This window comes from Micrasema longulum, unplaced genomic scaffold (genome assembly GCF_059751315.1).
Source record: "Micrasema longulum isolate JH-2025_06_02 unplaced genomic scaffold, ASM5975131v1 h1tg000715l, whole genome shotgun sequence".
Taxonomy (NCBI): domain Eukaryota; kingdom Metazoa; phylum Arthropoda; class Insecta; order Trichoptera; family Brachycentridae; genus Micrasema; species Micrasema longulum.
Window position 1 is genome coordinate 290439 of NW_028277911.1, and position 72089 is coordinate 362527.

The following is a 72089-nucleotide window of genomic DNA, read 5'->3' on the forward strand; positions in this document are numbered from 1 at the left end:
CCAAGCTTCAAGTACCAGAGAAATTCAGTCTCCAAGAGAACAAGAGAGAAAAAAATTGTAAATATTATTTTACACAATTTTGGAAATTGTAATGAATCATATTTTATTTAAAAGGAAAAAAGCAATTACTAAGTTGATGAGTTGTTTTTTGTATTAATGTCCTAAACAAATGATTGATTGAATGTATTTAAATATGTGTCCGAAATTTCTACGTCTTGAACTAGATTGTTCATACTCCAATAATCGATTCCCTTCACTGAGTGTTACCAAATCAAACAAGCTTTCGGTTAATTTACTCCCCCATTTGTTTTGATTTGTTACAGTTCACCCCTATATCACCCCCATATAAATTTATAATCAGGAAACAATAAAGCATGGAGACCACGAAGAAAAACAGACTTTTTCGTGATCAAAGTACATTCAACTTTTATTTATCGGTACTATAAATCAGTAAAACTATTTTATTTAAAACATTTAAGTTTGTTAGTGAAAATTCTTGATGGAAGTTCATTGTAATTTATTATATAAATAAAACACGAGTGATACTTTAATCCACAAATTTGGAATATCCAGTGACCGGTTTCATTGCTTCATTAGTTAACCCAAAGAAAATTTGTTAATAATGATCCTTAAGATAAAAATAACTTTATTTAATTTACTTACATATAACTTTGAATTATCTATTCTTACCTCTGTTCTGTATAAAAACATTGAACTTTTTAATAAAGATACCAGTCTCGAAGATGTCGCGAAAGCGATGAAACCGGTCACTGGATATTCCAAATTTGTGGATTAAAGTATCACTCGTATTTTATTTATATAATAAACTACTTTATTATTTCATTTTGTTTTAAAACAATGACGTACACAACTACAATATTATATTCCGCGTAAAAAAAACAGTGAGTAAATAAATATTTTTATAGTCAAGCACCAATGAGGTCCCGAATTCGCGACTGGTTGTTTAACTAAAGCTGGCGCGTTCGCAAAACTCACACAAACGCATTTAAAATCTACAGGTTGTTAATTTAAAAAAATGATATGTAAAATTTAAACCAAATTTGCCATCTTTATTGTTTATCAATAAGTGTGTATACATATTATCTTCAATATAATTTGTACTGTGTATTTTAATAACAATGTAATAACTTTTATTATAATGAACACAAAATATCAAATAAAAGACATGCTTGTTTAAAAAGTAATAAATATAAGACATTTTCTTAAATGATTGTTTTTTTCGCTCTAATCCAAAAGAAATTTTTAGAAACATTTAATTTATTTTTTTTTAAAGATTTTTTAAATCAATAAATTGTTCATTAAAAATGTTTTTGTAAAAGTTTTGCAAAAGCGCCAGCACTAGATAATCGACCCATACATGATTTGATTCATGAAAATATACATTAATAAACCATTGTTTTTAATCCATAGCCTTATACATAGACATGAAATACATAATATTATATTTTTACTTTTAAGAATCGAAGCAAAATTCAGACGAACGCAAAAGCATCCGGTGTGTATTTTATTACCATATCATTAGCAACTAACAAAGCAATACTTATCTATGTCACGATCATAAGCGCGTCTGAGTGCGAGAGAGACAGAGATTATTTTCATAATGCGTATGCCGTGCGATGTCATACCATGAGCTTATTCACAGATACTACACAATGCGTTTGTGTGAGTATTGCGAACGCGCCGGCTTATAAAAATCCACCAGTACCTGACATATTTTTCATATTTCTTAATTCCTGTCCGCTCTCTAATTAGAGCAAATGGTGTCCGCAAGGAGCCTTCAGGCATCTTCGTCAGCTGCCAACTCCGTTAATCCTCCTAAGTCAGGTTCACGTTCCGTAGTTTTGACATGAACTGTCGACGAACAGTCAGCAGCGGACATTCGAGACCTGGGCTGCGATTACAAACGCTATCGTCATCGGTAAATATCGAAACGGTAAAAAACTAAACCAATATAGATGTATGAAAATGATGTATCTTCGTTGGTAACCTGTAATTAAACATGCTTAGAAAAAAAATGTATTTTTTATACAAAAAACTAAATTTTACTTTGAAGATAAAATTAAGGTAAATTTAAACTTTAAATTTTAATACAAACCCCGTACCGCGATTATGAACGCTGTCTTTACCTGTACATATCAAGACGGTACATTTAACTTCCGCATTCTCGGTATGCTTAAGAATCATCGGTATTTATCTCCCGATTGATTACAAAGCCGGCCACTTTAACGACTTGATACGTACACTGATAAAAATATTAAAACAGATAAAAAAAAAAAAAAAAAGATTTATTTTTATAGTGGCAACATGTTACGCCCTGATTCTCATATATGTTAATAGGGCAGAGTCTAGCCACATTATCCACATTATTATGTTTGTTTTCAAAACTGGCAGTTCTGTCAAAATTGAATTCTACATTAGAGTTTACTTATTTCTCTTTCATATTTTTAATAGGCTTTTAAGAAAAAAAGGGCCAACCTCATGACGATTAAAAATTTAAATCAATCGTAATTAAAGGAAAAATTGCTACGTGGATTTTTTTAGTCACTTTTAATGAGTAGATATGCGTATCGAGGGGTACTAGACCGATGTAATTGCATCAAAACTTTATGGTGGGGGGATCGGAATAATTTATCTTCAACTATGTCGTCATAATGAAGCTATGTCTCGCTAGTGCATTGATATGTGAACCATGACGTACGCTTCTTCTCGTTACATATAGAACTTGAAGGTGGGGGGGTCGGTAGTGTATCTTCGTAATCGTTCGAGATAATTTATTGTTAATTATACCGTCAAGGTGAAAATGTAATGACGTCTTTAGCTTCCCATCATAATTGCGGCCCTAGTCCCTTGTAAGGTAGGCAAGCGTGGTTATAAAATTCAGCTTGTCTACGTACATTTTTTTTGACATACTCGAAACTACTAAATAGATAATACACTCTAAACAATGTAGATTCAAACGTTTTTTGATAATTATTATAAAAAAGAAAAAAAAAAATATTTTGATCAACGAACGCTGTGCCTAAGTACACATCTTTAAGACTAGTAAATTGTTTACAAGTTTTTCAATTTTTATACTGTTTTTTACAATGTTTTTGGGAAATAAGAAGCTCAAGGCCCGTATCACAGTGGAAAGTCAACATTTATCTTCAATTTTGTCTATAAAATATAATTAAGTTTTCTGTATGATAAATAGAAAATGTGTGCATACGTTTTTTTGATGAAAATGTTCAATAAGGAAATATCACATACCATGAATACTGATAAAAACATGTGAAATGGATTTTTGAACAATCTTTGTGTTTTAAAAATCAACAAAGATATTGGAGAGAAATGTTTTCAAACTTCTTCAAAAATATGTGCGCGACATGTTTGACCGCCAATTGTGACGCCAAGGGTCGTGACGATGTTCTATTTAAATTAAAACGGTCACAAACAAAGTTTTAAATTAAACTGAATCGTGATTTATTCGGGTTGTTGCAAATGCAATGTACTGCTTTCGTGGAAATTTTAAATTACAAATTTTTATGCCACTAATAAGTACGCAAAAAAATTTTTTTTTTTACTCTACATTATTTCATAGACTCTAATTAATTTAAAATTGTTTTAAAAAAGTCATATCTCGCTGTTTAGATTACCAATGAAAACACTTCAAAATTTCATACCAATATAGTATAGTATATACTCGTACGCATTTTTGTACATAAATATCGATTTCATTTCATACGAAAAATGAAGATGGCCTTTGTAATCGCGACCCAGGAAAGTATAGTATTTTATTTAGGGAGAGACAACATTATACATCAAAACAATGTATATTTTTGCAAAATTATGAGGAATTAAATTTACAAGAAATTGGAAATATTTTTCTTTTTTTACCCAATACATGGTAAAAATTAGAGCAATTAATTGTATGGCGAAGAATTTCGAAAACGTACCGAAAAATTCATAAAAAATATTTTAATAAAAACGAACGAATTAAATAAAACACAAGTTTTTTCGAATCAGAATCATAAAGTTTTTGTGATAGATTTCCGGTTTCGGGGTAGCCAACTTACTAATTAACAAAACTCACTGACCAGAACCTGTGACGTCACTGGCGGAGTAATTTCAAATTGAAAATATAGCGCTTGAAACACGATATATAAATATATATCTCTCTTATTTTTTTGCCTTAGTTTGATTGTCTATTACCAAAAAAACCTCAGAACTTTCTTCTTGTAATGATATTTATGTTGTTGGTTCCAAAATACAATACATATAAATGAATTTTATCTCCAAAAAAACATTTAAAAAATCGATTATTTAGTAAATGAATTATTTAATTTATATTTCAACAGAGATGAAGAATATTTTATGAAAGGAAATATGGAAGTCTACTGAATTATTTCACCAACAACGACAACGCCTGTATTTGAAAAAATCAAGTATTTTCAGGCGTTACTTTGTATATAGGAAAGATAATTCAGTCAGAATCTCACCCGTATCAACAAATGTAAGTCGTCTTAGGTTTTGCTCATACGAAAAAGCAGTATTTTTGTGTCAATAAACAAGTAAAAAAATTTCAATTTTCATATTCAAATACCGCGATTTTAATTGAATTTAACTTTCATCGGCCATTCACTGAGAGTTTGGCGAAATACATGGAAGGCCTTTGTCATATATTGTCATTTTTCCTCAAAGCCATATTGCAAACACTAATAGTCTCAAAAATTGTGTTAAGTTGTATCACAATAGCAAATGTTCATTATTGTAATTATATAATTTTAATAACATCAGATTGGATTATTATTATCACGACTTAAAAATTTCTTAACTCCGAAGTCCTTAATACTTTTTATATATATTTATTTATTTTACTGAAACAAACAGTCAACAATAATTTAATAACATAACAAAAATACGGTTTAAAGACAGACCAGCAAAGTTTCTAAATAAAAATTATACATATTAAATTGTGGTAAAACAAAAGGGTGTGTTTGTGTGTATTTTGGGGGGGGGAAATGTTCAGGTGTATGTGAGCATGAGCATCATTAAATAGCAAGTGGGAGCGTATCGCAGCCAGAATAAATCAATCTTTATTTATTTTTTAATAAATTAAAGGGCATGTTAAATAAATATATAGATGAAAAAAAGCATTATAGTTTGAGCAAGTAACCGTAAAGTAAAGTGAAATATAAGTCACCAAATGCTTAATAGAAATTAGTATGGAAATAAAACTTAGTTACTAGTGCTTCACAATTTTTATTCTTTTACAAGAATACTACTACAGTTTCACTCCTGCCATCGACGGGTGATATAAAACTAATCTAGTAAATACAGAATATTGTTCACTGTGTCATGATAGAATATATCCAAAAAACAAACAAATTAATCAGTAACATCTAAAGCAGGATGTTATTACACTTTTCTAAGATATATGGATAGTTATCTAATGTACAGATATGAAAACATGATCAATGAGGGAAAGAATGTTAAGCGGAATTTAGTTTTTAAAAATTAGCACATAAATGAATGTTACAATAATTAACCTAAGATTCGGTATGTGAAAAGACATCCACTTGCCTAAGAGGGTGTTAATAGACGCGGGTCTGTATCTACGGAGGTGGCAAGTGGAGTGAGGGAGATCTAGTATCACACTGCAAAGGAAACATAGTCAATAAAGGTGAGTCACGAAGTGAATGCCAATTCAATTAATCATATGATATATCCTACAACCACGCATGTAGCCCTGCTTATTTAAAAGTTATTAACTACTTTTATTTAATGTTGTTACAGCAAAAGAATTGTTAAATAAACATAAAAAAAATTAAGGAATATAAATGTTTAAACATAGACAAAATGGTCAATATCACACAGTGTAAAAAAAGGCCTCTTAAACCAGCCAAACACAGGTTTAAACCCCTGTAAATGCTTTAACTTATATTTTCCTTCTATATTTTTTTCTTCATCTATGTTGTTATATATTAATGTTAATAACACTCCAGAGCAGTGGTCGGTAAACTCATTAGTCAAAATAAACAAAAATTAGCAGTTAAATAATTAAGATTTGCTCTGAGAGCCAAATTCCTTTTTTTTTACTGTGTCTTCTGATCACAACGTTTCTTAATAATAAAATACGTGCATAAGCAGCAAAAAATATGCGTATTCGCTGTCAATTTCAACTAGAAATTCTTAAAATTGGCGATGGTAAAAAGCTTTACCTTAAATTGTAATGATAATATTGATCATGAAAAAATTTCTTTGGGAAATGTCTTGTCGAATGATGCAATGGTATAGAAGTATTAAGTGATTAATTTTTGACTTCAAAATATTGAAACAAAAAAACATTTTGCCCCATCTGCATCATTGAAACAATTTTATTGAATTTAATATGGGTTTTTCATGCATTTAATGACAGAATTTGCAATATTCTTGCCACGTGTTGGAACTTTCAGTGGCAATATCCTCAAAGTTCTTCTTCAGAACCGGTAGACGAAAAAAATCGAATGACAATGAAACGTGCGCTGTGTGAGCCACGGTCAAGTGATTAAAGAGCCGCAGTTTGCCGACCTCTGCCCTGGGGGGTCGAATCTCGTTCCTGTTTATAAAAAAATGAAAGACTAAAAATATTGTATTTAAGTTAATTTTGTTGACAATGTTTACCTCCCCTGACATGGGTGCATATGTACCTACCACTAATAGCCCCCCTCTGCTGGTACTGAAACGTCACTAGTTCAGTCTACCTTCACCACTCTTCTCTGTTGCATGTCACAGACTAACTATCGACCCGTCACTGCTCGCTACAATAACTGCACCCGCCAATAGAGTCGCGTCTTAGCGCAACAGTTTTAATTACGAATTTTGGCGGGATCGCTCGAACGCGCGAACTCTTATTTTGATTAGTAAGCCACGTGACGCGGGTGTAATTAATTAAACCAATCAAATTAATGTTTTAACCGCCTGGATCTGTTAGCGACTTGTTAAAAAAGTAAGTTAATTAATCAAATTAATTCTGTGTGTTATATGAATATCTATTGAATTAATGCTATTTTTTGTTTATTTTTAACTTTAACAAACTAGACATTGTCAGCGGGAATTCAAAATGCTGTTGGGACAAAGTGTAAATTAAATCGGGTAATGGTTCTGTGGCTAGTGGTACAGATTTACAGATCACATATCCGAGGTTCGAACCCTACTCTATCCCAACTTGATTTCCATTTTTTATTAGTGAGCTATTTACAACTCAATGAAAATATCCCCAAAATTAAAATAATCGCGTAAATTATAAGAGAACATTTTTTTGTTTAACTCTTCGAGGAACCGATTTTTTTAAATTTTGTTTTCTTTATTTATTTATACGCCCTATGGGCTTTTTCATTTATTAGCTATACATTCAAGTGCAGCAGTGTAACATAAGTATATAAATTAAGTTAAAAGTAAAAACAACATAAGAAAAACTGAAAAAAACAATAATGGATCTTACTTTTTTCATTTGTTCCATCGGAGAGGGAAAACATTTTTGACCATGGAATATGGAAGTCTAAGCACTTACGGGGCTTATGACCTGTTATTGACTGCTTTAAGTGGCACATATGATTAAGATAAGCTACATTTGGTATACTAATTCAATAACCTATGCAGGTATGGAGTATATAACGATTTGCAGACTTTAGTGTGAATCTTTGATCTGGACTCCCGAAGGATTGAAGTACTATGTTAGGCTGGAGGTGGTTGAGAAGAAACTTTTGAGGTATTTTTACTCAAGAGAGTGCGGATACTATCCATGGTTGTACCCGTTGGACTTCATACTGGGAATGCTTGGCTACAATAGTTTGGAGGAAAGAAGAAATGCATACTTGCTAATGTATTTTTTCAGATTAGTCCGTAGTATTACGATCAACATATGTAGGTGTAATGAAAGTATTTTTTTAATGTTTCTAATGACTACCTGAGACAAAGGCAGCTTAAGCTGTTTTCTCTTCCTGCTTGCAGAACTAGCCGGCCGATGGTAATGTCAGTAGGAAGAGCAATGTCTTTACTCAACCGTATCTCTTCGGATATCGTCATCTTTCATATTAGTGAAAAAAAGTTCAGAAAGGATAGCATCCTTTTTCTTTGATTGCTAAGTATTTTGATTTCACCATCTTTATATATTTAAATTTGAATATAATTTGTTTCGTGTTATGTATGTCTTGAAACAGTTTTGTAATGTATATAAACGTATAAAATAATGAAATTAAAAATGAAAATTAAAAAAAAAAAATATACGGAAGTGAAGAACCGCTTAGAGAAGGAAGTAAAGGCGTTTACTGGAAACGTGTATTTTCATACATAAGCAGCACGGCAAACACCTTTAAATTATTTAAAAACAAAATAAACGTTAATTTAAGAAAATCCTCTCCTGAACACCTTAGATATGTGTACCGTTGGGGTACGAGTTCTTTCCATAGCTATCGATGTACTTACCGCAAAACGCAAAGATACAGGGTCGATAGTGTATCTTTAAAACCGCTTGGAAGAAATATATCTTCACCTATACCGTCATAGTGAAGGTGGCGTTTATGGCCTTGATTTCAGTGGAAAGTTAACTTTTATTGTCTAAAAAGTAAAATCGTTTTTTTCAGTACGAAAATGTGGATGTTTGAATGAAGATTATATTTATGTTTGTTGGTTACTTATAATAAGACATGTTTTGGAAAAAAAAACCGTACAAATATACACATTTTCAAACAGAAAATTCTATGTTATTTTTAGGCAAATTAAGATAATTCTGTTAACTTCCTGTTGTTATCGCGTCAATGGAAACTATTTTTCGCAGGAGGCAAAATCAGCTATTCACAATGAAGTCGCAATGACAACCCTAGATTATGGAAGCGAAGTATGCAATTGAAAAAACAAGGATAAAAACAGTAGAAATGCTGTCGTAATGTGATCTCTTGGGCGAATGTGTTGTAAAACTATGTTCAATATATACAAAAATGTCGAGATCCGTATTTATATAAGACTAAAATAAGTATTATCGACATAATATTTCAATTGTTCCTTTATTCTTCTTCTTTTCTTCCCATTCCCTCTTCACTCTTTATAGTATGGTGTTAATTTTTATTTATATATTATTTTTATTTTTGTTTTTATTTTTTTATAAAACTGTAAGATTCAATATGTCCATGTATTTATAATTTTCTCAAACTGAACGATTTGGGTAGGTAGGAAGAAATTGCCTTAAGGCAATATGCCCGCCCTCATATGTATATTTATATTCTATATGTATATAAAGTGTCAAACAAATAAAATAAATAATCAAGAAAAGAGTTCTGCGTAGGTTTGGAGAATTACTTCAAATGGACAGCGGAAGAACGGCTTAAAAGATTCACGATGCGAACGTTGACCCATGCAAAAATTATGAAATACTTAAAAAGACATGACATGGCAAAATCCAAAAAATACTCGAAGGTGGACATGTCAAAAGTAATGATAAAATGAATAAATATATTAGAAACAAGGTCTGAATGCAAAGACAGAGCGATATGGGGTTCTATCTTCTCTGCCTGACCCTACGAACTTCGAATTGTAATCGCCCAATGTCGTATGGACACGTGTAATGACACGCGAAACAATTCATTTAGCTAACATCCCCATGAAAAATATTATTGAAGTTCTATCTACCAAAATTGTAGCACATACATCGAACGTAACACAAAGCTGACATTAATTAAAGTTTTCAATCACATTTAGTTGCGCAATGAAAACGAAACGAGAGCGTAATACACAAACGTACAAGGAATTAAGTCACGCGACCTATATAATATACTGAAAGGGCTCCCATAGGACACCCCTCTTACTGACGAATATAGACTTAATAATGTTCATTAATTTAATTGAGTGTGAGTATTTTAATTATTAATTCGCATAGCTAATCACCTTTCCTCCATAAATATATTTATCATAAAAGTCTCACAAAATAAATCGGACACCGGCATCTTTAAAACCCAACCAGGCCACGATACGATGAAGAATTATTCTTCTTCTTCCTTTTCCACATCCGATTTTATTTGAAGCATGTGGACATCACCAGATACTTCCAGGAGACCATATTGCCAGCCAGCTCTTACAACTCCACCAACGTTAACCTTTAAAATGCTGTGTGAAAAAAATCCCTCAAGTCTATGTGTACCTAAGATAACTCAAGGTTAAGAAACGATATCCTGAAAACCACTGTCTCGTTTCATCTTATGAAAATCGTATGTGTTTCATTCTTAGTTATCTAATTAGATTACATCTCTTTCTCCTAAATGAATGTTTTGTATTTTAACCAATTACAACAGGGATGGAGAATACCTTAATGAAGGGAATATGGAAGTCTAGGCATTAACGGGGCTTATGACCTGTCATTGGCTGGTTTAAGTGGCCATTTCAACAGATGAAATAATTGAAGGAATATAGATGTTTAAATATGGGCAGAATGGTGAATGTTACACAGTGTGTAAAGTGGCCACTTAAACAAACCAATGATAGTTCATAAGCCCTGTAAAGGCCATGACTTCCATATTCCCTAATTTAAGGTATTCTTCATCCCTGTTGTAATTTGTTAACATTAACTTTGAGGTCAAACATTTTAACTAATGACAGTAAATATTAGTAAATAACCACTTACCCACTTTTTTAGTAGACCGGTTTCAAGACGTACCTGTTTCTTCGTCAGGACACTCCCTACACCAACATGCAAATACTTAAATACACCTCTACCATCACCGTAGTATATAATATATAGTATTTCTAAAAATACCGTTTTATTTTCGCAATGTGTTCCGTTCCAGATAACCGAAAAAGATACCATAGTTTTGAACACAAATACAGTCAAACTCTAATTATCTAGATAAATGAGTGCCAGGCGTTATCTGGATATGTGGAAATTCAGATAGTTGGATTAACCACTAAATAAGGGCAATGTTTTGAAAAAAAATGCAAAATTAAGTCGAAGTTCTCTTTTTGATTGCTTTTGAAATAATACAGCGAATTGGAATCACATTTTAAAATTAATTGAACGTATCGAGCAAAGTTAATTGCTTTGAGGAATAAACTTTTTTATTCGTTATTATAACATTTACTTTTTTTCCCGATAAGTATTCAAATATTTGAAATCCGAATGACTGAAGTTCAGAAAAACGGAGTTATAATTTTCACATTTTTTTGTATGGAAAATTAATTTTTACTTTATGGGGAATTAAACAAAACTTTGTTAACTTTATATTTAAATCAGGACCCAGGACATATTTTATTATAAATAAGGCATTATATACGATTTTCGAGAAGAAAATAGACCAATATTATGGGAAAAATTCAAATTGTCTAATTACAGGTAATACTAAAATAATATTTTATATTTGAAAAATACTGTGGACCGTTCGAGAATGAACGTAAACTTTGTACCTCAAAATGGTTTTATTTTGTATTTAAATTAATTAAAAGTGCTAGAATTTACATATTCGTTATATTATTTTGAAATATGGAAATAAAAATAATAACGGCATAACACGTTTTTACGTTTTTTAACGACAATATTTTTCCCCGTTATTCCATTGGTCGAATGTTAAATTTTTTTAATGAATAAAGGTATTTTCCGAGCAATTACGAACGAAAAATAACAAATAATTTTCCTTTGTTCGCTATGGAATTCGGTCGTTTTTATTTAGGTCTTTATAAATATTTAATTTAGTCGTACTCCATTTTCCAGGTTCATTTTCATAATAAATTATTTTAGCTACTTAACCTGTCAACGAATTTCTACCTTTATGGTTTAACATGTCGGTAGATAAGATCGTACGTGGCTTTTGTTAATCTGTGAATAAAATCTAGATACATGAGCAAAAAATACATACATTTGTAACCGAAAATATGTTAAATTAAGGAATTTCATATATTAGGGTAATATATTTTTTTAATAATTTCACATTAATAAGGGTCTATGAAATACTGTCGAACAAAAAAAAATGTATAGTAATAATTATACTTATAATAATAAGAATTAAAAATATTTGTTAATTTAAAATGTTAAGTTCCCTCAAAAATGGTTCATTGCATTGGCCATAGAACATCCTTACGAATCTTTATATCACAATGAGGAACTTCAGCCCTACGAGAAATTGGATACAATAAATGTTTTTTTGCGCGCGGTAAAAAGCGGAGCATTAAATTTTTTAAAGTTTCCTGAAAATGTGGGAAAAAAATAATAAAAACGAACTACTTTGAAGGACGTCCACTGGTTCATATGAATCAACCTATGATACGAGAGTTATGGAAGACTTCCGGTTTGCTTACCGTGGGTAGACCAATGGGAAAAATTGATCGAGATTAACCGGAAAAGAACCTCTGAGTCACACGCTGAGTTATTTCAAAAATACAAAACTTTAAAAAATCGTAGCGCTTATAAAATGATTTATATATATTTTTTTTAAATGATGGATTAGTTTTAGAACTTCCTTTATAGTCAAAGCCAAACATGTCGCGTATTTGTAGACACTTCTTTTACCGATTTTCTTTTTAAAATTATGTTTAAAAACATTTCTCCTTGATTTTGAAAATACAATTAATTTTTCAAATTATATTTCATATTTTTATCGGTTTTCGTAGTATGTGATATTCCCCAATTCAAAGCAATTTTATAAAATGCCGGATTGGTCTAGGAAGTATACTTTTACGTACTATTTGTAAAAAAAAATTAAAATGTGTAATTATTTGAAGGAAATATATAATGAAATCAAGAAACTGAAACTGAAAACTGAAATCCGTTTTTTATTAAAAATATTCTGAATTTATCAATTCTTTTGTAGATAAGAACTGGATTCAACGCCCTTAGTAGTTTTTATTATTAATATATTTTATTTTTATTTATTTTATCAATTTTTCCCCCTCATAAGACTTTTACATCCCTTGAAGTTATAAAAAACGTGATTAAATAAACAACATAAATTTTTTTAAAACAATTTAATGAAATAAAAGATTGAACAGTGTTTTGAAAATAAAAATTGAGCGGGAATTTTGCGTACACATTATAAAACGAAAAAATACTGACTTAAATTGATGCAAAGTCATAAGAACAATAGGCATCTTCCCCCCTCGGCAACAACATACATATGGACCATCTTCCAGGAATTTAGAAAACAGCCCGTGTTTGCCACATGTGTGACTGTGACTACCCGAAATCTACCAAAGCTACCCTTTGGATAATTTTATCTGTTTTCTTATCTATACTGTTTAAACCCTGCTTTATCTGTTCAGTTTTTTTATAAATTACTTTTAAACATGAACACTTTACTAATTTATTACTTTGCTTATTATCAATGATTATTTATGTAAATTTATTGATAATTTTAAGTTGCTAGAATTTCACTCGTCTATGCACTTTGTAGCTGCAAGATGTGCTGGGATATTTATTTATTGTACAGCGCCCTTAAGGTAATTTTCACTAAAATGGTTCTTTATAAATTATCCAAATATATATGTATATATATAGAAGTAAAGTTGGTATAAAAAAAGATGAGTATTTAAACAACACAAATTTCAAAAAATACAATACAAAGAAATGAATGATAAATGATAAATGATGTGTTTAGAAGTATGGTTGGTGAATAAAAAAAAAGGTGTAAAAGAGGGATATAACAACAGAGATAAAAAGCATTTTGCATGAAAAAAAAATTTTCATTTATTATTCATCCAGCTGGTTCAAGAAGTATAAAAATTAAAATATATTTTCAGGCGTTGCATAGTATGTTGGTGAAATAATCCAGTCGGAATCTCACCCACATCAATGAAGGTTTCAGCTTTGTAACTTCACAAAGATTAACAGCCTGCCCACCACATACCGCACACCGCATCTGAGGACATAAGTCTCCTTGGCGGTGCCCACATACACGGAAAATTTGCTCGTTGTCAAACGAGAAAAGCTGCCCGAAGGAGCTCTCTGAAATCTGGTAGCCTTAGCATCTTTGTGCTGAAAGAAAGTAATCCAGAAGTACATAATATGTTCTTCATTGGATTGAGAAGAGAGGGAAGTGGATTTTTCACTGGGACTGGGATTAAATTGATTGGACATGATCAATTCGCCGAAATGATCACAAAGATTAACAAATGGTACAATTAAAGAGATATGTATTTTCAAACACAGTCAGAATCGTGAATATAACATAGTGTATAAAGTGGCCACTCAAACCAGCCAACGACAGATCATAAGCCTTTTAAATGCCTAGACTTCCATATTCTCTTAAATGTAGAATATTTTCTCTGTCTACAAATATTTAGTTAAACTCAAAATATTGTTGTTTGTATAATAAATAAATATCGTCTGTCGTAATACATCCTGTATGACTAGATATTCAAATCCGAGAACAAGTAAAATACCTTGAACGCGTCAAACAGCCATTTTCAATACCCATATCGCGCCATCTCCATACAAGAGAACCCTTTCAGACCCCAGACGGTGCGGGTAGGGAGTAGGGGGTAGAGTAGACGGTCTCGAGAGGGTTAACTCGATATTGAGAAAGACGTCTGGTTCAACTCACTCGTGGTCTGATGGGCCCGCACACTACACTCTTCTATTCTAAATTCAAATTGATATCGTGGAACTGTCAAAGTATTCAGACAAAAAATGATAAACAAGAAAAAGTATCAGAGTTTGACGTTTTATATTTAGGCGTTGCGCTGCGCAGTGCTGAAAAATGTTTCATGTCAATGTTTTAAATAAAAAACATGACATATTCTTCTAGATTAAAATCGACTCTTATGGTGTATAGAGCACTGTGAAATAATAATATTAACGATATTACCAAAATTACGATAAAGAGATTACTTTTTATTATTTTTTTACAAAATACATTATAATATGGTTGAATTAAAAATGTACTTACTGGGAAAACCCGTACCGAGGAATAGTGTTGACAAGTTTTAATTAGTTGGATTTTTCTTTTTTGGAAATTATTTTAAATATATATATGTTTATATAAACACTGTGTTAATTTTTTTTTTCAAATATCCTTAACTATAACAGTGTAAGTCACTCAAGTCTCAAAGCACAAGAGTAAAGTCTCTTTTTAGAAAAATTACTATTTTAACATTTACCAGACGTATAAAAGTAGATTTGGGTAGCATAAAAAAAACATGTATTATTTCTAAATTATTATGTGATTTAAAAAAATTTAAAAAATTCAAGCGTAATTTTGTGAAAATAATTCATTTTAAAAATTTGAAAGTAGACACAATCCTCAATGTCTCAGACTAGCCTTCTATTCCTTCCGCAAACCCTTATAACTCATCTACCCATTCGCATCCCTAGTTTGCGTCCGAAGCGTTTCGCTTCGTAGTTCAAACACATTTTTCACATCAACTATTTTTTTTTTAAAGAAAATAATTCTATATTCTAAAAAAAAACGTTTACCTGATGTTTCGCGGTATGGTCTTGAAAAACGTAAAAAATGTATATATTGTGTAATTTAGCCATTTTCAGTTTGAGTCACATCATTGTTTTTGTGATTTTATTTATATCATTTAAGTGTCAATTATATCTTTGTGTTAATTTAATTTAATTAAATTATCACTTTTTAATTTTAAATGAAAACGTACCACCTAGTTTTTAAAATTAAGAAGCCCGCTTGGGCGTTAAAAATGAACAAATAAATTGATAAACGAAGAAATATTCATATTTCGACAGAAGAATATAACAACTACTGATTTTAATTTAAATATATTTGTACAAATCCATGTTCCATGATTAATTATATTTCCGTATATCAATATATTTTTATTTGAAGATTGTTTTTGAACATTTTAATATGTACCGAATATTTCTGTCAGACTATTAAAGAAGTTAGTAAAAACATTGGCCAAATGGCTGCAATTTAATTGCTTTTCGGACTCCTGTGCTTCTAGCTGTAGTTTTGGCATTGATTTTTGCAATCTTTGTTGTTTTTACATTTTATTTACCGGTGTCTATTTAATTTTTTATAAAGTTTGGATGTAATAAAATTATGGTGTCTTTCCAAAATGTTCTTTTGTCTTTTGATAGAATTATCGTTTTTTGTAAAAAAAATTCAAGTAGCGATGTGAATATAAAAACAATTAAATCTACTCAAACACTTTAAATATCATGAATATGTATTTATTTATTCTTTTTCATTATTTATTTATTTATTTTATTAGGTAAACAAACAGTATGTACACATATATTGCCAATTTCTTTGTATATTAGTGTAAGAAACTCATGCACACACCAACAAAATTGTTTACACTTAATACAATGATTTAAATTATGTTCAATATAATAAATTTAAAAGAAACGAAATTAAAAAATATGTATTTAATAATAATAATAAAATTAAATGTCTGCTTCTCTCAAAATTTCATTTTTTTTTTTACCTAAATTTAAATACATTGTCACAAAAAATATTAGCCTCTGTAAATATATTGTTATATTGGTCGCATATTCTAGGTATTGTAGATGGTTTAAAATAGTTTGTTGACGCGTTTTCAGTGTAAAACAGAAGATTTTGTCTTGTTGTTCTAGATGGCACACGGAATGGAAGTCTTTCAAGTAGGTTTGGAGAATCAATTTTATTATTTATTAATTTGAATAAAAATAACTGGTCCAACATTATCCTTCGATTTTTAAGAGAGTTTATTCCATGGTACTGCATACTTTCAGCATGGTTAGAAAAGTTCATGTTTAACCGGTAATCGACCTGCTTAAAGAATTTTTGTTGGACCCTTTCTAGTCTATTAATACTTACATTATAGTAAGGTGACCAAATAGGAGTACAGTATTCTAGCTGGGGACGAACAAATGTTTTGTAGAGTTTTTCATATGTCTCTGCATGTTTAAAAGGTTTTGATTCTCGCATAATAAGTCCGACCATTTTAAATGTTTTTTTTGGGACTGATTCAATATGAATATTAAACATTAGTTTCGTATCAATAATAACACCTAAGTCGCGAATTCGACTATCAGTTATAGAGATCGGGGTATTATTAAAAGAGTAAGGAAAGCTGATTGTCGTTTGTTTGCGCGAAATACAAAATGAATGACATTTACTAATATTTAATTCCAGTAAATTTTGATTACAATACTGAAAAAGTCTGTCGATATCTTTTTGCATTTTTGCACAGTCGGTGTGAGATTTAACGCAGGTGTAAATTTTCATGTCATCAGTAAAGGATATGAATTAACAATATTTAAAGCATTTGTTTATGTCATAAGTATATGCATTAAATAGTAGAGGGCCTAAGTGAGAACCCTTATAAACATTATAAACATTTATTAATAATAAAAATAATGTTTCCTCACTGGGGACACGTGTGCCGAGGACACATAATACTTAACTTTTTTAAATATTTTTACTCGTGAGAATATATAAAGAAAGATACAAGTATATTAAATAACTACATGGATTATTGAAATCTAGTAAGTTCAATTGGGGGTAGAATCTGAAATATTTTACCGTGTCACTTCTTCGTTTCGGGAGTCCGTTCGTATCGTATGTAGCGGAAATGAGAGCGAATTACGATTTTTATTGCGTTAGAGTGTTATGGATACATGAGATACAAACGAACTTCAGAAACAATGGAGTGAAACTATAAGGACTCAGAGAATAAAATAAAATGTGAAGAATTTATATATATTATATATCATTTATATTAATGACGATATTGTTATTTTAATGATGACTTATTCTATATTTAAATGGCAATGACCCTTATTACACGGAGTCTTAATGACTGTTTCGCGCTGGAGTTACAGACTTTGTTTAGGAGGCGACGCCCATTGACACTAACCAGGCAGATCAGAATAGGTCAAACACAGTGACGCGCGGTCTACACTTAGCCACTTCAAAGTACAGCGACAATGTACACCTATTTTATATTCCACTGTTTAGCATCTATACGGCATTGTAGATTAAAGTTAACGCTCCATGGAGTTTATCAAATCCACTAGAATCCAATCGCTTCCACAATTTATAAAACATTCATTACGTTGCGAACTTAAGTATTTGTTTTTAATTTTGTGTATTTATTTTGTTTAGTTATAAATTTATTGCAAAAAAATAATATACATACCTAATAACAGGGAATCTTTATAAAACCAATTAATGTAAAATGAAAACGGAGTGTTCTCTGTTTATGATGGTCTCCATCTAACATGGCACAGCCTGTTCTAAGATGGAGATTTTCTATCTTTAGAGCATAAGTAGTCCGATACTAGTAAAACAATAACATAAAAAAGAAAAACTAAAACTACTTAATTATAAATGCCTAGCTAATCAAATGTAAGAAATGTAAAATCGTTATTATACAAATATATATGTGCCAAGAATACATGTTACTTAAACATTAATAATATAGTATAAAATATATAATAAAACAAATATAAAGCAATGAAATACATTAAAATATAAATAATATGTGTACCAATTATATAAAGTACTTTGTTTTTTTATTTACATATTTATTTTTTTAAATCTCTCACTACACTTTTTATATGTGCAGATATTTTCATTTTAAAATTTGTTTTACATTTTGAGTCTTTTATATTAGGCAATAAATCATTAAATATTTTTGGAGCAATTACCTTGTATTGCTATTTACCAACGGCGGTTGATACAAATGGGACAATACAGTTAATTTGTGTTGCTGAACGAGTGTTTATATTTTGTTGGGTTCTTTCGAATAATGTATCATACATTTATTTATTTAACTTTAAATATAATATTTATTTGTTTTACGTAGGTAGCCTTTGCTTGTGTGCCTGTATTTCGTGTAAAGCTATTTTATATGCACTTTTCTTCAAATGTTAGTAAATAATTGTATTTAAATACTTACAGACATTTCTATATATACTGGGTTCAAGAAATACCAACCTCTTTTTCGGGCCACTAAAATCACTAACATGCGAAACTGATTTATATGCACGTTCACCTTAGTAATTGCACTAAAATATAAAAACAGCCTGTTGAAAGGACCTTTGTTCTTTGCCTTTGCTTTATTTGTATATAATGTTCTGGTATGTTCCTCTCTGTCTACTTCTACAGAGAAACTGCGCGAAGGTTAGTTTTTTACTTGTTTGTAAAACTCCAATTTTACATGAATTTTCTAGCGAGCCGAGACAAGTTCACAGGCGTTGAATGATCTTGTGTCACCAAAAGCTGTCTTAGCATTTTATTATTTTTTGTTTAAATAAAAATAAAACTTTAATTGTTGTAAAATAATGAAAGAGAATACATAACTGAAAAATTTGCTTTATTTTTTATGTGCGTTTTGTTGTCTTTATTTGGAAAAAAATGGACACAACTTATGTTGACACAAACAAAATGGTCAATAATTCATTCTCCTACATTATTTTACAGCAAATTAGTAAAAAATTGATATCGTAAACTTCAACTGAACGCAAACAGAAAGAGTAGTCGAAAATCCTCACTTTTGTCTGCTTAGCATTTCATTTTTAAGGCTTATTATAAAATAAAATAATAAATATAACGTAAAATCAAATACAATACCTTGTTGAACAGAAATTTTCCTTTCGAATGACGAATACCATTATTTTTACTTTTGGTATTCATTTTTAAACTTGGATAAAATCGAAAAAAATATTATACCTTATAATGTATTTTTATTATATGGAAAAAACATTTACACATTGTCACGTGACGCCACTGCACAAGTTATTGTTCATTTTTCCAACTGTATTTAATGAGTAGCATCTACCTAGAGCCGTAAAGGCCCGGTCTCTGTGTCTGTCGCAATTATGACAGACAAGTGAAGAAGATGTCACTACTCCTACACTCACACTCTCAGTCGTCAGAAGTCAGTACCCGGGACCCGGCACCAGCACTCAATCTTAGGGCAGTGAGGTGCACGAGTGATTCTGCACGTTGCAATTAGAGCTGCACCGAAACCAGTGGTCGAGTAACATTGGCTTAAACATTCAAGTTAGTAAAAAATGTTGTTAGTAGTTCATTGTTTAACAATTATCAAAAATTTTTAAAGTCAAAATATATATAACACTCTATTCAGAATAAAAGATAATATTTTTTTTCTTTTTTTTTTAAAGGTTTGATAATGGAAGCAAAAATGGGTGTATCGGGAGGCCGATTTACAGTATATAAAAATCACATTTAATTTATCTGTTTTCACCGGGAATCGAACCAGAAACTTTTCGCGCGTTATTGTATTATCGATCACACCACGGAGGTCGCACGGATGGATTGTTTCGAGACTGATACCTAAAGCGTAAGACAGATCATCTTGACTTCCATTTATCAAAAATGATCTTGATACGCTGCGTTCAAAGTACCAATGCAGTACCCAATGAACGTAAAAACCCGTAGCACTTTTAAAAGGATATTCAGAATTAAAAAAATTTCAATTACTTCAATTTACTTTGGAATTTTTTATAGTGACTGAATTTGTATAAATTGTTTTTTTATAATAAAGATGCCCGCCTAAAATGCCACAAAAAAGATTATATCTCTAACTGATTATTTAGAATTTGTGTTTACGATAGCTATTTTCACGCCACAGTTAAAATCCACCCGGCCCGATAAAATATCATACAGTGGATTGACTTTCATCGTAATCAATTTTTGGAATTATTTAATTTATTCTTTGACAGGTAAACGCACGAACCAGGATACCACAAGACCGACTAATTTCCACTCGATTTTCCTTAACCTCCACGACTAAAAATAAAGAAATGAAAAAATAAAACCTTAGTATTCAGTATCCACCCCCCCTTATTTTACCCAGCAGGGATTGGAACAATACACACGAAACGAGCCTATCACGCGTCTTTTACTTTTCAAATCCAAAAACAACATTTTCAAGTTTGTGGTCATTCAAAATAATTTTGGAACGTGATGAAAAGATTGAAAGGAGTTCATGCAGAAAATTTAGAGAACAACAGTTACGGTTATTGAAGTAACAAAATTACCTATTTTTTCAAATTGAAAAAAAAAAATTCCTTAACACCCGGGAGCCACAAAAAAAGCTTAACATAGAGAATGCTTTTTTATAGAATTTATTTTTTGTTAGGGTTTTTACAGAAACATTTTACAAAAAATACAATAGGTTGTTTGGTTTACTAAGTTCCTCTGTTTTTACATTTTAATGGAAAAAAACAACCTTATTTCAACGCTGAAATTACGACTCGTCTCACGTGGATGAATACACGTCAACTAAATTAAAACTCGTTCATACATGCATTGAGAGTCGAAATAATTATTAATTGCCTGGGCCCCGATTATGAAGGGAAGATAAGACGTCACACCTTTACTATGACGGCATAGTGGAAGATAAATTCTCGCGAGCAATTACGGAGATACACTACCGACCCCCCTCCTCCCCCCATCAAGTTTTATTTTTGAGGTTCGCACTTTTTTCTTAAAAGCCTATTAAAAATATGAGAGAGAAATAAGTAAATTTTGAAGTTGAATTAAATTCTGACAAAACGGTCAATTTGGAAAACGAACGCCTAGATGCAAAAAATAATGTGGTTAGATTCTGCCAAATTAACATATAAGAGTATCTAGGTTTAAAAAGTGTTGCCACTATAAAAAAATACTTAGTTTTTATTTGTTCGTATCGAGACGTTAAAGGAGCTGGCTTTGTAATCAATCGGTTGATAAGTACAGACGATCGTAAAGCGTACCGTCTTAGGAATCGTCAAAAGTCATCTACTAACGTCTCTAAAATCATGTTCAAGTGGGCATTTGGCTTGAATTAGAATTTACTGGAGTTTATAATCGCATTAAAGTACGCACTGGTTATCTCAGAGGCCTATTTAAAGTGGAAAGAGAACTATTTTAAAATTTAATTAAGAAAAGAACGCGGACTAAATTTTTGGGGTAATCCATTGATTGGATTTGATCATATGATGTCAAGATGACAAGAAGTTAAAACATACTGAGGTAGATACACATAGTACAGAAGTTAAGTGTACCGTCTCGTTATGTACATATGAAGATAGAGTTCATAATCGAGGTCCTGATTATTGTCACAATACAATAGGATAGAATGCCAATCCTATATTGAGTTCCATATCGTCGAGTTTCAAGCACAAGTTGGTAATTACATTTAAAGTCAAAAGCTCATTCTAAATCAACAATGCAAATAAAACTGCATGTTAAACAATGTATTATTTTGTCTATTTATAAAATATTTTGATTTACTTTTTAAACAAAAAAAAAATTATGCTATTTATGACGATAACTCATTTTTCAAAAAATTGTAGTTACCAATTTATGCTAGAAACCCGAAGATTTGGAACGCTTGTCATGAATGGGTGAAGGCATATACAAAAAATATTATACTAGAATTTTAAATTATCTTACTCGACGTTATAACTTATTTAATATTCGAATTCTGTTTCAACTCTTATCTAGGCAATACGATTTTTTTTTGTTAAAAAGGCTTCAGAATACCAGAATAAAGACACACTTTCTGTTTTAATTCAAATTCATCATGAATTTTGATAATGAATTAAGAATAAAAAATATGATGAAGAAGTTTTAACTGATTGCTGTTTTACTGGGGTTTTAGTTCATGATAAAAAAATTATATCATATTACGTATTTTATAGAATACATTGCCGAAAAAAGGGTTAAAATTATTAACATTTGTTTTTAATAGAAATACAAAATTAAAACAGATATTTTTGTATTCTGTAGGGTTAAAAAAAGAATTAACCCTACAATGCCCAATATAGACGATTAGCTACATACCGATAATCTGTGTGTAAAGGTGATTTCAAAAATGTTCATCACTCAGCAAATAGTTTATTATTTATTTATTAAATCCAACATAAAATACACGTACATAATTTAATTTCATTTCATTTATTTATTCAGATATTTAGAACATTACAGGAAAAAGACCCAATTCATTCTAAATACAATAATAGATCACAAATTACAGTAGATAGTTATGTTATTAAAATAATATAACAAATTGTAAAAAGAAAAATTAAAAGTTAGAAAGTAATAATGTTTGAGTATGTCCAAATGCTTGCAGACTGGCTGGATTTCCTCCCTAGAGAGTTGTTCATATTTAAGTTTATTTCAACAGAGAGGGAAAACATTTTTGAGAAGGGGAATATAGAAGTCTAGACGTTTACATGGCTTATGACCTGTCATTGGCTGGTTTAAGGGGCCACTTTACACACTGTGTAACATTCACCATTCTGCCCATGTTTAAACATCCACATTTCCTAAACGTGATAAAGGTTTCAGCTCTTTTACTTTACAGAAGTCAACAGACGGAAGAGTTGAGGAGGAGGAAGTCTAGGCACAGTGTGTAAAGCGGCCACTTAAACCAGCCAATGACAGGTCATAAGCATTGTTAATGTCTAGACTTCCATATTCCCTTTCTCAAAAATGTTTTCCTCTCTGTTGAAATAAACCTTAATACAAATACATAGTTTACAAAAAAAATGTTTATCCAATAGGTACATTCAAAATAATTTATTTTATTTATGGATATAGCCACTCCACTGGCCCACAGACACGTTCCGGGGTGTCAGTGTATTATTTATTTTGTACATAATTATACAAACTTTCACATCAATTGTTGTGTAAAAATTCAAATGAAATATAAAAAAAGATTTTAAAACATACCTACATCAATAAAACGAGAAAGGACTTTATAGAAACTAAAATTATATTCTGATATATCAAACATATTTTATTGTATACATACTAGTTACTTTAATCTATTTTTAAAAATCACCACCAGGGTAAAAATTTTCGACCAAATTTGGAGCGAAAAGTCTGTTGCACATATTCTGGCAAAAGTGTTATTTAGCGAAAGATGAAAAAAAAAAAAGAAAGGTAATCGGCCAGGAATAGTATCGATAAATGCTGTTATTTACTTAACATTAACATTTAAATGCCCAAAATAGCATATTGTCCACATAAACAAAATCATGCCATACTTTTTAGAAGGCAACCCTTACATGCGCTGATAAGGTTATGAAAATGTTTGATGCCATGGCAGAAATAGTTAAAAAAAGAGGGAAGAGAGGATGAAGGGAGGGGCGTAAGTTTAATAGGTAAAGGGTGACTATTATAATAGAACATCGTTTAATGGGCTATATTGAAAGGTTCTTTAATGATTGATCAAAGAAAAATTACTTTTCAAAGCCTTCCTAATGTGAAATATTTTATATTTTTGTGCAACAACTATAGTGAAGGTGTAATGTGGGTTTTGCATGTTGGTTCAATTGGTGTCCTAATGAAGAGACGGATAAGTCTCAAAGCCGGTAGACAAAAAAGTCGATAAGTGGTTATGTACAAATATTTAATAACATTAAATAAAATGTTATACCACAAAGTTAATGCTTTAATATAAATAATAATATCAAAAAAATAATGTTTTTCTTCAACAAGTTTTGCCCCTAATTTTAAACTTTAGTTTGTAGTTTGTCGTTCAGTAACGATCCAAACTTACGCCACACCATTCAAGTTAGAAGTCATTCAAGATAAAACAATTGTACAATTTCTCAATTCAATTACTTGAAAGTTTTCCTTGTTCAATGAAACTGAAGTTTAAATGATTCTTCGACGTTTGAAATTATTTATGCTTGGAATGTTCTTCATGAAAAAATAATTACCCATAAGATTTCTTCTAATAGTCATTTTTAATATTTATATATTTAGTGACAAAGTACAATTACAAATTTTATTTTGTAGTGAACGATTATATAAACTTTATTTCATTTAAATTATTTATTGACAATTCTTGAAGGAATTCCATTGTAATGATGTAATAACTTAGATTTCAAAGATTATAAGTCAAAGATTATATAAACGTTAATAAACTATTTTTTTCAAATTTAATCTTTGCGGTTTAAAATTGTTATCTAAATATTTTTTATTCACGACTTAAAAATACATGTGATTTTTATATCATTCATAAAATATGCAATACATAAACAAAATATTATACTCCCAGGAGTTTTTATTTAAAAATAAACTCGTTTGGGACGGAACATTTAAAGAAAACATTTTTGTGACAATACATAATTTCAGTTAATAGCCTAGTATGGTTGTACTGTATTCCTCACTAGAAAATCCTGTTAATAAAATCACTCTTGATTTCCATGTAAATTCGATTCATTAAACAAAAAAAAAAACTACAAAATAATGCCTAGTAGGAGAAAACCCGTATTAAGGCAGAAATTATGATTAAATGTTTTCTTACGCGCGGAGTATTAAATTGTACGACGAGGTTTCTTAAATATTCAAAAAATTTAAAAACATGATTTTAATAAAAACGAAACTTTCTTCCGAATTCTTCCGAGTTCTTCCGAACCAACAAATGTAATGAATTTCTGGTTTTCGGAAAGTTAATGAACCAATCAACAGAATTCACTAAAGAAAACTTGTGACGTCACGCGCGGAGTAATTTGAAATTTTTCAAAATCATAACGATGATTCCAATGTTTTGGCTTCGTTTGAAACTCTATAAACAAATAAAAAATATATTGTATGTACATTTTCTTGGTTTATTTTTCTTGTCTAAGAAATATAGCATTGTGAAAGAGGTAATTTACAGTTTTACCCGCTAAGTTATTATTAAATCAATTAATCAAACATATTTATATAATCTTAATTATTAATTGCTTATTAGTATAAGTCAAGCTACAGCATTGTAAGAAACCAATCTCCCAGCTTTATTCAACTGGTTTCCTGTTTTATCGACTAAATTCAACTATGGAGTTTCGAAAAAAATCCGCTAGATGGGAGTAAATCGGAAAACGAACACGAAAACTTATAAGTAGGGTAGTTTGTTTCAGCATTTACTTTGTGGAAAAGTATTTAAAATAACACACTTTGTAATTTTTTACAACACACGAATTTAATATAATACCACTACTAGTTTCAAGTATTCTAAATAACCCAAGAGTTTATTATTAAACCTGACAATTGGTAATTCAGAATACCTGAAATTAGTTGTGTTATTACACTTAACTCGTTTGTGGTCAAAAATAACAAAGTGTTTTATTTCAAATAAATAACGGATATTATCATAGTGTTGAGAAACTATTTGTTAACTACAAGGCTATTATAAATATTTATGTCAAATATGTATGGCAATTGTTAACATTGTCAAAGTACCTTATAAATGTTAACATCCTTCAAATCGTTTGAATAAAAATACATTCCTATAGTTTAGTTATTATTTTGAAACATAAATTAATTTATTTGCACCTATTTTTCTAAAAGTATTCAATGGTTAATTATGATACAATTATAATGAATAAGTTTTTTTCTGAACATGTTTTCCATTTACACCGATATTTATTTCTTTAAATTTTTACCCAATTATTTTAAACGAAAGAGCTTTTTTGTCAACAATCCCATAGTTTTTCTTTAAAATAATGTAATCATTTATTAACTTATATATATTTGTTTGGGAACTTGCACATTTTTTTTAAATGTGAGTGCGTATTACGCCTTAAATAAAAAATGTGTCTTGTAACCTTTGAAATATTTTTTAATATCAAAAACATTTTTCACACTGTGGATTTTAATCAAAAAACGGGCATAGAAATTTAACATATGTTAATATTATTTAAAAAAAGTGTACTTAATTTAGGCAGACTTAATAGATTAAAAATAAGTTAAGCCAAAAATTTCCTTTTAAAAATAGTCAATTAAATATAACTTCGAGTCCTCTTATTCCCGTTATTGTTCTTGTTTTTCTTTTTTTCTCTCGTCCTTTCATTTTCGATATGCTTATCTATGGTTTTTTTTTCAATATAAATATTAACGTAGTTAGTATATGTCCTGGTGATGACGTAGTAACTTCGAAAGCGGTCGAGGAACAACTTAAAATTTAAATAGATTGTACAATATTATATTTATGTTTGAAGGACTAACTTTGCAGTTATTCATTTTATAATATTAATAAAAACACGCCGATATTGATAATTTATATTTCTAAAATTGCTTGCAGGAGACCTCTGTGCACAACGGGAGTTTAAACTGTGCAACTCTTAATCTATAAGTATCAAAACACATTCATTTATGATGTGAATGGATTTGAATGATTTCTTTGACTTAATTTAAATTTGGGAAAATTAAACGCTTTATTTTTATATACATAATAATGATTGAAGGTACAAATTTTCTCATGTTTTCAATTAAAAAGTATATTAAATTGCGTGATTTTCATCATTTGATTACAGCCATTAACATGTAAATCTAAGGCATATTTTCTAACTTTGGTTTTGAGAAGTAATTAAAACTTATTTTACACGTCTCTGAGAGTTTGCTTGCTCATAGAAAACCATTACAGAAAGGGTAGAATTATTTATGCAAAAATATGTTTACGTCCAATACTGTTGAGGCAAGTCATGCGAAATACATTTCTATAAAGTTGTTTGGTTATTTGTTAGAAAACTTGTGTACAATGCGAACTAATAGTATATATAACTAAGTCTAGTATAACCAGAAGCTAGTTACCGACCCTTGTCAGAATGCTGCCGTTATATAAAAAACTACGGTATCTACAAAAAAAACAGTTACATATTTTTGACATCGTTAGATTCAGTGAAAAAAATTCCATCATTTGTAAAAGAAAAGGGTTACCCGTTTTAAATATTTAGGATGCTAGTTAAATGATGAGTGGAATCCAGGTTCTAAAATAAAGACCAGAATTTGAATTGCGAGATCAACCTTCTTGAAAATGCAGAAACTCCTATGCAACCAAGATTTGAGACTAAGCATAAGATGGAGAGCAATAAAAGCTTATATATTTTCAGTGTTGCTGTATGGAGTGGAGGGTTGGACTTTTAAAGTTTCAACGATGAACAAAATTTAGGCCTTTGAACTTTGGAAGTTCAGAAGAATACTTCGAATCTCATGGACTGATCGTGTCTTCAATTAAGCGGTTTTAAGCATTATAAACAAAGAGAGGGAGCTACTGACCACTGTCAAAAAAAGAAAAGCACCACACTTTGGTCACATATTTCGCAATGAGAAGTATGCGCTTCTTCAACTTATTAAATAAAAAGGGCAGGCGGGGTATGGGACGGAAAAGAGCATCATGGCTCAGAAATCTTAGACAATGGTTCGGTATGCTGGATGCAGCAGCGCTGATCAAACTGGCCCATGATCGTGATGAATTCAGAGAGATGGCCGCCAACCCCTGTTAGGAACAGCAAAAGAAGAAGAGAAGTAAAAGAAAAAATACAGTATCTACAAATTCAAAATTTATTGTGGTGGTTCGAACCCTACTCTACCCCAACTAAATTCCCATTTTACTCATAGTGAGTTGTGTACAACTCGTTGAAAATGACTTTCAAGATCAAATAATATTATGAAAAAAAAAAAAAATGTTTTACTACCCATACTATTTCAAACAATTAGCAATAGTCCACAAAATGAAATCATTTCGAGTCGCAAATCACTCATTAAATATTCGGATGAGTTGCAAAATCGATCGTTTAATAAAATTACCAAGGATGAATTGATTTTATTGTATTTCTAATTTTGATGCTAATAAGTATCAAACGCACTAATCAGTGCACCATTTGGTCGAATAATCTCCATTCGATTTTTTTTAACAAAATTTCAATCTGAATAACCACTAAATACGTTATCAAAAATAAGGCGATTTAAAACGATTCACCTTAGTTTTACAATACTCACATTGATAACAATAACTGGGCCGTAGAGTTACAAAAAAAAGTTTTTTTTCTCGGAAATAAAATTATATCAGGAGCAGGTTTTGTTACTCTATGACTGAAATACCCGTTATTTTATCGATTGAGCTTTTCTATCTTATTTTGCTATGTCATTCGCACTCTTTTTCAGAGCTCTCTTCCTGGTTTTCAGAAATGTATTTAAAAAAAATATTAGGAATAGATTGGACTTTTGTCTGTCATCTATCTCCATGTGAGAGACGACTTGGTTTTACAAATTCGCGATTGACGGTTGATGCTATTTTATTTGCCAACAATCCAAGTGACGTTTGTAGTAGGAAATACGCTTACGGTATCTTTCTAGACATCTCTGTGTCCCTAAACAAATAGGAAGTAAAAATTTATCTTCAATTTAATCTACAAAGTCAAATTAATTACAGATAACCGACAAAGATGCTTTGAATTTTCATTTAAAAATTCACATTTTTAGACATAAATATCGATGTTAGTTATACCATTTTGACATGTACCAAAGAAGATTAACGCATTTGATTCAATAATTCACCCTGGCGCATTTGATAACGCATGGTGGCCTATGTTATTGCTAAAATTAAGCTAGGGGTTGCCCGAGAGAGTTGTTTGGGATTATTTCTTGTTATTTATCAAAGATAATTATCTCCGTGGTTTACTCGAGAGTCACTGAAACATGATACATCTTTCAGATTCATAAGCTGAATAAAACGATAACTGCGACACGGTACAAATTTTTAGTACATAAAATTACACAAATACACACATATTACACCAACCCTCCACCCTCTCTACCCTTTAGAGAGTTTTCCGAATCACACTGCTGATGTAGAATTTTCAGGAAGTGCTATCTGAATATTCTCGCGAGGGTAAAGAGTGGTTATTTTTTTGATTTTTATTTTTTGCATCAGAATACACTTTGCTTCATATATAGTCACACTGATAATTAAACATCAAATCACGAAAAACATGCAGTTTTATAATTCAATATTTTACATTTCTACATAGTAAAGAAGTTTAAAAAACGGAAAAAAACTAATACGGTTTAGTCAAATAAACCTTATTGTGAAATAATATTCTAAATCAAATTGATCATATTTGGTTTCATGTATTCATTTGGTTGGCCTGTGGTGTAGTGGTCAGCGCATAAGCTTACCATGCAAGAGGTCAACTCCTGACTTGACATGAAATATTTATTTTTAAAAAAAGTGTTTTTACACTAGGATATTTCATAGTCCCTGGACTGGTACCTGAAGCGTAAGACCAATCATCTTACCTTCACGTAACAAAAAAATGACCAAAATTAGCTGCGATTGGTGTACAAATGCAGTGCCCTATGCACCATTAGGTGTGGAAAGGGAATGATGATGATGATGATGATTCATATTTATTTGACGTTTATCATTAGTGTGGCCATTTATGAAGCAAAGTGTTGTGGCATGCCAAAAATAAAAATCTTAAAGTAATTTTTTCTCCACCCCTGAGAGAAGATTCAAAAGAATACCCCTGGCGTTAAACACCACGAACCCTAATGCAATATGTCTCCAAGGGGTGACGTACTTGCAATATGATTTTTACAATATTTTGCATTAAAATGTAATAGAAATCTTTATCTTTTTCAACCTAAAGTTTAATGTTACTTTATTTATAACATAATTAAATTATTATTGAAATTAAACTATTTAAATTACAATAGATTTCATTATACCATAACTGCTCGTAAAGTTATTTTATTTTACTGATATTTTTTTAATATGAATCGGGTTGTGGTCTTGTGGCTAGTGTCTCGGACTCACGGACCAATGGTCCGTGGTTCGAATCCCACTCTACTCCAACTTTATTTCCATTTTCTGATAGTGAGTTATTTACAACTCATTGAAAATGGCCCCAAAAATTAAATATTTGGGTTAATCATAAGAACGCAAATATTTATTAGTAAAAAAAAATATATCGGTAAAAAGAGCCGACGATACACAACACAAATACTCAAAAAATCTCAATATACCTGAAATTAATATTTATTTACGTTTCTACCATTATCAAAGAATTTAGTTTGAAGATGCGGCTTTTCTCCTTGTGACGAAATAAGTTCTCGTACTTGTAAACTTAGTTCTGAAACTTGAAGAGACTTGTAAATGACAGGAATTTCGAACGTACCCAGCCATCTGTCTTTCAAACGGCACTGTACTTATTAGGAACTCAATTTAGAACATTACATAATTAAATTGCTTACACAAGACAGACACAGTCATAACCTTACTCCTAACTTTTCACCTTCTGAACGTCACAAAATCATGAATCGAATTGTATATAGATTGAGTTTTTCTACTAATATTTCTTGGTGGAACTGCATTTCGATTGAAATATAGTTTATAATGCTAACCAGTAACCGGGCTTAGTCGTGGTTTCAGACTGGTGAGTGACTCAAAAAATTTCTATGTTTAATACAAGTGCAAGCCTAACTAACTAACTAACTAACTAACCATCACGCCATTTCCCCGGAGGGGTAGGCAGAGAGGATAGAACGCCACACCACTCTGTCCTGGCACACTTCCTTTGCTTCCTTCACATTCATACATCTTCTCATGCACGCACGTCGATTATTCCGACTTTTCACATGACCACTTTCAAGAATTTGTTGTACTTGATCATGCCATGTCTTTCTCGGCCTTCCTCGACTTCTACAACCAGACACATTCGCATCATAAATCTTTTTAGCCGTTCTTTCATCATTCATTCGCTCCACATGACCGAACCATCGCAAAAGACCTTTCTTAATTTTGTCGATAATGCTTAACTCAGCCTTGCATTCTGCTCTAATTTCGACATTAGGGCACCTATCATACATTGTTTTTCCGCACATTCGCCTGAGGGATCGCATTTCAACAGCATTCAGTCTACTTTCGTCCCTTTTTTTCCAACTCCATGCTTCGCTTCCATACATTAGGGTTGGTACCAGAACTCCATTATGAACTGCTAATTTAGCCTCTTGCGATAGACACTTATTTGCTACGACAGACTTTAAGGCACCATTAACTCTGTTACCGGCACTAACCCTTCTTTCAATATCCTTGTCCATATTTCCATCTCTAGTAAACATACTACCCAGATATACAAATTCTTCGACCTGTTTCAAACTATCTCCATTTACTACAATCTTACATTCAGTCATAGTTACATTTCTTTCAAAGACCATGACGTTCGACTTTTGCACATTCATTAGCAAATCACTCTCCTTGCACACTTCGTAAACCTTTGTAACCAAGGATTGCAGTTCCTCTTCGCTGTCAGCTAGGAGGACTGCGTCATCGGCGTACAGAAGGCAACTGACAGTTAGATTACTCATTTTCGCTCCCACATCCATACTTTTCAATTCTTTCATACATTTATCCATGTATATGTTGAATAACCACGGTGACATTACACATCCCTGTTTGACTCCTTTAGGGATGTCAAACCAGGAAGTTAATGACCCATTTACCCTTACACACGCTATACTATCTTTGTACAAAGAAGCAATAGCGCGGACAAGGTTGTCACTCACTCCATACTCCGATAGAACCATCCATAATTTTTTCCTATCAACTCGATCAAATGCTTTTTGCAAATCAACAAAAGCGCAAAAAAGCTTCTGGTTTTTCGCCAAAAACTTTTCTGTCATATTGCGTAATGCAAATATTTGATCCATACATCCTCTACCATTCATAAATCCACTCTGTACATCCCATACTTTCTCTTTGGTCACGTTTCTTACTCTTTCTATCAGTATTCTTCCATACATTTTGCCGACAGCGCTCAGAAGACTGATAGCTCTGTAATTCCCACACTCCACCTTAGAACCCTTTCCCTTGTATAACGGCATAACAACTGCCCTCCTCCAATCAGGTGGAGTCCTTTCCTCCTTGAGACACAAGTTAAAAAGTTTATGTAGCCATGTGAGAATTAATTTGCCACCCGACTTAATAAACTCTGCTGCAATACAGTCATACCCTTGCGCTTTACCATTCCGCATACATTTGACAACACTGATAATTTCTTTCATACTAATCTGACTTACCTCATCATTTGCGTTCAAACACACCTCGGATAATGTCGATACATCGGCACCGCCCGAGTTACCAGTGTGCGATTCATAAACTTCCTCAAAGTATTCCTTCCATCTCTCTTTTATTCCACTCTCACTAGTCACCATTTTTCCATCCTTATCTTTAACAACTGTCATGCCTCCGCTTTCACTGCTACTCCTGGAGTTTTTCACAGCTTTCCAGAAAACTTTAATGTTTTCATGGAAATTGTGTGTCATTTTCATTCCTTCTTCATCCTTCAATTTTTTCTTCCGTTCACATACACCCTGCTTAACCTTTTTCTTACTTTCACCATACACGCGTTTAGCCGATTCATATTCAATTGTATTCTTTTTTACAGCAAGCAAATTTATCCACGCATCCTTCTTTTCTTTAACGAGTTTTTTGACTTCGTCGTCCCACCACGCATCACCATTCTTTCTCCCTAGCGTTGTCACACCGCACACTTCTTTCGCCGCCTCGCACATACTTATTTTCAAACACTCCCACATATCATTTATACCCATACATTCTACATCTTTTTCGTTCAGTCTGTGACTCACAGATCTTTCAAAATTATCTTTTATGTCAGCATTTTGCAGTTTTTCAACTTTGACTCTAGAAGGAGCCTGCACTTTGTTTGTTTGGGACCGCCATCCCTTAAACAGAATCACCCTTGAGACCAGTGCAAGCCGGGTTAGTATATCATGATTTTATATAATTACTAGCGGACTCGACCGACGTTGTCCTGCCGACCGTTGGCTTACCTGTTATTAGCTTGGAAAAATACTTTTCATTTATAAGTAAGTACCTAAGTACTTGGTTGTGATTAAATTCCAAAACTCAAAATCGTCATTATTCAAATATTCAATTTAAGTAGGTACCTAGGTACTTGTTTATGGTCGAATTCCAAAACATAATATAAATATTGTTTTAATATGGCATTATTTTTGCAACAGAGGGGTGTACTTATGTAGGAAAACGATTTATAATTATTATTTTAGTGTAATCAAAAATCCAGTAAAAATAAATAAATGGGTAGAAATGATAAAAAAATTAAGGAAAGGATCTGATTAAGATCCACAAAAAACAAATGCTGTTTGTAAACATTCAAAATCAATTTTTTTTAATACGCAAAAAAAACAACATCTGTCAATTTTTTTGTAAATGCATTCTCCTCGAATGCAATCCTGGTAGATCGATGAACAAAACATTTATGCTCCTTACTTATTTTTTTACATATTCGATTAAGGATTTTAATATCTACGAACACGCACAGCGCAAATATCTATATTTCTTTAAAAACCACACGTAAATCGGTTAAGCTCGGAAATGTGTTTAAATGCGCCAACATTTATTTCCTAAAAAAAATTAATACATCTTTTAAAGATTAAATAGTTAACATGAAATATCTTATTGTAATTAAAATACTCGCGCAAAGATATTCGTATTTTATAGCTCCAAAATTGTTCAATGCATTTCATAAGGCATAATATGATAAAGATGGATTATTTTTATTTGTTTGGATTTACAGTTTTGTTGAAATAAAAAATAAAAAAAGCCGACTAAGAAGAAAAAAATGTTGATAAATAGCAATTAATTTTATTATTATTTTCGCTTTTTTATTGAAAAAAATAATAAGTTCATCATAACACTTTATTGGCAGTTATTTTTTATTTTTTGATATCTATCGTATTCTTCCAGTAGTCTTTATTAAAATTTAATTTAAAATGTATACCTACACACAAGCCATGCCTTTGTGAGATTTTTTTTGTGTTTATGTAACAGTGTATTTGTAAATTATGCAAACCCACTGTAAAATGCAAAGACAAAGTTATAATAAATAAAAATACAATATACTGCAATTGGATACATATTTTTTTTATTTATTCTTGAACAATTGAAGTGGTTTTTTTAAATTTCAATCATGTTTTTTTAGTGGAGTGTCCCACGCCGAGGGAAATATTTTTAAACATTCTTTAAATAACATTTTAAATAACATTTTTTATTTAAAAGTTTGTGAGATTTCAAAATCAGACAATTCCTGTATGAAAACAATATTTGCAAACAAGATAGTCAAAATATTCAAATAACTAATAAAAAAAACCGCTACGAGAACGAGGGTGAAAAATTAATAAAAATACGTTTTTATAAAAACGTATTTTTTTTACAGCGTCACACGTGTTTAGAAGAGACAACAAATTATGCGTTATGATAGATTTCTGGTTTCCGGATAGCTAAGTTTAGCGTTGTTTTGGGGGTATGAGATTCTCTTTTAAATGTCAACTTTACTCACCGACTTGAACTTGTGGCGAATCGAGCGGTGTAATTTCAAAATCACAAAACTTAGAAAATCATATCGACGATAATTCGTCACCTAAAAATAAAATAAACAGTTTTTCGGCTTAATTAAATAGTCTGTTAAAAAAAAACACTGAACTCATTCTGTTTGTAAAATAAAAGTACTCCTGAATAAAACCCAGTATTTTACATTCCGACCGACATTAAATATTTTGTTTATTTTGCGTTGTTTTTTTTTTTAAATCTCAGCAGGCCTTAATGCCCAATTACAGTTTTGAATTACAACGCAAAGCAACAAGACTTGAAAAAAAAAATTTTTTTTGTTCTCACCGGGAATCGAACCCGGAACCTTTCGTGTTTGTGTCAAGCTTCTTAGTCATAACAACACCACAGAGGCCGCCATATGCAGAAACTGCAAAAGTTTTAAGCAAGTACCTTTATTATTAACAGGTTAGAAAAAAAATGAATTACGTTTTAATTTTTATTTGAAATTCATCTTTCTTTGTAACCTAATTTAGCTTGAAGTGCAAGGTTTAAAAATACATGCTGCCCTCTACTAAAACGGCACCCTTGTTTTACTATCGCGGAGGGGTGATTTTGTAAACTGGGCGTGTAAAATGGGGGCATCAACCCTCTCTAAGTACTGGTGCTACCCGTATTCCATGTCCATACATCAATACTTACCACAAGTAAGGCCACTGTGTCATTATCCTATCTTAACAAAGCAATTACTATTACATTTGAATGAAAATCTTCTGTTCTTATTTGAAATATATTACGTAACAATTATATTTTCTGTCTCGGGAATAATTTTTTACTTGTCGATATTAAATAATTCATTTATTCATACAAAGGTGGGTATATATTATTTTTTTTAAAATACGTTTCCTTTACTCCATGAGGCCAAGAGCCCTGTATTGAGTTGAGGTACGAAATAAGGAAAACAGTGCCAAGGCAGTGCACCTATGCATCACTGAGTGGAGATATAAAAATGATGTATTCCTTAATAACGTTTTTATCTTGGTAACTCCCTCTTCTCAGTGTTGCCACCTTTAGAAGCAATTTCGCTACATTTCGTTAAGCGATCCATTATGTACGATTTGACTGCTTAAGTTGACACGCATTCAGTTCGGTAACATCTCGAAAGTAAAATCATTTCACGGATAATCGATCGGGCATGTTTTTACCCTCGAGAGCCATCAAGCGTTGATGGATCGCTGTAGCTCCATCCTAATGTCAAATTTTCCCTCCGTTTTCGACACAGGCGAGCATTTTTTTTTAATAGCGCTATTTTATTCGCGTTTCTGCTTCCGCATTTTGTCGCCAGGGGCGATTTTCAAAAGAATGCAGGTAGATTTACAATGTAGATCTCATGCTTCAAATTTTCTGAATGATTGTATTACTGATTATATCTGCTAATTATATTATGGTTTTATTATTAAATGAATTCGAATACCGCGATCCTCATTCATGAGGGAAAGAACGAGGGAAAAAGAGATTGGATAAATTTATTGTTTTTTTATCGTCACTTGTGGCATTATAGTAAAATACTATTCCTCTAATAAATAATAAAATTAATTCACAGATTTTGAATGGTAGATTAACATATTAAACATTAAACAAATGTAAAGTAAAAGTTTTCACGGGGATAACTTCAACTGTGCCCACTTTCGTGCTATAAGCGCTTTTATAAAGAGTTCGGTTGTGTTGTATCATTTTCATATTGATTATCTAATGTGCTCGTGGTTAAAATATAACGTTAAAAACAAAAACATCATTAAAATATTGAGCTTAATAATTTATAATTCATTTTTATATAAATTGCAAAAGGTTACGAAATAAATTATTACAGTTTTTAATAAGTTGTGTTTTGATTCATATTTTGTTTGATATTTCATCAAACCCTGCGTATATCATTTACAATATTACCAATAGCCGTAATTTATCAAAATACTATCTGTGTCTCGACAAAGCGGTTAACCAAATAGATATTTAACACGAAATTTCGAGTTCGATCAAATTACACAAACGAAAACAAAATGATGAATAGCATTAGTAGACTGTATTTTTAAATACTTTAATAAATTAATAGTATGCTATTCGCGGTGACAGCATCGTGACGTCAGTCAGGCCGTTGCAATTCTTTGATGGGTGGACACGAGAGTGTAACTAAAAAAATATTCCTTTTCCCGAGAACGAACCCAATGATTTAGTTATAGAACTTTGAGTTAGTTATTAGTTACATATTGTTTCATCTGTGTTACCACATTCGAATAATTCGTACAAATAATATTAATATTCCAGTTATACTACTTGAACTATTTAAAATGATAAAGAAATGAGTCTACTTATATTACTGAGATCATCTTGTGGTATTCGTACCACTGAAAATATGACATAAATGCAAATACTTTTTTATTAAATCGTGGTTTAAAATCAAATAAGTTATTTATTTATTAACATATTACAACAGAGATGAAGAACATTTAAGAGAAGGTAATATAGAAGTCTACAGGGCTTATGACCTGTCAATGGCTGGTTTAAGTGGCCACTTTACACACTGTGTAACATTCACCATTCTGCCTATATTTGAACATCTATATTCCTTCAATTCTTTCATCTGTTGATGTTTGTGAAGTTAAAGAGCTAAAACCTTTATTTATGCGGGTGAGATTCATCTAATTGAATTATTTCACCAACATACTTTCACCTAAATATTGTTGATAAATTACCTGGTCCATGAAGAAGTGTAGAAATTGAAAAAATAAAATTTTCAGGCGTTGCCTAGCATGTAGGTGAAATAATTCAATTAGATGAATCTCACCCGCATAAATAAAGGTTTCAGCTCTTTAACTTCACAAACATCAACAGATGAAAGAATTGAAGGAATATAGATGTTCAAATATAGGCAGAATGGTGAATGTTACACAGTGTGTAAAGTGGCCACTTAAACCAGCCATTGACAGGTCATAAGCCCTGTAGACTTCTATATTACCTTCTCTTAAATGTTCTTCATCTCTGTTGTAATATGTTAATATAAACAGCTCCCCAGGGAGTTGAATCCAGTCCTTGTCTACAAAAATTTGGACAAACTCAAAATATTGTTTATTTATTTATGTTTTGAGTAGTCATACAAGGGTACTGTTAATACCGTTAATGCAAGCAAAGGTTAACTCTCTTATAGGGGAGAGGGTTTAGAAGAAATTGCTTCGGTTTCTCTATATGAGGGAGTGCGGATATTATCCATGGCTTTATCCCACTGAGTTCCTCCAGGGTATGCTTGGTTACATCAGTTTAAGACCAGAAGGAATGTGTATTTAACTACGCACTTCTTTCGATTGTTACGCGGTATTATTGACAACCCTGAAATTATGCGGAGCATTAGCTTTTATGTTCCGGATAATTTCCTTAGACAGCGTCAGCATAGACTGTTTCACATTCCAGGATACAAGACCAACTTGCCAATGGATATGCCTGTTGGAAGAACTATCTTCAAATCAAACAATATGGCTTTGGACATTGACTTTTTTTACGTCTCTAAGGGAGTTTTTCGTTACAAGATTCTCTTAATTTTTAAAATATTATTCTCTGGATATTATGTATCTATACGTATGTTTTATTTTTGTTTATAACTAATTTTGCCTTATTATTTTAATTATTTCCATATGTATGCATTAAGATATTTGATTTGGTAATGTACATATACATAATATATAAAATTTAAAAATTGAAATATACAACGAACATTTTCTCATATAAATCGCAAAATTATTAAACATGAAAATATGTTTGCCCATCAAATAATTGAACGTAGTTATGTAGAACGCAGGGGGCCATAGAAAAATGAAACTGAGATAATAGCACCTTTATGAAAAGGGTGAATAAACCAATCTCCACAACAGTTGGAATGTTTTTGACTTTAACAAATGATAAACAAGGAATATCTTAGTTTATTTTTACATTACAAACAAAATTTATTTACGTATTTGACCAGTTTTAATGATTTTTTAATTCGTTAAGATTTTCTACTGCTGTGAGTGTTTTCTGCAAATTGAGAAATATCGTTTTTGTGATTGATACTATTTTCAGAAGGTGATTAAAACAACATTTTGTATGTAAGCGGTCTGGCTGTTTTTAGCAGAATATAAAATTGACCTTACTGCACCCGATAACATCAATATCTAATTTTTTCAAAATTGTGGACGGGCTGCTTTCTGCATAACTACGTTCAATTGACGTTTACGAATTTGACAAGGGAACATGGGCTAGAATGAGATAGCTACTCACCTGATCATAACTTCTTTCTCTTTCCTGTGGCACTTTCCCTTGGATCGGATCGGACTTAACTGAGACACTTTGCACTTTGATTGTCACTATATATTTTCACGGCTTGGCGGTCGCGTCGTCGATGCTAGGCGTAACCGATATGCGTACACGGAAGGCCTGCGGCAACGATCATCAAGACAGCATTGGCGCGAGTGGATGAATAAGAATAGCGGCGGTTTCAGTTCTCGATTCAGCGGCGGTTTCAGTTACAGATTCAGCGGCGGCTGTCAAAAGACTGCGGGGCGGGAAGACAAGTGGGTGGGTTATGATTTGTTGTGAATTTGCGACAATAACAATTGTCAACAATGCATTCACGCAGCCCATTTTATTTGTGTTTTCCAGAACACGCTCTAAATCAACACCATCAAGCAATTAATACATATTAACATATTACAACAGATATAAAGAACATTTAAGAAAAGGTAATTTAGAAGTCTAGGCATCTACAGGGCTTATGACCTGTCAATGGCTGGTTTAAGTGGCCACTTTACACACTGTGTAACATTCACCATTCTGTCCATATTTTATCATCTTTATTCCTTCAATGCTTTCATCTGATGATGTCTGTGAGGTTAAAGAGCTGAAACCTTTATTTATGCGGGTGAGATTCATCTAATTGAATTATTTCACCGACAAACTAGGCAAATTTGAATGAAAATTTGTCAACAACCATCCGATTCTGCAAAAACAAAAAGTTTTTAAGTTTGAAATTTAAGTGATAATTTTTAAGATTATTTCTCATTATTTTGTTTTTTAACGTTTTTTTTTTTAGTTTGAATAGTATATATAATAACACATTACAACAGAATTGAGCACATTTTAGATAAGGGAATATAGAATTCTAGGCATCTACAGGGCTTATGACCTATCATCGGCTGGTTTAAGTGGCCACTTTACACTCTGTGTAACATTAACCATTCTGCCTTTATTAGAAAATATTTCTTTTTTTTGAAGAAAGAAATATTTGCGTTCTTATAATTTACCCTAATATTTCAATTTTTGTGGCCGTTTTTAACGAGTTGTAAATATTATTCTTTCGATTCTTCCATCTGTTGACGTTTATAAAATTAAGAAAAGAAAATTTTTTACGTTTAATTTCCATATCATAATTTAATACGTGTTTGTAAAGTATTTTTTAAACAAAATAATTGCTTGCCGTGATACATCATGAAAAATTATTTCTTAAATGTGTACATTTTCGAAAAAATATTTATGATACTTATGACAATCTCTCACAGTTCGAATTTGATTGAATCCGTTATTTAGTTTGTAAAATAAAGTTCACATATTTGAAATTCGTTCTCATGTGTAATTGGTCACATTGTTTTCCAAATTTCAGTTTGACCACTACAACATTAGTAAACATTTCCGATATACAAGAAGGTACTGAATTGACCATTTATTGTGCAGATTAATTAAATAATAAAACCACTTTCAGTATTTTCAAATTTTACTATTGGATGGTTAACATTAGCACCCAATTTTATATTAAATATTTTTTTGTTTCTTTTTTATTAAAAACGTTCAATTAAAGAGCTAGAATATGGTTGGGCTTAGAATATGGAGTGCTGTATTTTTTTGAACTTTGAATTTGTTGCGTATCCGAAAAAAGTAAAATAAAAATGATGATATTTTTGTTGTTGATGTCAGTAGACAGTACGTAAATAGTGACTTTGTGACGTTACGAATTTAATATAAGAACATCACGGCGTAGCTGAAATACTGTAATAAAAACGAGGATATTTTTGTTGAGAAACGTTAGCAGGTGCTACTCAGGGGCGACTTTCTGATGTGACGAAGTTATTTTATAAGAAATTCGTGGCGAAGCCGATATACGAAATTGCGTGATGTTTCGAAGTTTAACCGTGCAGGTAGCCACCTAGTTACAATACATTTTTTTTAAATATTGAATTCCTATTTTTTTGATCACCATCCATTTTTTAAATCATATTTGTAACACTCAATAATATTATTTTTTCGGGTTTTCAATTTTTTTTTTGCATTTTTATTAATACCTATTGTTAATGTAAAGTATATCATTATTTCTTCTAGTTTACCAAACTTTTTTATTGCAATAAATAAAAATGCGTATTTATCGTGTTGATACAAGCTTCACATACCTGTCTAAAATATTATTGCATTTAAAACTTTTTTCTCCGTAAAATAAGCATGTATTTATATTATTCACCATAAAATCAACCTTTGTTTGTATTGGAAAAAAAACAATTTTCTCAACCTCGCCACTCTCTTAAAAAACCAAACTACCTCATAACATACTTTATTTTTCATTTCCTATGTATTCCTCCCGTGATAGTATGTATTTTTATGTAATAGACAATATGTTAGAATAATACAGAGCAAATTTCAGCTGTCAGTTGATTAGATTTCCAATCTTCTTTTTTTTCGATGGTTAAAACTCTAAGAAATTCAAAGACAATCATTTTTTACTGTCATGTGTTGGAGTGTCTACGTATCCGAGTTATCCCGTCAAAGTTTCTTGAAAATGTAAACAAATATTAAAAATAAACTACTTGGAATAACGTCAAAAGTTCTTCCGAAATTTAATTTAACTGAAGTATCTCATTGCAATTATGTGAGTATTGTGTATTTTATTAGCAGTTATGTGTTGATATGTCGACGATCTGTCAACAACTATCCTATTTTGCAACAATAACATCGAATTTCGCGATACTTGATGTTTATTATTATTTTTTATAAAACTTACCCTTTTCACACTTTGAAAGTATTTATAAACTGAAAACTTTGCAGTGCCCAATGCATTTTTTGTTCCGAAAAGAGGGAAATGAAATGACGAATGAATGAACAGTATTCGAAAATAGTTTAAGTACTTTGAATGACGTCAACAGTTTTTTCCAAATCAAGCAATGAAGAGTGTTGTGATAAACTTCCAGTTCCCGCGAAACAAACTCAACAATCACGCGTAGAGTTAGTAAAAAAATGAAAAAAAACTGCAATTCCGTTTTCTAATAGTGATTTATTTACAATTTGAAATTTTACTCCAAAAATTTCAATAATTATGTAAATCATGAGAACATAATACAACAGATATGCTGAACATGTGTAACCACTTTACACACTGTGTAACTTTCACCATTCTGCCTAAATTTAAACATTTATATTCCTTCGATTCTTCTATTTTTTTGACGTTTGTGAAGTTAAAGAGCTGAAACCTTTATTGTTGCGGGTGAGATTCATTTGATTGAATTCTTTCACCTACATTCTGTTCCACGGTGATACACAGTGTGTAATGTGGCCACTCAAAACAGCCAATGACCGGTCATAAGTCCTGCGGATGCCTAGACTTCTATTTTCTCATCTCTGAAATGTTCTTCATCTCTGTTGTATTATGTTAATAATAACAGCTCCCCAGGGGGTTGAATCCAGTACTTTTCTACAAAAATTTGGACAAATTTAAAACATTGTTTAAAAATCATGAAAACGGAAATATTTTTTTTTTATAAATAAAAAAAAACTATATGCAATCGTTACGATGATAATACGATACATAAAAAAAATATAGTTTTTTAACAAATAAAAATATATTTAGCAAATCACTGACCTTCCTCATTTTCAGTTTTGTTTCTTAACTTAAAATCGGATGTTTAGTTTAATTTTATTTTTTTAAATTTATTGTTGGTACGCAGAAGTAACGAAAAAATTTCGCCCCGTTTAAAAATGCAACCAAACAAACATTGATAAATCTTAGACGAGAGAGTGCAACGAGAGTTCCAAATAATTCAAAAAAATGCAACGCGTTCCGCATACTGCCGCCTGAATGGGAGTTTTGTATTGCAGGAATATTACGCAGGGAGGCCCCTCCCGCCCGCCGCCGCCGCCCGCCGCCCCTTCCGCGGAGGTTGAGCCGACGCAAGCGCATCCGCCACTCGGGCCTGCGCTATGGACGCCAGTATTTTAGCAGCCATGGACAAGGACGCACTGAAGAAGCAGATCGAAAACATGAAGTACCAGGCTTCGATGGAGCGCTGGCCGCTATCCAAGTCCATAGCAGCGTAAGTACAAAATCATTACATTTCCCGTGCTGTCCCGCGGAAGCCATTTTGCGAACGTCATTCAAAAAATGAGTGTGAATTTTCCGTGCCGATCGATTTTGGCGCCCGCTAACTCGCCGTTTGTTACCCGTCTGTTGACGTTTTTGAGGTTATACTCGAAACATTTGCCGCCGTGTAAACAATTAAAAAAAATATACAAAAAATGCATCATTTTTCACTTGTGTATACATGTCAGTGACAAACCGTGTGTGGTATAGTATATTGTGACGTTTCTTCGTGAGTTTTGAGTTTTTAATATTCAAACTGATTTCATTAAAGTGAACGATTTGATTTAATGTTGTTCTGATTAAATTTCATTGAAAGTTGTTTTCTTTCGTTTTTCATTTCCCGAAACTGGAATTTTTACTGTCTTATTTTATTTGGATTTTTTTACAAAGCCATTTAAAGTCAATTTAACCGTTTGTCAAAAATGCATATTTTATTTAACAAACGAATTGTTAGTACATTTTAACTGTGTTGGTAAAATTGATGTATTTGATTAAAAACTAAAATTTAAATAAAAAATATTTTTATTCCATTAATTAACTAGAATTATTGTATTGACAGAAATAATTATTATGTCAAGTTTTATGCGAATGTTTTTTTTTCTCATTTTTCCGAAATGTATATTTAAAAAAAAAAGTTTTTAAATTTAGCTTATATTACAATTTATATATAAACTAATATTAACTCTGACATTAATTACATATATATTTATGTATTCTACGCAACAATCAATTATTTTTACTATTACAATACAGATTTATGTTTTTATCCTCAAAACTTTCTTACGATATATTTTTGACACAAAATTAAAAATTGTGTTTTTCATGCATTTTCCATTTGATTTTATTTCTATATCAAGTTTTTTTTTCTCAATTTCTGAATCGAATACCACTTTACACTAAATTATACCTTATTAATTATACAATTACTTGTATTTGAAATATTTTTCAATTTTTTAATTTAATATAATAAAATTTATCTACGTTAATCATTTACAATTGTGTAAACACAGTTTTTTAAAAAATCAACCATTTACTGGTTTTTCTCCGATCTATGCATGTAAACATTGCCAATTATATATGTAAGCATCAACATTAAATTTGATTTTCATGACTGTAATTAAACAAAACTAACGATCTCACTTAATTATCGTTTATCAACATAATTTTTCCAATTTTCACATTTTTACAATAACATCTACTTTGCAGTAAATAAATAATTTATTTTCTGTCATATTTTAAACATTCTATGAAATATGCTAGTACAACATTTACGATACACATAATACACTTTCAAAATAACATTCCATAGTTCGTAATTTAATCACTTAAACCAGCTGAGAACAGGCCATAAGACTTATAATGCCTAGACTTTCATTTTTCTTTGTCAAAGGAGTTTTCTTTTTCTCTTGAAATATCTGTTAATCTTAATTAAGTATGTAGAGGATTAAATTCGGATTTAACTACAAAGATGCGTACTAAAAATACTTATTTATGTACATTTAAATCATTATTAACTATGAAAAAGATCTTTTCCACTTATTTCCGTAAATACAAAATATTTTTTATTGAGCAAATTTGAATTCTACATATTGAGAAATTAAGTTAATACATTTTTGAGAAAATACATATTCGCGATATCATATTTTATTGTAATTTTGTTTGTAATAATTATTTCCTTAAAGGGCTGTTCTTGTCGTTTTAATATTTAACATATAACATTTGAAACATAAACATTTAATTGGACGACTATGTCACCAAAAGTCAATATCTGGTATTTATTAAATCTTTTAAGAGCTACTTTTATTTTTATGCCCCGATTTCCAGAATGTGTAGGTTAGTCAATTTGTCACACAACTTGAAATTTTTTAGGATAGATTTTCCAGCTTTTCGTAGATCTCTTTACCACTTAAAAAGTGTGGGATAAGATGGATTGGCATAGTTATAATAAAACGTATATTTGTTTTGATAATCCGACGAGTAAATTCTTTAAAAAATCGCGAATGCTTTGTAAACAAAGAATTTTCGATTTTTTTTTTCAAAATGAAGCTTTTAAATTATTTTTTTGCAATGTGCGAAAAGAATTTAAAAAGCGGCCACAAGACCTTTACAGTGGATTTAAGGAAATGGGGAATTTTCGATGTATGGTTTTATAAATACTTAATGCGCAATATATACAAAATCCACAAAATACAGGTATTTCCAATACATTTTTATAGCATTTTTATAACCCATAGACACGTTTTGGAATGTCAAATATTTATATAAAACTTTTTATGAGTAATTATATTCCAAGAAAAAGTTAAATTTCACATGAAATTAGGATATATAGAACGGCTCTTATTCTTTATTTCATTGGTAATAGTTCTAGGTACCTATTTGTTACTATTGTTATAAATTGGTTTTAAACCTCTTGATGAGTGTTTTTTTTTCCCTTTTCGTTTCTTTTCTTGAATTAATTTATAAGTAAAAAGTATTTCTCTTTTTCATTTTTTTTACATCATTATATATTTTTATACACAAACATATACTTTTTACCTAAATATTAGTTTTAAATAATAATACGTATTTTTTTATTTTTTTTAATGTTATTCAACATTGTTTTCTTAGTTTTTTTTAACTGGTTCAAAGTATTTCTAATACCATTTTTTTATTTTTTATTTATAATTCTATAACTGGTAATATTTTATTATTTTATATAGTTTATATTTCTTAGACTTCCTTAGTTTGTTAATTAATAATATTGTTTTAAATGCTCTGTATTACTTATGCTTACATGTATGTATATTTAATTGTATTTGTAACTAATATGTAAAACACACTATGTGCCGTTTATTTCAATAAAATAAAATAAAGGAAAACACAGTGAACAAAGAAGGCGTATCTTCTAGCTTAAAAACTTAAGAAAGTGGTTCAACTGTAGCTTCAAATCCTTATTTAGAGCTCCTACGAAAAAAATGCCACCGTGGAGTGGCGCCATAAAGAAAACGAGTCAATACAATTCATAATCTTATTTCAGTAAAAATAAAACAATGGTCTGATTTATCATTATATGACTTTTTAACAAAAAAATAATACAAAATTCAGAGCCATTGAGGTATATAACTAGAGTAAACATGAACGTTTAAAATATTATATGTTTCCTCAACCCTCAAAATATTACCTTTTTTATTATTTTAAAGTAATAAAGGTCTATGAAATACTGTCCAGTAAAAAAAAAATTTTGGTAATCATTAGTAGTATAAAAAATATTTTTGAGTGTGTAATAGTGAATTCCCGCAAAAAACGGTCATTCCATTGGTCACGCCCCTAATACGTCACGATTTACGTTTATTTGTTCATGGCCATTAGAATTTGTTTAGAACATTATCACGAATCTCGAGGACACAACAATGAAGGCTAAAAACGTCGCGTTTTTCGTGCAACGTATTTTTTTAAAAATATTCATGTGTGAAAACATATCTCCACAATATCCATATTGATTTTAAAAATATAATTAATTATTCTAAATCCATATCATTTATTTTTATCGGTATTCGTAGTATGTGATATTTCGCTATTGGCATTGAAGAGGTATTTTATTATACTCTACAAGATAGTGGCTTTTTGTTAGTTCATGTAAAACATACGATTGAATGGATTTAACGGATTTAACCTCAAGGAATAAATTAATTAAATAATTTGAGTAACTTACAATTTTTGGTTTATTACACACATACATACAGAGATTAAACAAAGAATACTTTAAAGTGAATTTGAATACTATTGAAGACAGAGAAGGGCGAGTGACGTGTTACGCGCCCTTATATAGGTCCATTGGGCACTGCGGCCATAGACAACAACACATCTTCGTCTCTCATTCTCTGGTCCCCACAACATATATTTGATAAAGTGGACTTTAGTCTGTTGCGAGCATTCTCCGGCTATTTTTCTCTGCGTAGGCACTCAACAATCTAAACATTATTATTTAATTTTAATTTTAGAAGTATTTACATATCAATTTTATTATTAATAATCAGAATTTAATAACATTTAAAGTATGGTCAAAAAGGAGCCATTATTTGTTCATTCATGTTTATTTATTTCATGAAAACAGATAAAACAGAAAAAAATACAACGTTAACAAATAAACAAAAATTATACGCTAATTACAATATTAATATAAAATACTAAATACAAAACCAAAAAATAAAAGTATGGACTTATGTTTAGTCATTTTGTATCAATCCATTTGTAAAAATAAAAGAAACCAAATATGAAATAACACATAAACATTAAAAAAAAGTTTTTGTTTTGTCTTAACAAAATCTTTTCTTCAACGGATTCAAGAAAAATAAATATAACATTTATGATTACAAAATAAATTTAAAGGTGTAAAATATGTAAAATGCAGTTAGATTAAATTATTATATTATTTGCAATTAACACTCGGGCATTTTTTATAGTTGTTTTGAGAAAGAAAACAAATTTCAAATTTTAAAAAAAAAATTAAAAAATTAAGGAATCTGGAATAAGTGCATTTTTATCATTATTTGTGTTTCATATACCAACATGAAATAATAGTTTCAGCCGAGTTGTACATTAAGAGACACGAATTTTCTTTTTCTCAAGGAGTTGAGAGCAATCTAAGTTGTTATTGACTATTTTGTAAAGGACGAGGGTATTTGTGATGGTTCTTCTAGATTGCAAGGTATCGATTTAAAGATGTAGCGCAGCTTCTTCACAGTTATTAAAATACACATTTTCTACATAGTTCAATCCTCAAAATGTATATTGAGTATTAAGGAGACCATACAGTGGATTAATATTCAAGGATAAAAACAGTGTTTTGTAGCCTTTGCTTATTGTCATCTCTATAATTTGTTTTCGTATGTAATTTTTTCATTTAAATAATAAACAAGAAAATCACAAATGCAGTCTTCTTTGGTAGTTTTGAATTTATTGTTAAGATATAACAATGGTTTTATATTTTTTTTCCTTTCAAATGTAACTCTGTAGCATTTGGAGACATTTAAATATAGGTATTTATCATAGTAGTTTTAAACGACTCTATCTACGAAATAAATACTCATTCTAAATAACACACTTGACTCAAATAATACTGTTAAACTGTTATTTGTTAAAATAATATAAATATATAAAAAAATACAATTAGTAAAAGTTTTTTATTATTATTAAATTTAAGTCATATCGCTATTTTGTCTATCATTTTCTCGGTTTCCCACAGTACATATTTCGCTAGGGTAATAAAAGAAATTTTATCGCGTTAAACGTATAATATATTTATCACTTTATCGCGTATTTCATCGGTTATCGGTACTTGTTAGGTATAATAAAATAAACATTATTTATACCCTCTTCATGTTGATCAAACCAAAAAATAATCAATTAAACTCTTTTGATAAGCGCGCAAATTATTTATTACATTAACTCACATATTTGATATTTTTTCATCCAGGCAACCATAGTAAAAACCTAATGTTAATTAAACAATGACAGAAAACAAAAACTAGTTTTTTATAGAGTCAAAGATCGAGTCTAACAACTCCAATATCACAGTACTTATTTCAAAGTCAAGCCTGTTTAAAATCATCCTTAAATATATTGCAAACTAAAAATATTTTGTATTGAAGGTATATTTTTTTATTCTTATGATGCGTACACAATCCTGTTACCACATTATGTATGCACCATCCAATCAAATCTTCAATAGCTTTCATTTACGTGAAAAAACAGTAAATTTACCAATAAAATATTCAGCGTGCTAACTCAAACAAAAAAGGTTATTTTCTTCTCCTTTCATGGTATTATTTAATTCTTATAAGAAATCTTGGGAATCAATAAAAATATTTCATTTAAATTACAATTTATAACTCAATTCATTATTTACTGGCTTTATAAATAATAAATATAGCAGAAATTAACGAATATTATTATCATTAATTTCACCTATATTATTTATAAACAATGCTTTGAGTCAATTTAAACTTTTTTTTATTAATTTTTTTTTATATTTAAACCAGATAATGACAGGTCGTAAGCCCTATTAATGCCTAGACTTTTGTATTCGCTATAAAAAATTAATCGTCTTTGGTGTAAAATATACATACGTTAATTATGTTGTTTAAACAAACGTGTATGTATTGTTTTTCAACTCATTATTTTTTCCGTTACGTTAGTATCTCAATATCTCGATTGTTTATGGTATTTACTGATATATTTTTGTTAAATATTTTAAAATATATTCAGCCATACTAATAATGTATGCACGATAATTTTACGTGCTTACACAGTATTTTTATACCCTACCCAGTAAAATACATTTTTTTTTTCTATATTAAATACAAAGGTTTCTATGTTTTTGATTGCCGTCATATTTTTCATAAGTATTACCAGGCGTGACTTAATATCTCCAAGATACATTAAAGTTTCCGATAAATTTAACTTACCTATTGATATAACGTGTGTGCTATTTATAGCAATAACACATACGTGAGTTATTTTCAAGCATATTTTTTAATAACCCTTTTATCACCATAGTTAAGTAGTTTTATACTGGCAGAAAAAACTTTTTCATTGCGATTTCACGTCATCAAATATTTTTAATGAAAGAAATATGCGTAGTCCAGAGCCGTTGAGAAATCGCTCTTTGTATTTGTAAAGAAACATGTTTTTAAAACATATATTAAATGCCCTCTACAAACTTTTTTTTTTTCTTACATAATTAGGTTAAATCATAATACATACATGACACATACATAATACACATAGGTATTATTAGCTAGATACTGCTTTGAGTATTATTTTTTTCCTCTTTTTATTTGATGTACGTATTTTAAAAAGAAACTTTCTGATCTATTTTCATATCATTTATATTAAACTTTAACTATAATTTATTTATTTATTTATTTATTCACACTCTTTATCAAAATACAATTCCATATTCACTTTGTTTGCCCAGCTAACAAGGGTACATACCCCGTTCCAAGCTAGGCAATTACATTTTTATATATCATAATAGTTAACAAATTAATATAGAGCACAGACAAACAAAATATAAACTTATTCGGATACACATTTTGATTCATATACATACAGACATACACACATATACACACATGTATATGTAAATATACACATATATACACATGTACATACACACACACGTACATACACCCATGCGCATACACATACATACATTCATAAAAACATAGACAATTTATTTATGCGAAACTTCATGGTTGTCTTCTATAAATATTTTTTTTTTTATTATTCCTTATTTTTTATATTTTATTTTTGACATCCAGTAAGGTTCTCCAATCCGTGGCATGCATCAACTTTTCTGACTCCCTACGACCAATGTCATGAAAGAGCGAGGTCAACACCTTCCGTAACTTGACAACACTCCCGTCTTTCCACGATTCTGGCAAAAGGTTATGGACCTTTTTGCCTACGTTATTGTTGTCTCGATGCCAGAACAGTGTTGACCCCTTCACTATCACTTACTTCAGTATCAGATCCCTATTAGAGTATCTTGTATTATGGTTGTGGTTGACGCTTGGGTAAATGTCTCTCTTTATGTGTGTAACCACTACCGTTCTCAATATATACTGTTGAATAATATTCAGTACTCTGAATTCTTTGAAGAGCAAGTCACTTGGATAGCGAAATGTTTTTTTTAAGATGACTCGGATTAAAGATTTCTGATTTAACTGGTGTGAAAGTACTCCTATGTATAAAATAAAAAATACTTTGACACTCTAAAACGTGCGTATGGGCCAGTGGAGTGGCTACATCTACAAATAATAAAAAAAAAACGTTTCGTTTGTTTAAATATTTTGTAAAATTTGTGAATATTTCTATTTTGTTTGTTGGATATTTTTTTTTAATATTCGCCCTCTTTTACATTCACACACACATGAAGACAAAACAGTCTGTTTTTAATAACAAAATAATAAAAAATATTACTGTAGAAAATTATAAAAAATAAAATCACAAGAAAAATATGACCCAATAAATTATTCTACCTTAAAAAAGCCTTTATCATCGTCATTCTCTTTCCGCGTTTATAAAAACCCGTATCACAATGAGAAGGTTAGAAATTCACAATAGATATACCGATATTTGTCAATATAATAAGCCCAATTGCGTTTATTTATTTATTTTAAGAAAACAATAGTTATTACAAGCAAATACAGATTTTCCAAATAAACCAAAATAAAGGCCTTGTCTTCCACAAACAAACCATACCTGTAGTCATTTTTATTCATACTATCTTTACTTTAATTATTATATTCGTATTAGTATATTAGTAATATTAATGTATTTTGTAGAAATGGTTTGTTACGGAAATGTCATTATCGCGTCCATCATCAGGGTTGATGGTATTTGTGTATATGTGTAACGTAAAGTACTTTGGAATTTAACCGTGTCGTAGTCGTTGCTGTGTGCAGCAAGTTAATTTGAAATCTGTGTTGTTTTACTGTCTTCTTCTTCACAGTCTCAATCCTGGGGATTGGTTTGCAGCATCCCGCATCTCGTCCTCCATCGGTCTCTTTTTTCTGCAGCCCTCTTCAGCTCGACATATGAGGCGCAGTTTAAATCTTCGCACACTTGCTCCAAATATTCCTGTCGGGGGCACCCTCTATAATTTGTCCCCTCAGCCATTCCCTCTATGATGTCGTGCAGGAGACCCTCATGGCGTATGATTTGGCCGATCCATCAGGCTTGCCTCTCTGAGATGGTTTTGATAAGGTTCCTACCTTCTTTGATTCTATTGAGATCCTCGTCATTAGTGATGTGGTCTCTCCAGCAAATTCCTAATATTTTTCATTACTAATTCCCTAATACGTTTGTCTCACAACCGTACTTTAATATGCTCCATACATATGTCTTGGCAAGTTTCTTGCGAAATTTGATATTATTTGACTAAAGAATCTTTAATTTTATGTTAAACGCAAGCCTTGCTTCTATCTGGTTTGAATCGTATTCCATCATCTTTGTTAATAATTTTGGAACTTTTATTAGTCTCTATTGCTTATTTTCTCAATCGAGTTTGATGACTCTTCGGTTTCACTAATATTATCGGCTCTAAGGACTTACGATTTATTTGTATTGAACCATGACATAATAATCCAAAAAACTTCATTGTGCATCTGAACGGACGAGAAAATCTTAGAATTTTAATATAAGGGCCAGTCGAATCATAAATTGGAATCGATTCGGTGCTGAGTGGGGTTTGAACTTCAGAACTTTGATCCTTGGGGCCGCGATACTTGCCACGGGATGTCATAACTCGATTCAAGTTAAAGTCTTCTAACAGAAGCAAATAATATTTTCTTGTAGAATGGTTTATCTCAAGAGTGACGAGTGAATTAATAAGGGATATGAGAATCTAGGCATTTATTTAAGCGATGCCAACCAGATAATGTGTTATTCTAGGACTCTTAATAGCTGAATGCAGTCAGGAATTTCTGTCCCTCCCGAAGTATCGAACCTTGTTTCTGATCAGAATACTATGTGGTCGCAATTTGCAAAATGCGTCATCAAAACGGTTACGTGTTGCGTACTCACGGATCAGGGGTTCGAGGTTAGAATCCCACTCTATACAGACTTGATTTCCATTTTCGGATAGTGATTGATATGATTGATATGATGATGATTTTCGGATGTACAACTCATTAAAAATGGCCACCAAAATTGAAATATTTAAGTTTATCATAACAGCGCTAATATTTTTTTACAAAAAAAAATAGATTGAGACTACCAAATTGTTAAAAATTTAAATAAAATAAATTACCGGAATAATAAATATGTTTTTGCGAAAAATGTTCGATTCGTGAGAAAATCTTATTTTTTTTTTTATTGTTAATAAGTTTTCAAATCAATTATGCAAATAAAATTATGATTGTATTAATTTAACATTTTATTGAGAAAAATGTGTTATTTTAAGCATTTACAGTGCTTATGCCCTGCTATTGGTTGGTTTATGTGGCATCTTTACAGACTGTATAACATTCATCATTTTGCCTATCTAAAATCATCTTCATTTCTTTAATGATGTCATGCTTTAATTGTAATCAATAAGTCTAAACATGGACCAACTTAAAATATTGTAAATTATAAAGTGATTAAAATTGAAAATAATTTGTGTTACACAATAACCCCTTCAATGTGGTTTAGATAAACATTAACCCTCGATTTATATAAGAACCCGTATCACAATGAGAAGGTTAGAAACTTACCAAGGATTTACTGATGTTTGTGAATAAATGAAGCCCGAATTTCGTTTATTTATTTATTTTAAGAAAACAACAGTTATTACAAAAAAAATTACAGATTTTCCAAATAAACCAAAATAAAGGCCAAGCCTACAACAAACAAAGCACATCTGTAGTATTTTTTATTAATGTTTTCTTTACTCAAGGGGAATCTAAACGAAAATATGAAACTAATTATTCATAGATTTTTAGCATTTTTCTTTGAAAAGGGCCATTTTTTTATTTATTTTAAATAGAAATTTTACAAAACTTGGTTTGCGGAAACTTTTCACTATAATGATTGTAACAAGTACCATAATTATATAATTAAGGTTCTTTTCACAAAACGGAGTACAAAATTTTTGTTCTTTATCCGCCTGGTCACAAAAATAATTGTTACTGATTCATGTACACCAATTTCGTTCCATTTGAAAATGACAATATTTTTTAAACTTTTTTAAATTTAACTCAACCATTAAAATTTTCCTGAAGATTTATTGTTACATGACACCAGATTTTTAATATAAATTTATTTTTTGTATTAATAAACAAAAATGATGATTCTTGTTTTCAATGTTTTTTTCCGTTTTTTTTTTTTTAAATAAAAAAACGTGTTAGCATTATTATGATTTACCCAAATGTTTCCATTTTTAACTGTTGTAACGAACTCACTATAAGAAAATGGGAATAAAATTGTGGTAGAGGAGTTTGAGATTCGGACTTCTGATCCGTGAGTCCGCTTCACTGGCCGTATTTATGAGCGTATTTTTTTAATATAAAGGTATGTTGGTATGATTATCAACAAAAATATATTTCTCCTTTCTACCTGTTGGTACTACCTGCTGAATTTTTTTACCCGGTTTTCATTTTTCTTTCTATGGAGAGAATGTGCAATGAAAAGGTCGGATAAATGTGAAAACGTGACGTTACATCAGAACTTCAGAATTCCTTATATTCTAGAACTCCCTTCTATGGCTATATGTCACAGGTTACTCGCTAACAACACATGATATTCCATATTCCATATCATGTGTTGTTGCCGATTCATCTCTGGAAAAGCTGAGTAATATGAAAACTTTGTTATTTATTATCGCAGATTTGGCTTTGTCTAATGTATTATATATAACTGATTGCTAAAGTTGAGATATTTTTATATAACTCCCATGTCCGTTTAAAACTTTTTCGTATTTATTATATTATTTATTTTTACACTTCAACATTTCTGGAGGTTCAATTAATTCTGTGGCGTGCATCTAAAAATGCCAATGTCGTAATTAATCAAGTCAATGTTACAGAAGAGTAATTTTTCAGCCATTTTTAGGCATTGCAATATTGAAAAGAATAAGAACAAAAATCATTACGGCATATTTATTTATTACAAACATTATTCATTCATAGGTTAATTACGGAGACGCAGTTTATAGTGACACAACATATGATTTTTATTTATTTATTATTTGATTTCATATTATAAACAATAATAGATAATTAAAATAATGTGACCTCACTGGAGTTACCCGTGCCAAAGACAATTAACAATGTACTTTTTCAACCTGTTAGAATCTACAAAGAAGACATAATATGCAGAGAGAAATAACAAAATGGAAAGACATTTTCAAACACTACGTATTTATGTTTACATTTAATTTGTGTGTACTTGTATTATTTACATATGTGTTTGTTTATTTGTTTAAACACTTAATATAAATATACAGTTTACAGACATAAGAGCAGGCACATTGTATTAAGGCAATTCATTCCTACTTACCCAAACCGTTAAATTTTGAGAAATTCAGTGGTATATGAACATATTGCTGGTTTGCCTACTAATTTTCTATAGGGTTAAGGTCAGGTGAATTTTCAAGCCAGTCTAAAAGAGTTCTCTTTTTATCATTGAAATATTTAAGCATAAACTTTGATACGTGACAAGGAGCTGAGTCCTGTTGAAATACAGCTCCACAATTAAGACAACATTTACTCAATTCTGTACTCAAGCGCTACTCTAATGGAACTTTATACTCTAGGCTATTCATCATTCCTTCTATTGGTATCAAAGATCCGGCCCCCATATACGAAAAACAGCCCCAAAACATCTTCTTCACACGATATTTCACCGTTTGGTCAATATGAGCCACAGTTTTCCATCCCCACTTTTTCTAACAAATTTTGTGCGATATCCTTACACGAGAAAGTGGGTCTAATCTGAAAACAGCACGTTGTTTTAGTCTTCTACAGTCCATTTGGTATATTTTCTAGCCCAAATAAGCCTTTGCTTCATCATACGTGCCGTCAGGAGGTGTTTTTTCTGTGGTCTAATTGATTTTCTTCCAGATTCAATGAGTCTTCTTCGTACTGTTGAGTCATGTATCATCATTCCAGTGGCTGATAAATTTCGTTGAAGTTCGTTACTTGTTTTTTTGTGGTTTAACTTACTATTTCTGATTAAAGATATTTCATCTCGGGCACTAGTTTTCCGGTTTCTTCCACATTTCCCAATACTCTTTGCTTTAACTACCCCTGTTATTCTTTTTGGCTGAATAATCTTTTTGACTGATCCCTGACACACAAAATATTCATTTGCAATCTCTTTCTGGGTCATTGGTGTATGTTCACTTAAGGTTATAATCTTTTCCCTTTTCCTCGGCGTGATATTCATGATTTTAACCAATTTATTAAGTCCTTTATAAAGAAAATGTAAAAACTAAACAACAGATAGTACACCAACAAACACCAATATGAGCTTTCAAAGGATTGATGAAGTGCAAGTCATAATTTTTGGCGCTAAACAACTGTCAAATTGACATATAAGTTTTGCTATACATAAAAAATGACAAAAATTACTCTTAAAGCAATATGCCCCCCCTTATATTTGTATATATATTGTATATAAAGTGTTAAATAAATAAAACCGTAAGACTGATCATCTTGCCTTCATAAAACGAAAATGATCGAGACATGTTTCAATTGGTGTACCAATTCAGTGCCATATGCACCATTAGATGCGGAAAGGAAATGATATGATAATGAATCTAAATTTTAAAAATCGAATTTGCTACTTAATCATTTACGAATAATCATTCATTAGTTCGAATTAGTATTTGGGTGACTTGGATACAGATACAGGGGGTGTAAAATATTGCTCAGGCATCGCATCACTTCGGCCCTCCCTTTGGCACTTTCGACTGCCTAGTTCCTACTTCCTGTTAGCGAAATGCCACAAACAAAGAAAAATCAATAAACCTCTCATGCAGAACACCATGCGGCCGAACGTGGCGATATGTGCGGAATCAAACGCAGCGAAAAATTTAAAAATAAGCCATTCAGCGTTTTGAGTAATGTGATTGTTTAGATTTAAAAAATCAAGACGCTCTGTACAAATTATTAAACACAAAATTTTTGTATAAAGTTTTAAAAAAATAGGAATTTGTTAAATTTTGATTTCTCTACTCAATTGGCGTTAACTCTACGTTTTGTAAAAGTGCATTTTTTTACGTCATTTCTTATAACCATGTTTGATATTGTTTCTTTATGTTTTATAATGTTTTTCATTGATATTTTTAAACAAATACTCCTGCAATGTTTTGAGTATGTCCAAATGTTTGGAGACAGGCTGGATTTCCAGGCTGGAATAAATATTAATGTAATATTATTTTCTCTTTTTCTTTATATATCCTATGTTTTTTTTTATCATGTACTTGTATATTCAAAATTATATAAACTCCAATAAATAAATAACTATAAAATATGAACATATTACAACAGAGCTGAAGAACATTTAAGAGAAGGTTATATAGAAGTCCAGGCATCTACAGGGCTTATGACCTGTCAATGGCTGGTTTAAGTGGCCACTTTACACAATGTGTAACATTCACCATTCTGTCCATATTTGAACATCTTTATTCCTTCAATGCTTTCATCTGTTGATGTTTGTGAAGTTAAAGAGCTGAAACCTTTATTTATGCGGGTGAGATTCATCTAATTGAATTATTTCACCTACATACTAGGCAACGCCTGAAAATATTATTTTTTCAATTTCTATACTTCTTCATGGACCAGGTAATTTATCAACAATATTTTGAGTTTGTCCTAATTTTTGTAGACAAGGACTGGATTTAACTCCCTGGGGAGCTGTTTATATTAACATATTATAACAGAGATGAAGAACATTTAAGAGAAGGTAATATAGAAGGAATATATTTGTTAATTATGTTTGTTTTTTTAAGTGAGTCTTCTTTGTTTATTCTCAAATGTAATTAAAAAAAACTAAATTGTTAAGTGTCCTCGGCACGGGAAACCCCAGTGAGGTCACATTATTTTTATTATTAATTTATAGTTTGTAAGCGAAAAATATGAATAAATAAAAAAATAAAAATATAGATGTTCAAATATAAGCCGAATGGTGAAAATTACACAGTGTGTAAAGTGGCCACTTAAACCAGCCATTGACAGGTCATAAGCCCTGTAGATGCCTGGACTTCTATATTACCTTCGCTTAAATGTTCTTAATCTCTGATGTAATATGTTAATATAAACAGCTCCCCAGGGAGTTGAATCCAGTCCTTGTCTACAAAAATTTGGACAAACTCAAAATATTGTTTATAATATATTATACAGTCACTCTCCAAGCACAAGAGTTCGTCTCTTTTTTTAGAGAGTTACAGTTATAACATTTACTAGATGAATAAAAGTGTAGAATTAAAAAAAATGCCCCATTTATGAAATTTGTTAATAAATAAAAAAAATATAGGCTTTAATTGCAAATTTGAATTTATTACGGTCTAATCAATAAGTCCTTAAATGCTTTTTTTTTTGTTGAATTATTTCTTTTTGTACAGTTTATAGTATTGTTTCTCTCACTGGAATGTCCCACACCGTAAGAAACATTTTACATAACATACGTTCCCCAAATACATAGTTTACAAAATTTTGCGTCTCCGTATACCATTATAATAGTAATTAAAATAGTAAAAATATCTATGTAAATTTATTGAAATTTTTTTTATTAATTTTTATCAGTGACCGGTTTCATTATGACCGATGCGATGTCGTCAAACTGTTGAGAAATTAAATAAATTTCTATTATTATTATTATTATGGATAACTTATATAGCGCCATTTTCGTAATAAAATACCTCAAGGGCGCTTTACGTAGTGATTCTATTGTTAAACTAATTTGATTGAAGCTTTTAAATTTGTAATTTAATTAAAACAATTTATTTTGTTGTCACCAAGTGCAAGCAGGGGGTGTAAATCATGATTTTATAACACTAAAACCGGGGTTTCCAAGGACAGCGGTGCCCGTATCTTAACGGCCGTAGTGAACGGTGATGCGGTGGACAGCCTTCGTAACGGTGACTAGATAGTGGTTTCCTAGGAAAACTGTATTAAACGGTGTTTATAACACCGTTTTCCTAGAAAACAACTCTCTAGTCACCGTTATGACGGCTGTCTACCGAATTTCCGTTCACTACGGCCATTAAGATACGGGCACCGCTGTCCTAGGAAACCAGAGCTTTACTCCCCACAAAAATACACAAATACACCTCTACACTTACTCTCAAACAAATACACACAAACACACCTTTTTGTTTACCACACTTGAATATGTATGATTTTTATTTGGAATCTTTGCTCCTCTGTCTTTAAACCTGTTTTTGTTATTATATCATTGTTGACTGTTTCAGTAAAATAAATAAAACAAATATAATAATTGGAATAAAAGAGTTTTAATTTAAGTACAGCGTAAAAATACCTGTATGAATTAGAATTTCGTTAAAATGAATATAATAAAAACAGATGTAAAAGATATTATTTGACAAAGTTTTAAATTGAAAATGTATGCAAAAATGTTTTTTACTAAAAATACCAATATAAGTCTTCACTTATCGGTCTTATCCGTTCCTCAATGAGAAAATTCGGTGTTTTTCTTTTTTTTTTGTTTGCTTAAAGACTATTTAACTAAGCCAATTTTTTTTTTAATTTTCAAATATCGTATTATCAGCGCAATGATTTTTTTAAATTTTGTATTTCTGAAATAACTCCGCGTGTGATGTCAAAGATTCTTCTCTGTCAGTTCTTCCGATTGGTTCATTTATGATAAGCAAACTGGGTATCCTTCACAGCCTTCATATCATTTGTTGGTTTATATAAACCGGTGACGTCATTCAAAGTAGTGCGTTTTTATTATTATTTTTTTTGTACATTTTTAAGAAACTTTGCCGTACAATTAATGCTCTAATTTTTACCGCGTGCTAGAAAACATTTTTTGTATCCAATTTCCTAGACGGCTAAAGTTCCTCATTCATCGGCAACACACCTCCATTGCCTATTTCTTAATAATTTGAATGCCTAATGGAAATACACTTGAGTCAAAAACTAGACCAATACTCTCAGACCGAATGTTGTATTCATTTAAAATTGTTTTTGTAGCATCAAGGTAGAGGGTATAGTAACTTTAGAATTTCTGATTTATATAATACGGGGTTATGTATAATTTCTCAATGCATATAATAGTAAAACCAATACATAAATTTGTTAAGCTGTCTTTGTTTTCAAGGAATGCTGCATGCTACACACCTATGACCCGCATGTGTCGGGAATATAATATATACGGCCGAAAAAACTAAATAGTCATTTTTCATAATACTTCTCTAACTTTTGCAAATAAATCTTAGTACACACATGCAACATATTTGTCATTATTTGTTCACTGTACATGAAATTTAAAAAATAAAATTTAAAAAAATAAAAAAACACGACATCAAATGTAATTCAATCTATTTTGTGTTATTCTACAATTGAAAATAAATATGCATGTGAAATTGAATGGACGAATACCTTCAAATTGTATGTTTTCTGGTACATATCTTTGTTGAATTACCTTATAAAAAAAATAAGCCGACATTACTGCATTCACAGCGAGAAATTATAAACTCTAATCTTATCTTATAAACATTGGATTTACTTAAAATTAAAGATAGAATAATAATATCTGATCTGGTTTTTTTATAAAAAGTTGTAAATAATATTTTCGATGTTCCTGATTTGGTCAAATGCATCTCTTTTAATTTGCTTAGTGGGCCAATGAGGCATAATTGTTTTAAATATAGTAATAGATCTAAGATAAATTTGCTCATAATTTCTTTGTTCTCGAGAATTCACTCTCTTGGGAACAAACACACTGACGACCAAAAAAATAGATGTATTTGCTTTAACTTTATCAAACTTCAAGAACCAAGTATGCTCTTAAATTTTGGAATAATAATTGAATTTCTTTTTTTTCTCTTTTATCATTTGTTTTTTACATGTATTTTAAATTGTGATTTATATTTGTGAATTGTTAATTACCTCTGTATAAGTTCTTTGGGCGTTAATCAATAAATAATTTTATTTTTTTATGATAGTCAAGGGATCATGTTCTAACTGTAAAATTTAAAATAACACGTTTATTAACAACATTTTATAAATTGAATATATTTATTTAACAATGTTTGAGTATGTTCAAATGCTTGCAGACTGGCTGAATTTCCTCCCTAGGGAGTTCCTCATATTTAAATGTATTTCAACTTACAGGAAAAACATTTTTTAAAAAAAAATTGGAAGTCTAGGCATTTACAGGGCTTATGACCAGTCATTGGCTGGTTTACGTGGCCACTTTACACACTGTGTAACATTCGTCATTCTAAGCATGTTTAAACATTCTCATTTCCTCGACTTTTCATCTGTTAACTTTTTTGAAGTAAAAGAGCTGAAACCTTTATCACGTGGGTGAGATTCATCCGGCTGAACCAAATCAACTACTAAGCAACGCCTGAAAACAATTTTCTAAAGAAGAAGTATAGTGTGTAAAGTGGCCACTTAAACTAGCCAATGACAGGTCATAATCCCTGTTAATGCCTAGACTACCATATTCTCTTTTCAAAAATGTTTTCTCTCTCTGTTGAAATTAATTTAAATATGAATATATTTATTCCATATAGTACGTCACGGATCTCTTTTAAGTATTTCAGTCGTGTTTGTGCATCCTTTCAATTTTTCTCCGCTGTTTCATATTTTCCCCTCCAAACACTAAAGTATATTCGTCTGTTCGATTATTCTCAGAGTTTTAACAGCGGGTATAAATAAATCACAGTTATTTTAAGATAAACTTTCAGAGAAAAGAATTATCACGAACTCAGCTGTCGTGTCTTTAATTTTTAGACAATCGACAAAACTTTAAAATGAACACAAATTTAATGATGTAGATGAAATTCTTTTGATTTAATTTACCCACTATGAAACAGCAGAAAATACTTTTCTCAGTTACTTCTTCGTCAATTATAAATCACGACATTTTTGCATGCGCATCATTATAATATATTCTGTACATATTATGTTCACCAAATAAATATGTTTGAATTTAATAAAAAGTATGTTTAAAAATATAAAAACATTTTTCTACAAATGTGTTCAAATGTACATCAACTACAAAGTTCTACTTATCACTCGCAATCAAAACATTCAAGTTTGTCAGTAAAAATTTTTGGTGAAAGTTCATTTTATATTTTTGTTGAAATAAAAGACAAGCGATACTTCAATCCACAAATTGAGAATAGCCAGTGACCGATTTCTTAGCTTTCGCGATGTCTTCAAGTCTGGTATCTTTATTACAAAATTCAATTTTTTCAACAGTAACGATAAACAAATTAAATTTATGTAATTATAATAAAACAACTCCATAAAATAACACAACTTCTGTATATACCCAGTACTATTGGGCAAAAAGGTTCATCAGACAAAAATAATTCAAAATAATTATTAATTTATTATACAGTACTGAAACTTTTAGGTTTTCCCGTTTTTAAATACACTAAATTATAGAACAAAGATTCCAGATGTCGTGAAAGCGATGAAACCGGTCACTGTTAATTTCAAATTTGTGCATTTTAATTACTATCGTGTTTTTCTCGATATTTTACTCAATTCTGTATGCAAAAGGTAAACTACTCTATCTCTAAAAACGCAACTTTTCAGGAGAGACAAATTAGTAAAATTTTCATAATTAAAGCATCTTATATTTTTAAATGAGAGTATTTGTTTTCCAAAATGTATATTCTGTCGGCATCGTGGTATAATGGTCAGCACGTTAGCCTGCCATGCAAGAGGTCTCGGGTTCGATTTCCGATATGGTTGAAATGAAATATTTATTTAAATGAGTGTTTTCACACTAGAATATTTCATAGTCCCTGGACTGGTAACTGAAACGTAAGACTGATCATCTTACCTTCATGTAACAAAAATGATCAAGATACGCTGCGATTGGAGTACCAATGCAGTGCCCTATGCACCATTAGGTGCGGAAAGTGAATGATGATGATGATGATTAAAATGTATAATTTCATAAAGCAAAAATATAAATATAAAAAATCTTTGGTAGAGCTTTATGTTTTCTTGCTGTTTTTAACGTCTTATTTGGTGGGGAGTTACAATAAAAAATAAATAAATTATCTCCGTTATTAAAAAAATCAGGAATTTATGCTATTTACCTTGTTATAGGTGAGATATTTTTTTATTAAACATAGTAATAACTTAGTTTTATCATATTCAGAGTTACCGTCGTTTACTTCCCGCATTCCGAATTGATTTCAAAGAATACTGATGTTTTTGGTGTATCTCGCGCAGCAAAAATCGTAGAGAAACGTAAGTGTTTTCCTGAGAAAGAAAAAAATTTGGATAAACTTCATTCATAACTCAAATCAGCCAAATTTAGATTTACGAGTGTGTACTTCGAGCTTAAATTGTACAGTAAAAAATCAGCTTGCCACCACAATATGGAAAACAAACAAATCTTAGTTTGAAAGTTTTGTTTATTTCTATTCACCCCGTGCATGTGGGATTAAAGTTTACACTTACTTTATCAAGTTGGTTTCTGAGACACATTACTGCCAACATCCGATGGTGATTGTTTGCATTTGAGAGTTCAACGTACCGTTTACCCTACTACCAACATCTAACAACCAACAACCAACATCGTCCATCCAACCGAGACAAATTCAACCCCAAACCGACATTCACCAACTCTCTATTTCCTCATCAGTTGTCATGTTTCTCGTAAACTTGTTGTATGAATAAACAACTTTCATACTTGATGTTAACTCTTATTGTAACAGCAAGTATAACACACGTTTGTCTCATCATCTAACACGAGAATTCAAGAAGATGAGCAGATTGTTATTTTGATTAAAGAACGTACAATTTTACTCTACGAATAAAACTAGCAGTTAAAATATCTGACTACTAACAATTGTTCATTTTTTATTACAAATTTTGAACAAAAGTTGTATTAAATACTTTAAAAAAATATAGACTTTATTGTTGATTAGATATTTTTTTTGCATAAAATCTTGAATATACTGCCATGTTTTAACTTATAAAAGTTATTTTGAAAAAACCGTCTACTTTTCCCACTGTTCAATTATTTTAAAAATTAAGGTTTTAGATATAATATTGCTATATAAAAAGAATTGTTTGCTTCAAATACATAAAAACAAAATAAATAGTAGTATTTCTAGGTGTCAAAACGTAAGTACGCGACCTAGAACAGGCGGTAATATCTTAATTCCTAAATTAAAAACAACTACTGCACAACATCAATCTACTTACAGAGGAATATTTTTCTTTAATGAAATGAACAAAGATTATAAAAAGTACAGTCAGAAATACAATATATTTAAGAAAGAAGTGAAAAATTACATCTATAATTCTTCATGTAACACTAATTGAAAACATCGTTTATATCTTTTATTTGTGTTATTCTAAAAATATTATCAATTAAAATAAAATAAACGATTATAAGACGTCACTCCCTATTATGTACCCAAGAATTGTTTATTTCTTTTACGTAATGGGAAACGTTAATGTGAATATATATGTATTTGATTAATGTAAAAAATTGTATTTAGTTGTAATATTGTATTTTTATTTGTTATTCATAAAAATAAAAAAAAACATAAGAAATCAAACACTGATTTGAGTCTACTGAACATTTTATTTTATTTTTACAAATTTAAAAATTAAAATTTCGTTACACTTGTTTTGCCTTTTTAGGGCATTTTCAAACGAATGAATTCAAAATTTGAATATGCCCCTACAAGGTGAAACAATTTTCATGAAATTTTTTTTATATTTGAAAAAATAAAATAAACTGTTCAGTAGACTCAAATCAGTGTTTCATTTCTTTTATTTTAAGTTTAAAAATAGAGTTCTACAAAATAAACACCAAATCAATCAATATACTGCCTTGTGACTAGAAAATATGTCCTAATAGAAATAAAATTATGATTGATACATTCATTGATACCAAAATACGTATAATGAGTTAGAAACAAGCTTAAATATATCTTCGAAATAAATTTGAGCTTCTAGTCCTATTTAAAATTCTCAACTCACTCTTTGATGCGCCTGAACTACTGAGCTCAGTAAAATTAAATATCCCAACTAGAAACGTCAGACAAAACTTACTCTTTCATACCGATAACCATGGAACTAACTATGGTTTTTATTACCCTGTGCCCAGAATTCTTAAGTTTGCCAACAAACATACCAGTCTTGATTTCTTTAATAACAAGTTGTCTTCTTTCAAACGATCACTGAATTGAATTCAATTATAAACACCTATCTCTCACTTCCACTCCCACCAAGTCTACTGTATACCATTGTGTCTTTCTACTTTCCTTTATAATAATTTTATATCTATAAATATGTCCTTGAAAATGCCTATTTGGCGTATTTATAAATAAATTTTTAGAGAGACTCTAGGGATACATTACTATAGAAATTGAAAAAAAAATTAAAGAAGAGAAAATGAATTTCAGGGCATTTTCTTTTACACTTTACATTGTTTAATCATTGTATGATATATTCATTATTTTGCTTGTATATGAATACCAATATTTCTTCAAGTTTAGTGATTTCAAGTTTATTGATTTTTCGTTGAAGTCAAAGACCTGATACCTTGATTGATGCAGGTGAATTATTTCACCTTAATTCTATTTTTTTGGACCTGTTGGTTCAATCAACAATGTAAAAATAATGTAATAGTAAAACAACACATACTACAAATACCGATAAGTATATGTCAAATAAATTTAGAAAAAAATAATTTAATCGTCTTTTCAATATCAATAGAGAAAATTTGCTCATTCATAACTTTTAAAGTAAATTTGTTAGAAAATACATCTTTATGAAAACGCGACACGTTTTGCCTTCACAATGGTGACGTCAAGATTCACTACGACGCGCGACGCGACGTTTCATCCAAATTTAAAATGTCAAAATTCAACCAAATCGTGACGTATTAAAGGCGTGGCCAATGCAATGAACCGTTTTCGCGGGGGTTTAAAATTATGAATTTCAAAATCTTTTTTATGCTTCTAATGAGTAAAAAAACATTGTTTTTACTCCGCAGTATTCCATAAACTTTTATTAATTTACAATGGCTAAAAAAAAGTTATTTATCTCTTTAATTATGATTGATATTAAATTAAAAATGCCATTTTATGAACCGATGGAAGAATTAAAGAAATATAGAAATTCAAATAAAAGGTAGAAAGGTGAATGTCACACAGTGAGTAAAGTGACCACTTAATTTAGACAATGACCGATTATAAGTTCATAAAATGCCTGAACTTTCACATTCTCTTCATTAAAATATTCACTTTCTCTTTTGCAATATGTAAATCATCAAATGTTCATTTCTGTTTGATTTTTTAATTATGCTTTATAAATTTTAAAGCAGTTTCGAAGTAATTTAAAAACAAATAATACCATTTGGTAACATTTGATACGTTTTGCTGCAGCAAATACTCATGATATTTAAATACGCGGTAATATGAGCAAAATGGTCATTTTGTTCGAAAGTGAAAATATTTAGTTTCCAAAGAAAGCGGAATTCCTGAAAGAGTTTCAGGTATGAAAACCACCCCCCTGGGAACCTTCGTCACAGGAGAACAAATGCACGAGCTTAAAGCTCCGTACTCCCTTACAAAGCTTTGAAGCCTCAGAACATAGTTGAGGGTAGGCGACATCTCTCTTGCGGTGGTTATGTTTATACAATCGCCGAGATGGAATTCAAATGAAAAACTGCCTGCTTTAGAAAACGGATTTTTTTAAATACCAACGCTTTTAAACTAGTTTTCTTGCTCATTGTTTCCTTGCAGAAAAAATTCTCACTATAATTAATCGTAAAATTGATTGTGACGAAGAGGGAAGTAAAAAACTTCCAGCTTTAAAAAAACTGTTTTTTCTTAATACCGATGTTTTTGTAATGGTTTTTCAGCTTATTTTTCTTTTATTTAGAAAATATTTACTGTTAAAAATCGTAAAATGTATGACAATAAAGATGAAAAACTCTTAAAAAAGTAAAATTAAATTATTTTAAATGAAAAAGAAGTAATTTTATTTAATTATTTTTCTTGCACCGTGAGTTTTTTTCTCGATTCATAAAATTATTTAATAATGATTTAAGTTTATCCAAATGTTTGTACACTTCATAGACGAACGTATAACAATAGGAATAGACCATATTTAAAATGAGAGAAAACGTTTTTTTTTTTTTTTTATCTATTGGAGATATCAACAGTAGTACATGTGAAAAAATATTACAAACAAAATATATAGAGAACAAAACAAATGACAAATATCCAGAAATATACATGAAATATATTTAAATCGGTTTCTTTGCTTGTGAAAAATGTGTTTTAGACATTAGTTATGAAGGTTTTTGGACATGTGTGTGATTATTATTGCACAAGTGCCAAAATTATATTAAATATGAAAGATTAGAGATTAAAAAAAAAGAAATGTGTGTTTGAAAATGCTCATTTTTTTTTTTTTTTAAATATAGCGTTCTTATAATTTACCAAAATATTTCAATTTTGGTGGCCATTTACAACTAGTAACTAACTCACTATTAGAAAATGGAAATCAAGTTGGGCCAGAGTGGGGTTTAAACCTCGGACCTCTGATCCGTGAGTCCGCAACACTAGCCACGAGACCACAACCCGATTCAAATGTTAATTTACTAAAATCAAAAAAATGAAATGGCTTATGGCCTGTCATTGGCTGGTTTAAGTGGCCATTTCATCTAAATAACTCCCTAGGGAGTGAAATCCGGCTTTGTCTACAAGCATTTGCACATATTCAAAATATTGTTGATGAATAGTATATGAAAAAAAAAAATTGAGTCCGGACGACCTATGATAGTTCTGTGTATGAAATAGATCCACAATCTTGGACCAATGCTTTCGACTCGATAGCACTCTTAGGTAAAAATCTTAACAAAAAGAAATCGAGTTGAAATAAGTCATTTTGTTGTATGGTTGGCGCGTTCGCCTTCATGCTTGATGTACCAGTTTTGATTCCTGGGAAACTGGCCATGAAATATTGACTAAAAAGGTGGTTTTGCTCTGCAACATTTCAGGTTCTTGGATCGGTACATGAAGCGTGATCAATACACGCTGCAATTAGTCGACAAATGCAACTCCCTATGCACCATTAAGTTCGGAAAGGGGTTTGATAAATCATCATAATTATCTAATCAATAGATAATTATGATGAATTATCAAACCAATGCGCAAACTAGCGCAATGTAATCCTTTATTCTTTGTCGATGTTTTATCGTTATCGTTATTTTGTTTTAATATTAATTCATTCTTTCACTATTTAATAAATGAAGCATTCCCCCAAGATATGTTTTTTTCGGGACGGAAAATAGTTTTTTGCACTTGTTCCAAAGCAAAACATCACGTTAATCGGTCGCTCTGTTGCGACATGACGGAACACAAACAAACCGACAAAAACATAATCGCATTTGTAATATCTGTACCTTAAAGCTGAAAGGCTGGAAGTCACATTTTTTGCAAAATTGAGTTATCATCAGAATCGGGTTGTGATTCCGTGGCTAGCTAGTGTTGCGGATTCACGGATCAGAGGTCCGAGGTTCGAACCCCACTCTCCCGCCTTAATTTCCATTTTCTTATAGTGAGTTGTTTATAACTCGTTGAAAATAGTCACAAAAATTTAAATATTTTAGTAAATTATAAGAACGCTAATATCTCTTTAATTTTTTTAAATTGCTTTGTTTTTTAAAGAAATAATTTAAAGTATCGTACTGTTTACTTTAAATGGCTGTTTTATTGCTATTACTATCATGTCATCAAATTAATATTTACCCGTTATTTTCATAAATAATTAATGGCACGTAATTTAGTATTTTTGCATGAAGAAAGTTTTATAAATACATTCGCATTTATATCAAAGCAAATACATTTTCATTCAATATTCTGCATTACTTTTCATACTAAGTTTGAGGAGGAATTACGAGGCGAGCCGGTCGATTAGAACAAAAAACATTGAAGTCTCACTGTTATTTGATAGTCCATATTTTGAGTGTTTTTACTTAAATTTTCTAATCAAAATTATTAAAATCCAAAAAAACAGCGATAAATTGTGATTTAACTTCGAGTGTGAGCAAGTAGAAGAATTTGTGTATCTAAGAAGCATGTTTTCAAGAGATGGAAGAGTAGAAAAAGATGTTGAAAGAAGAGTGAATGCGGGCAACAAAATGAACGGAGCACTAAGCACAGTAATTTCTAATAAAAATATGTCAATCGAAGCTAAACTGGCAGTGCACAACGGAGTTTTAGACCCAACACTTATGTATGGAAGTGAAACATGGAACTGGCAGAGGAAGGATGAAAGCCGAGTGAACGCGGTTGAAATGCGGTCTCTTAGACGAATGTGTGGGAAATCAATGTATGACAGGGTTACGAATGATGAAATCAGGCGAGAGTGTAAATCTGAGACAAGTATAATTGATAAGATTAAGAAAGGGTCTCTGAGATGGTTTGGTCACGTAGAACGAATGGACGACGAGAGAATGGTAAAAAAAGTTTATATGGCAAAAATGAACGGAAACGTAAGACGAAGACGACCAAGGAAGACGTGGCATGATCAGATAAACCAAAATCTTAAGTCTGGTTATGTCAAAAGCAGACAGAACCGAAGGGCATGTATGACAAGATGTATGAATGTGGAAGAGGCTAGAATTGTATGCCAGGATAAACGTGTGTGGCGGTTCATTCTCTCTGCCTACCCCTACGGGGAAATGGCGTGATGGTGGTAGTAGTAGTAGTAGTAGTAGAACTTCGAGTGATATATTTGGAACAGTTTTAAAACTTCAAACCGCTCTCAAAATTGATGGTATGGATATTAGTATGAAAGTATGAATTATAACAAAGTATATTTATAGTTGTATGGTATAGATATTTAACATTATCTTATACTTACGACTTTGTCGAGAGTTTTTTACCATTCATTCACTTTCGCACCGCGGGTTATTTGTGTATTATATTTCCTAATAGAAGGGGAAACGCCGTCATGACATAAGAACCTCCGGATATTATTGAATATCAGTCTTTTCTTGTACAAAGAGCACGGCATCCATTAACTCGGGGAACAGAACGGTGATTTATTATACTTGGGAGGGAATAATTGATGTTGGCAGGTTTTCCTCTAAGGCGTACGCGAGCAGGTAAAGAACATTAAGGTGGGATGACTCGAAAAACAGTTTTCGGTACATTAATTTTAAACTACATCCTTTTTTTCCTTCAAGTATTCGTACAAACTTACATTTTAACATTGTGTTTAGATTAAGACGATGAAAAATAGATAAGTCAATAGGTGATTTCATACATAGATGGATATTTAGGTTTTTTAATCCGGCGCGGCGCAATGAACCTCCTTTTATAATTTATGACGTATCCCCTCCCTATTAGTAACTGGAGTAATAAAACTGACGTATTGGTAGATCGTTTTGTTTGATCACGAGTTAACACCAAATATTTATTTATCAAAAAAAATTCAGCGCGTTACCTCGCGAGGCCTCGGATTAAATTCCCGCCATGGTTGAAATGAAATATTTATTCAAAAGAGTGTTTTACCTTACTTAGAGTGTTTCGTAGCCTTACAACTGGCACCTGAAGCGTCAAACTGATCATCTTACATTCGTGTCTTACAAAAATAATTAAGATACGCTGCAGTTGGTGAACCAATGCAGTGCGCTATACACCATTAGTTGTGGAAAGGAAATTAAAATTAAACGAATAAATACGTACAAGAAGTTGCCTTGTATGTAGGTGAAATAATTCAATTCGATTAATCTCACCCGCATAAATAAAGGTTTCAGCTCTTTAACTTCACAAACATCAACAGGTAAAAGAATTGAAGGAATATAGATGTTCAAATATGGGCCAAATGGTGAATGTTACACCGTGTGTAAAGTGGCCACTTAAACCAGACATTGACAGGTCATGAGCTCTGTAGATGCCTAGACTTCTATATTACCTTCTCTTAAATGTTCTTCATCTCTGTTGTAATATGTGAGAATAATTATGTAACTAATATCTATTTTTCAACTTAAATTTTTGACGTGTTAACTAATATTTGTTTTTTTAAATATTTTAATGAGTTTATAATCTGTATTATCCCGATCCACCCTTACATGCATGACTGTACCGTGAGTAGGAATTCAGGAGTCTGGATTCAGGAAACAAAGTTTTAAGTTTCAGTAATATGTGGTGGTTACAGAAATTCTATCTGTTTTCATGAAAAGCATTCTAGCCGATACTAATTATTGAAACACGTTCATTGTTTACTGAGTAACACGAGCTTCCTGAAGCTTTAGGAATATGGAGGAAAGTTTACGGACATGCCAAAAACACGACGAAATTCAAAATTCCAATTAATTAACTTATTTTGGCAGAAAATGGTTTATGTGTTTATCTGAAAAAATATGTAGGTAAAACATTCATACTCAACTCACTGATATGAAATACAGCAAATATATTCGTCATTATGACTACATCGAAGACAGCAAATTTTGCCTTTAACAATTTGAAAAAAACAAATATTAATCACGGTACGATATTCATTTGAGAAAGAGATATTTTTTTAAGTTTTATTATTTATTTATTTATTTCACAACTTTCACAAAAAACAACAATACTATCAACAAAAATATACACATTACAAAAAATACAGCCTTAAAACTACAGTCATAAATCGTTATTTGCAAAACATATCCACAAAGACTTCAACGTCTGGGCGTGAGTGGTCCTTTTTTTTTACTATTCGATATGAAATCATTAGGGATATATTTCCCTAGTTTACATTTATTTTTGTGTAAATCGTTACCATAGAAACGACAGTAGCCGGCGGCTGTAAATTTTTTGAAAAATTTACTTAAAAATATCATAATCATCACTCCCTTTCTGCACCCAATGGTGCATAGGGCACTGCATTGAGTCACCAAT

At 30.7% G+C, this 72089-nt stretch overlaps 1 pseudogene across 2 annotated transcripts; it reads left to right on the forward strand.

Annotated features, from left to right (window-relative positions):
- Nucleotides 1-6754: 6754 nt before the first annotated feature.
- On the forward strand, nt 6755-43440 carry LOC148279504 (guanine nucleotide-binding protein subunit gamma-e pseudogene; annotated as a pseudogene). Of its 2 annotated transcripts, none has more exons than XR_015822856.1 (2): nt 6755-6988; nt 43222-43440. The product of XR_015822856.1 is annotated as a guanine nucleotide-binding protein subunit gamma-e pseudogene, transcript variant X1 (transcript). The 2 variants fall into 2 exon arrangements; XR_015822857.1 differs by lacking the exon at nt 6755-6988 and adding an exon at nt 19767-19970.
- Nucleotides 43441-72089: the final 28649 nt, after the last annotated feature.